Source organism: Ranitomeya imitator, chromosome 5 (genome assembly GCF_032444005.1).
Source record: "Ranitomeya imitator isolate aRanImi1 chromosome 5, aRanImi1.pri, whole genome shotgun sequence".
Taxonomy (NCBI): domain Eukaryota; kingdom Metazoa; phylum Chordata; class Amphibia; order Anura; family Dendrobatidae; genus Ranitomeya; species Ranitomeya imitator.
This window is the reverse complement of record NC_091286.1, coordinates 34,931,117-35,003,205: the sequence shown is the minus strand read 5'-3', so window position 1 is coordinate 35,003,205 and position 72,089 is coordinate 34,931,117. Positions and strand designations below refer to the sequence as shown.

The 72,089-nt window shown below is 43.1% G+C and overlaps 1 protein-coding gene across 1 annotated transcript; it reads right to left on the bottom strand.

The window, feature by feature from the left end:
• Positions 1–30,181: 30,181 nt before the first annotated feature.
• Positions 30,182–63,546, bottom strand: BATF3 (basic leucine zipper ATF-like transcription factor 3). Its single transcript, XM_069767891.1, has 3 exons — positions 63,026–63,546; positions 46,418–46,522; positions 30,182–30,617 (listed from the first exon to the last, which is right to left on the bottom strand). The coding sequence occupies exons 1-3, from the start codon at positions 63,110–63,112 to the stop codon at positions 30,429–30,431; spliced, it is 381 nt and encodes a 126-aa protein (XP_069623992.1). The 5' UTR covers positions 63,113–63,546; the 3' UTR covers positions 30,182–30,428.
• Between the last annotated feature and the right edge of the window lie 8,543 nt (positions 63,547–72,089).

The following is a 72,089-nucleotide window of genomic DNA, read 5'->3' as shown; positions in this document are numbered from 1 at the left end:
GCTGCTGAGGGGTTATGGAAGCCCAGGTTGCTTTAATAGCAGCCTTCAGCTCGTCTGCATTGTTGGGTCTGATGTATATCATCTTCCTCTTGACAATACTCCATAGATTCTCTATGGGGTTAAGGTCAGGCGAGTTTGCTGCCAATCAAGCACAGTGATACTGTTGTTTGTAAACCAGGTATTGGTACTTTTGGCAGTGCGGACAGGTGCCAAGTCCTGCTGGACAATGAAATTTCCATCTCCAAAAAGCTTGTCGGCAGAGGGAGGCATGAAGTGCTCTAAAAGTTCCTGGTAGATGGCTGCGCTGACTTTGGTCTTGATAAAACACAGTGGACCTGCACCAGCAGATTACATGGCTCCCCAAACCATCACTGATTGTGGAGACTTCAGACTAGACCTCCAGCAGCTTGGATTGTGGCCTCTCCACTCTTCCTCCAGATTCTGGGACCTTGATTTCCAAATGAAATGCAAAATGTACTTTCATCTGTAAACAACACCTTGGACGACTGAGCAACAATTCAGTTCTTTTTCTCCTTGGCCCAGGTAAGACGCTTCTGACATTGTCTATTGGTCATGAGTGGCTGACACAAGGGATGTGACACTTGTAGCCCATGTCCTGGACACGTCTGTGTGTTGCAGCTCTTGAAGCAATGACTCCAGCAGCAGTCCACTCCTTGTGAATATCCCCCAAATTTTTGAATGACCTTTTCTTAACAATCCTTTCAAGGCTGCGGTTATCCCGGTTGCTTGTGCACCTTTTTCTACCACACTTTTTCCTTCCACTGAACTTTCCACTAATATACTTGGATACAGCACTCTGTGAACAGCCGGCGTCTTTAGCAATGACCTTTTGTAGCTTACCCTCCTTGTGGAGTGTGTCAATGACTGCCTTCTGGACACCTGTCAATATAGCAGTCTTCCCCATGAAGGGTGCTGGTGTCAGCTCTGTGTGAGAACTGACACTCTGCAGCAACGCCCACGATCGGTGCTAGCACCGATCATGAACGTTTAACCCCTCTTATGCCAATTGCATCGAGATGCGATCGCGTTGTTCTGATGGTCTCCATAGAGACCCCGGCCCCAAGGTGGCCCCTGGGTCCTTCAGGATCCTGCAGAGAGGTGGTTTGAGAGCACCTGCTGAGAGCAGCCATCTGATGCTATACAGTGATGTCCCATCCTGGGACAATGTAAAAAAGTTTTTAAAAAATTATTAAAAAGTGTAAAAATATTTTTTTTAAATCCCCAAATAAATAACAAAAAGAAAAGAAACAAATATTTTTCCAATAAATACATTTATTTATGTAAAAAAACAGAAAAAGTACACATATTTAGTATTGCCTTGTCCGTGACGATCTGCTCTATAAAGTCCCACTAGCTAACCCCTTCAGTAAAAAAAAAGCAAGGTAAGAAACATTTCTTTATCATTACACAGTGCAATAAAACGCGATAAAAAAGATGAATGTAAATAAAAATGATACCACTGAAAACGTCATCTTGTCCTGCAAAAAACAAGCTGCCATACAGCTCCATCAGCAGAAAAATAAAAAAAGTTATAGTTCTCAGAATAAAGCGATGCAAAAACAATTATTTTTTCTATAAAATAGTTTTTATTTTGTAAAAGCGCCAAAAACACAACATACCGTATGTACTTGAGTATAAGCTGAGATTTTCAGCCCATTTTTTAAGGCTGAAAGTGCCCCTCTAGGCTTATACTCGATTCATTGTCCCAGGGGGTCGGCGGGGGAGGGGGGAGTGGCAGCTGTCACATCATACTCACCTGCTCCCGGCGCGTCTCTGCATGTCCCTGCTTCTCTGCTGGTCTCCGGGCACCGGCAGCTCTTCTTGTCTTCAGTGGTCACATGGTACCACTCATTAAAGTAATGAATATGGACACAGCTCCACTCCCATAGGGGTGGAGGGCATATTCATTACTTTAATGAGCGGTATCATGCGACCGCTGAACACAGGAACAAGCTGCCGGCGCCCGGAGACCATCGGAGAAGCAGGGACATTTAGAGACGCGCAGGGAGCAGGTGAGTATAACGGGGAGGATGAGCCATGCGATCTTCACCTGTCCCCATTCCACTGCTGTCCTATGTCTTCTGCGTCCTCTGGTTGTGACGTTCAGGTCAGAGAGCGCAATGACGTGTTTAGTGTGTGCACCGCCCTCTGCCTGAACAGTCACTGCAGAGACCCGGAAGACACAGCGGCGCACGGCGGTGGAATGGGGACAGGTGAATATCACAAAGACCGGGGTCCCTACCTGCTCAGGACAAGAGGTGAGTATGTCATTTTTTTAAATCACAGCAGCAGCATATGGGGCATAATGTTCTATGGAGCATCTTATGGGGCGATAATCAACCTTTATGCAGCATTATATGGGGCACATTTTCTATGGAGCATCTCATGGGGCCATAACCAACCTTTGTGCAGCATTATATGGGGCAAATGTTTCTATGGAGCATCATATGGGGCCATAATCAACCTTTATGCAGCATTATATGGGGCATATTTTTGTATGGAGCATCTTATGGGGCTCATCATAAACTTTATGGAGCATTATATGGGGTGTATTTTGTATGGAGCATCTTATGGGGCTCATCATGAACTGTATGGAGCATTATATGGGGCTCCTGATTCAATATGGATATTCAAAAACACTTAACCTACTGATGTCTCAATTAATTTTACTTTTATTGGTATCTATTTTTATTTTTGACATTTATCGGTAGCTGCTGCATTTTCCACCCTAGGCTTATACTCGAGTCATTAAGTTTTCCCAGTTTTTTGTGGCAAAATTAGGGGTCTCGGCTTATACTCAGGTCTGCTTATACTCTAGTATATACGGTAAATGGGGTACCGGTGTAATTATACTGACCCGAAGAATAAAGCTGCCTTACCAATTTTACCACACACGGAGCAACGTAGAAAAAAAAGCCATTCCTGAATTGCTGTTTTTTGTTCGTTCTGTCTCCCAAAAATCAGAATAGAAAGCGATCAAAAAATGTCATGTGCCAAAAAATGGTTCCAATAAAATCGTCAACTCGTCCTGGATAAAACAAGCCTTCACATCACTCTGTTGGCCAAAATATGGAAAAATTATAGCTCTCAAAATATGGAGATGCAAAAACTAGTTTATGCAATACAATGCTTCTTTTAGTGTGTGACAGCAGCCCAACTTAACAACCCGATCTAAATTTGTTATCGCTGTAATCGCACCGACCTGAAGAATAAAGTCACCATATCACTTGTTCCGCAGATGGATGCACTGTGGACACCATAGGACCTGTGATCCGGCCGTGTCCGTCTTTTTAGGATTGCATAAAAGGCCTGTCGGTCACACTTTTGTGCACTTCTGAAAAGAAGGACACCGCGGAACAGAGACTAGAAGGAGTCCAGAGTTACTCTGCTGCCTCATTATAGTGAATGGATCCATCGGGGGTTTCATCTAAATCACGTCACTGAGAGATTTAGATGGAAACTCCAAAGTAAGTGCTCAGCGTAGAGCGCTGGATAAATGTGATCATAAATGTTGTGTAAAATGTTCCCAATTAAAGCTTCAACTCGATCCACAAAAAATATAGGGGGCCTCCACGTTACTGGTAGCACAAAGGCTCTGGAAAAGTGAAATGGCTCCTCGGCCAAAAGAAATTCAGCAAATTCTCCGCTCCCAAATCCAAATGCCCCCCTCCAATATGAGATCCACAGTGTACCTAAACCACATATGTGGTCCACGTTTGGCATTTCTGAAGCGATGAGAGCCCGCCTAACTTACGGGTGCATGTCTTCAGAAGTATGAGCTGGGCATAACGTACTGGTCACTACAACGTTCTGGTCACTACAACAGTTTGCAATTTTCACTCAGCAACATCCACTATTGCTTGTTTCCCGAAAACACCTATGGAGTCAAAATCATCACAACACCTGTAGATAAATTCCTAATGAGGTGTAATTTCCAAAATGAGGTCACTTGAGGGGGGATTCTGCTTTTCTAGCACATAGTGGCTCTGTATATGGAGTTCGCAAACTATTCTGGGAAAATGCGCTCCAGGAGGAAAATAACACTGCATTCCTCCCGAGTCTCTCCGTATGGCTAAGCAGTACTGTGCAGCCACATATGGGATATTTCTACACAATATGAAAATATAAAATTTGGGGGCTAACATACAATTTTGGTGGTAAAAATGTAAATTATTTTTTCTTCACTGCCCAATGGTATAAAATCCTGTGACACACCTATGGTATCAAGATGATCACCTCACCCCTAGATGAATTAATTAACCCCTTCATGACCTTGTGATTTTTCGTTTTTCCGTGTTCGTTTTTCACTCCCCTCCTTCCCAGAGCCATAACTTTTTTATTTTTCCGTCAATTTGGCCATGTGAGGGCTTATTTTTTGCGGGACGAGTTGTACTTTTGAACGACATCATTGGTTTTAGCATGTCGTGTACTAGAAAACGGGAAAAAAATTCCAAGTGCGGTGAAATTGCAAAAAAAGTGCAATCCCACACTTGTTTTTTGTTTGGCTTTTTTGCTAGGTTCACTAAATGCTAAAACTGACCTGCCATTATGATTCTCCAGGTCAGTACGAGTTCATAGACACCTAACATGACTAGGTTATTTTTTATCTAAGTGGTGAAAAAAAATTCCAAACTTTGCTAAAAAAAAAAAAAAAAATTGCGCCATTTTCCGATACTCGTAGCGTCTCCATTTTTCGTGATCTGGGGTCGGTTGACGGCTTATTTTTTGCGTTCTGAGCTGGCGTTTTTAATGATAGCATTTTGGTGCAGATACGTTCTTTTGATCGCCTGTTATTGCATTTTAATGCAATGTTGCGGCGACCTAAAAAATGTAATTCTGGCGTTTCAAATTTTTTCCTCGCTACGCCGTTTAGCGATCAGGTTAATGCTTTTTTTAATTGATAGATCGGGCGATTCTGAGCGCGGCAATACCAAATATGTGTAGATTTGATTTTTGTTTTATTGATTTATTTTGATTGGGGCGAAAGGGGGGTGATTTAAACTTTTATATTTTTTTATTTTTTTGACATTTTTTTTTACTTTTTTTTTTTACTTTTGCCATGCTTCAATAGCCTCCATGGGAGGCTAGAAGCAGGCACAACTCGATCGCCTCTGCTACATAGCAGCGATCTGCTGATCGCTGCTATGTAGCAGAAATGGAGGTGTGCTGTGAGCGCCGACCACAGGGTGGCGCTCACAGCTACCGGCGATCAGTAACCATAGAGGTGTCTAGGACCTCTATGGTTACCATCCTGACGCATCGCCGACCCCCGATCATGTGACGGGGGTCGGCGATGACGTCATTTCCGGCCGCAAGCGGTAGTTAAATGCCGCTGTCTGTGTTTGACAGCGGCATTTAACTAGTTAATAGGTGCGGGCAGATCGCGATTCTGCCCGCGCTTATTATGGGCACATGTCAGCTGTTCAAAACAGCTGACATGTCCCGGCTTTGATGCGGGCTCACCGCGGAGCCCTGCATCAAAGCAGGGGATCTGACCTCGGACGTACTATCCCGTCCGAGGTCAGAAAGGGGTTAAGAGGTTTAATTTGTAAAATGGGGAGTTCTGTTGACATGGCACCCTCACTGTACTGCACTGTAATATGGCATATCGATGAACTCAGGAGAAATTGCACCACATAATTTGGGGTCCATTTTCTACTGGTTCCCTTGTGAAAATGCAAAGTTTGACGCTAGAAATCATTTTTGTGGGAAGGATGTGTTTTTTTATTTTAGCGGATCAACTTTATAAATGTTTGTGAAGCACCTGGGGTTTCAAGGTGCTCAATAAACATCTAGATAAGTTCCCTGAGGGGTCTAGATTCCAAAAATAGTGTCACTTGTGGGGGGTTTCCACTGATTAGGCACATCAGGGGCTCTGCAAATGCGACATGGCGTCCGACAATTATTCCATCAAATTTTACATTTAAAAAGTCAAATGGCGCTCCTTCCCTTCCGAGCTCTGCCGTGCACCCAAACAGTAGATTTCCCCCCACACATGGGGTATCGGCGTACTCAGGAGAAATTGCACAACAAATTGTATGGTGCAATTTCTCCAGTTAGCCTTATGAAAATTTAAAAAAATGGTTCTAAACGAAAATTTTTGTGAAAGAAATGTATATGTTTATTTTTTCCTTCCACGTTCCATAAATTCCTGTGAAGCACCTGAAGGGTTCATAAACTTCTTGAATGTGGTTTTGAGCACCTAAAGGGGTGGTGTCACTTTTTGGGCATTTTCTGTCATATAGGCTCCTCAGAGTGACTTCAAATATGAGGTGGTCCCTAAAAAAAAATGGTTTGGTACATTTTATTGTAAAATGAGAAATCGCTGGTCGACTCTTAACCCTTATAACTTCCTAACAAAAAAAATTATGTTTAAAAAATTGAGCTGATGCAAAGTAGACATGTGGGAAATGTTATTTATTAACTATTTTGTGCGATAAATTGCAAAAGTGCTTGTATTTACATGCACTATCTGAAAATGCCAATGTGTACAGATAGGAATAACCCTTTAACTCTTTTTGTTTGTATTATGTATCTCTGTAAAGTAGTCATCTTCTACATCTTCTACAGTTTTGGGTGCAAAGCTCCTTCGCAAATTGATGTTTCCATAGTAACAGAATACAAACAAACCCAATATATTCTGATGCTACAATCATATACGTTCAGTATTCGGTCAGTATTTTACGTCAGTATTTGTAAGGTAAAACCAAGAGTGGAACAATAAGAGGAAAAGTATAGTAGAAACACGTCACCACTTCTGCATTTATCACCCACTCCTGGTTTTGGCTACAAATACTGATGTATTTGAACGCGGTATTTCTGCATTTAAATTTCTGACAAGTGACGTCTTAGTGAAATTCGGCTATTTTTATATGGTAATTCTTTGCACGATACCAAAAATGTAGAATTTTTTTAAGTTGGGAATTTTCCACCAAAAGTCAGTAAACTATTAAAAAGAAGCAGCAGATTTTTCTCAGTATGAATCATTTTTTTACCAAAGACCCTGAGATGAAGAAGATACACAAAGTGCATAAAACACACATGTGAAAAACAGGAAATAAGGATGATAACATATGTTTGAAGTTCATGCAACTGCAATAAGATAGTTAGTATGAGTTTATTGTTCTAATCTTCGTTTAACCACTAAGTGACCGAGACAATTTTGACCTTTATGACGAAGACAATATTTACATTTCTGACCACTGTCACTTTATGAGGTTATATCTCTGGAACGCTTCAATAGATCTGATTTCGAGAATGTTTTCTCGTGACATATTGTACTTCATGATAATAGTAAAATTTCTCCAATATGACTTGCGTTTATTTGTGAAAAAAAGGATATTTGGCAAAAATGTTAAAAAATTCACAAATTTAAAACTTTTAATTCTTATGCCCTCAAATCACTGAGATACGTCACACAAATTAGTTAATAAATAACATAAATAACATTTCCCACATGTCTACTTCACATCAATACAATTTTGAAAACCTAATTTTTTTGTCAGAAGGGTTAAAAGTTGACCAGCGATTTCTCATTCTTCTAACAAAATTTACAAAACCATTTTTTAGGGACCACCTCACATTTACGATACAATATACTTTATTGATCCCAGGGGGAAATTACGGTATTACAGCAGCAATGCAAACAGCAGTTTCAGGGGTCTACATGAAAGAAGTTTGAGGGGTCTATATGAAAGAAGATACCCAAAAGTGACACCATTCGAAAAACTGCACCCCTCACAGTCAGAAAATGGACCCAGGAATTTGTTGTGCTATTTCTCCTGAATACGCCGATACCTTATTTGTGGGGGAAATCTACTGTTTGGGTGCATGGCAGGTCTCAGAATGGAAGGAGCAGGGTTTGACTTTAGGAGTTTAAAATTGTCTGGAATAGATAACGGCCACCATGTCACGTTTGCAGAGCCTCTGATCTGCCTAAACAGTGGAAACCCCCAGAAGTGACCCCATTTTGGAAACCACACCCCTCAATGATTTTATCCATGGGGATAGTGGGCACTTTGAATACACAAGTACGACACAGAATTTGATAACATTAGATCACCATATTGAATATGTTGTTGAATGTTGAGCGCACGTGCTCGCTACCCCAGTTTGCACAGCGTGCTTGGGTATGCACCATATATCGCGGGTGCTCGAGTGACATGCTCGAGTCCCTGCCCTGCATGTTTCGCGACTGTTGAACACTCCAAAAAAAAAACATGCCGGGATCTCTGATACTCCGTGCATACCCGAGCATCTGAAGCAAAAGTGAGTAGCGAGCACTTGCACTCAACACTAGCCGTCATATTGTCATTTTGTTTTTTTTAACTTTTGAAAAAAAAAAAAAGATTCTAACTCCAACCCTAGCACTGACGCAACCCCAAAACTAACCAAAACCCTAACCCCTTTTTAGCCGAGACCCCAGAGGATTTCCGACTCTGGGGGGCATTACAGCCTTATTCCCGATATCCATTTTAAAACGGCGATGAGGGGATAAGTACCTTTAGCGGGCGCCATTGTAATGCGTATCGGCGGTCGCTAAGGGGTTAAAATAAAGGATCTGTCACTTTTACTTATGTTTTTGTTTTAGTATTTTTTTGCAATCCCCTTGTAAATCCTTCTGGAAATGTACGGATACATACTAGAGTTCAGTGAATTAGTTCGTAGGATCCTGGAGCTCTTCTGATTTGTTGACATCGTCGTTGTGGTGTGATTCACATATGACATTGCATACGACTGGGTAATAAAAAGGAGTGGAGGATACCGCAGGGCTACGGTGGCCACAAAATACTGGACCCCGGTCCTACTAATCGATTTTCTCATTTCTAATACATACACAACTTGGTGTTACTATTCCTCTCGAGAATGCCCAACTATTACTGTTCGTATCAGGTAATGCAGAATGGTATTTATACTTGTTATTTTATCTGTATATTTAATTTCCAGGACAATCATATGTCCTTTTTTTCTTATCAAAGGCCATTGAATTGGTCGCTGACCTCCACTGATCCGAAGAATGTGGCTCTAAAGGACCCAATTTGAATGCTGCAGAGTTCTAGCACGACCACGTCTGCTCTATTCGCTCTCTACAAGAATGTCGGGGACAGTAGAGAACATTCTTGATCTTTGCTCAGTTCAGACATGGCTCTTCGGGATAGGTGGGGGTTCAAGAAGTCGGATTGCCAGCAATCAATAACTTATCCCCTATCTTATTGATAGACGATAACTTATTTACTTGGTACAACCCCCTTATAGTACAACTCAGAAATTTTACACACTTTCTAATGGACTTAATGTTTCTATTTCTCATTATTTTCAAAATCTCTATTTACTGACAGTGAATGAACGTCCCTGTTTATATTCAGAAGCAGTACGTCTGTGCTTGTCTATTCCTGATGTCAGCATGAGACGTGGACACACATGTTTTCATTCTAGACAATGCTCTGTGAGCTAAAGAGCCGGGACTCCTGACTTACGGTTTCATGGAGACTGAAGGTGTAAAGGGGGTTTCAGCTTCTTTTGAAAATCTAACAGAGGGCAGGGATCTCTATAAAAGGAAAAAAGTAGCAAGACTTACCCCTAAAATCCCCCTCCAGTACAGTGCTGCCGCTCTGACAGTCTCAGTCTGGACCAGAAGTGATAACATCCAGACTACATAAGAGCAACAGCTGAGGCTACTGACTGGCTGCAGCGGTGAGATGATTAGTCATCACTTCTGATCTCAACAGAGACTACTGGAGAAGTGGCAGCGCCAAGTGCTACTTCACCTTTTTTTTCTTTTATAAAGATCCTTACCCTTTGTTAACTTTTCAAAATGGTGCATCTCAGGAGAAAAAAGCCCATAGCTCACACAGAGCGGAGTATAGATGCACTGGAACGCATAAGTGCACACAGAGAGGAGTACGAATGCACAGAAAGTGCACACAGAGAGGAGTACGGATACAATATAAAGTATAAGTGCACACAGAGAGGAGTACAGATACAATATAAAGTATAAGTGCACACAGAGAGGAGTACAGATACAATATAAAGTATAAGTGCACACAGAGAGGAGTACAGATACAATATAAAGTATAAGTGCACACAGGGAGGAGTACGGAGACAATATAAAGTATAAGTGCACACAGAGGAGAGTACAGATACAATATAAAGTATAAGTGCACACAGAGGGGAGTACAGATACAATATAAAGTATAAGTGCACACAGAGGGGAGTACAGATACAATATAAAGTATAAGTGCACACAGAGAGGAGTACAGAGACAATATAAAGTATAAGTGCACACAGAGAGGAGTACAGATACAATATAAAGTATAAGTGCACACAGGGAGGAGTACGGAGACAATATAAAGTATAAGTGCACACAGAGAGGAGTACAGATACAATATAAAGTATAAGTGCACACAGAGAGGAGTACAGATACAATATAAAGTATAAGTGCACACAGAGGGGAGTACAGATACAATATAAAGTATAAGTGCACACAGAGGAGTACAGATACAATATAAAGTATAAGTGCACACAGAGAGGAGTACAGATACAATATAAAGTATAAGTGCACACAGAGAGGAGTACAGATACAATATAAAGTATAAGTGCACACAGAGAGGAGTACAGATACAATATAAAGTATAAGTGCACACAGAGAGGAGTACAGATACAATATAAAGTATAAGTGCACACAGAGAGGAGTACAGATACAATATAAAGTATAAGTGCACACAGGGAGGAGTACGGAGACAATATAAAGTATAAGTGCACATAGAGGGGAGTACAGATACAATATAAAGTATAAGTGCACACAGGGAGGAGTACGGAGACAATATAAAGTATAAGTGCACACAGAGAGGAGTACAGATACAATATAAAGTATAAGTGCACACAGGGAGGAGTACGGAGACAATATAAAGTATAAGTGCACATAGAGGGGAGTACAGATACAATATAAAGTATAAGTGCACACAGAGAGGAGTACAGATACAATATAAAGTATAAGTGCACACAGAGGGGAGTACAGATACAATATAAAGTATAAGTGCACACAGAGGGGAGTACAGATACAATATAAAGTATAAGTGCACACAGAGAGGAGTACAGATACAATATAAAGTATAAGTGCACACAGAGAGGAGTACAGATACAATATAAAGTATAAGTGCACACAGAGAGGAGTACGGATACAATATAAAGTATAAGTGCACACAGAGGGGAGTACAGATACAATATAAAGTATAAGTGCACACAGAGAGGAGTACAGATACAATATAAAGTATAAGTTCACACAGAGGGGAGTACAGATACAATATAATGTATAAGTGCACACATAAGGGAGTACAGATACAATACAAAGTATAGGTGCACACAGAGCGGAGTGCGAATGCAACAGAAAGTGCACACAGAGAGGAGTATGGATACAATATAAAGTATAAGTTTACACAGGGAGGAGTACGGAGACAATAAAAAAGTATAAGTGCACACAGAGAGGAGTAAGGATACAACATAAAGAATAAGTGCACACAGAGGGAAGTACAGATGCAATATAAAGTGCACACAGAGCGGAGAATGCATGTGCGGTGCCCCCAGGGTCCTGGTCGTCGCAGTGGTATTGCTTTCCTCTCTGGGAGAGTGATGCTACGTTTGGAGACAAAGAAGGTTAACTGCATCAAGGTATCACAAACATGCAACACATTTCACACTCCAGGCCACCAGGGGGAGCTTCTGCTTCTTATTAGGTCACTCCCCATATATATATATATATATATATATATATATATATATATATATATATATATATATAACTGGTAGTCTGTAGGGAAAGTTAGTCAGCTCCAGACAGGAGTCAGTTCCTGACAGAGCTCCAGACAGGAGTTCTGTTAGGGAGTTCCAGACCAGAGTCTGAGGAGGATAGAAGGTCAACGGAGCTGTGCATGCCCTCAGAGCTGCAGCTCCCAGAAAGAGACATTGAAAGGCAGAATTGTATTCCAGCGAGCGTGAAGGAAATCAAAGCAAAGGAGAGGATACCACAAGGGGACCAGTGTTATGACCTGGTGGTTAGGAGCACCTGGAATGACCTGATAGTTAAACCTCATACAGGATGAGCTCTGGATGTGGGAACTCTGCTGACCGCAAGCCCTAATCCTATCACACACACTAAAAATAGCCGTGGAGCGCTCCTGACCAGACCTAGGCGCCTCGTCACAGCCTAAGAACTATCTAGCCCTAGAGATAGAAAATTAAGCCTACCCTGCCTCAGAGAAACTCCCCAAAGGTAAAGAAGCCCCCCACATATATTGACTGTGAGAAAAGATGAAAGTCACAAATGCAGAAATGAAAACAAGTTTCAGCAAAGGGAGGCCAGACTTACTAAAAAGACAGAGGATAGGAAAGGTAACTTTGCGATCAGCACAAAAACCTACAAAAGACCATGCAGAGTGTGCAAAAAAGACCTCCGCACCGACTCACGGTGCGGAGGGACCACTCTGCTTCCCAGAGCTTCCAGCTAGCAAGACAAAATCATGATAACCAACTAGACAAGAAAACAGTGAACAAATAATGACTATCAGGAACTTAGCTTCTGCAGGAGAAGGCAGGTCACCAGAGAGATCCAGGAGCGAACTGAACAAATGCAAAAACATTGACAGCTGGCATGGAGTAACGATCTGAGAGGAGTTAAATAGAGCAGCCAACCAAAGGATAAACCACGTCACCTGTGTAAGGAACCTCAGAAGTCGCAGCTTCACTCATAGCCACCAGAGGGAGCCCATAGACAGAACTCGCCGAAGTACCATTCACGACCACAGGAGGGAGCTCGACAACAGAATTCACAACAGTTCCCCCCCCTTGAGGAGGGGTCACCGAACCCTCACCAGAGCCCCCAGGCCGATCAGGATGAGCCAAATGAAAGGCACAAACTAAATCGGCAGCATGAACATCAGAGGCGAAAGCCCAGGAATTATCTTCCTGACCATAACCCTTCCACTTGACCAGGTACTGAAGTTTCCGTCTCGAAACACGAGAATCCAAAATCTTTTCCACCACATACTCCAACTCCCCCCCAACCAACACTGGGGCAGGGGAATCAACGGAGGGAACCACAGGAGCCACGTATCTGCGAAACAACGACCTATGGAACACATTATGGATGGCAAAAGAAGCCGGAAGGTCCAAACAAAATGACACAGGATTAAGAACTTCAGAAATCTTATAAGGCCCAATGAAATGAGGCTTAAACTTAGGAGAGGAAACCTTCATAGGAACGTGACGAGATGACAACCAAACCAAATCCCCAACACGAAGTCGGGGACCAACACAACGCCGGCGGTTAGTGAAACGTTGAGCCTTCTCCTGGGACAATGTCAAATTGTCCATCACATAAGTCCAAATCCGCTGCAACCTGTCCACCACCGCATCCACACCAGGACAGTCCGAAGGCTCAACCTGCCCTGAAGAGAAACGAGGATGGAAACCAGAATGACAGAAAAAAGGAGAAACTAAAGTAGCCGAGCTGGCCCGATTATTGAGGGCGAACTCAGCCAAAGGCAAGAAGGACACCCAATCATCCTGATCAGCAGAAACAAAGCATCTCAGATATGTCTCCAAAGTCTGATTAGTTCGTTCGGTTTGGCCATTAGTCTGAGGATGGAAAGCCGAAGAAAAAGACAAATCAATGCCCCTCTGAGCGCAAAAGGACCGCCAAAACCTCGAAACAAACTGGGAACCTCTGTCCGAGACGATGTTCTCTGGAATGCCATGCAAACGAACCACATGCTGGAAAAACAATGGCACCAAATCAGAGGAGGAAGGCAATTTAGATAAGGGTACCAAATGGACCATCTTAGAGAAGCGATCACAAACCACCCAAATGACCGACATCCTTTGAGAAACAGGGAGATCTGAAATAAAATCCATGGAAATATGCGTCCAGGGCCTCTTCGGAATCGGCAAGGGCAAAAGCAACCCACTGGCACGAGAACAGCAGGGCTTAGCCCGAGCACAAGTCCCACAGGACTGCACAAAAGAACGCACATCCCGTGACAAAGAAGGCCACCAAAAGGATCTAGCCACCAAATCTCTGGTACCAAAGATTCCAGGATGACCAGCCAACACTGAACAATGAATCTCAGAGATAACTCTACTAGTCCATCTATCAGGGACAAACAGTTTCTCCGTAGGACAACGGTCAGGTCTATCAGCCTGAAACTTTTGCAGCACACGCCGCAAATCAGGGGAAATGGTAGACAAAATTACCCCTTCTTTAAGAATACCCGCCGGCTCGGGAACACCCGGAGAGTCAGGCACAAAACTCCTTGACAGGGCGTCAGCCTTCACATTCTTAGATCCCGGAAGGTATGAAACCACAAAATCAAAACGGGAGAAAAAGAGCGACCATCGAGCCTGTCTAGGATTCAACCGTTTGGCAGACTCGAGATAAGTTAAATTCTTGTGATCCGTCAAGACCACCACGCGATGTTTAGCTCCTTCAAGCCAATGTCGCCACTCCTCGAATGCTCACTTCATGGCCAACAACTCCCGATTGCCCACATCATAATTGCGCTCAGCAGGCGAGAATTTTCTAGAAAAGAAGGCACAGGGTTTCATCACCGAGCCATCAGAACTTCTTTGCGACAAAACAGCCCCTGCTCCAATTTCAGAAGCATCAACCTCAGCCTGAAAAGGGAGCGAAACATCTGGCTGGCACAACACAGGGGCAGAAGCAAAACGTCGCTTCAACTCCTGAAAAGCCTCTACTGCCGCAGAGGACCAACTGACCACATCAGCACCTTTCTTGGTCAAATCAGTCAACGGTTTAGCAACACTGGAAAAATTAGCGATGAAGCGACGATAAAAATTAGCAAAGCCCAGGAACTTCTGCAAGCTCTTCACAGATGTCGGCTGAGTCCAATCGTAAATGGCCTGAACTTTAACAGGGTCCATCTCGATAGTAGAAGGGGAAAAAATGAAACCCAAAAATGAAACCTTCTGAACTCCAAAGAGACACTTTGACCCCTTCACAAACAAGGAATTTGCACGAAGGACCTGGAACACCATTCTGACCTGCTTCACATGAGACTCCCAATCATCCGAAAAGACCAAAATATCATCCAAATATACAATCATGAATCTATCCAGGTACTCTCGGAAGATGTCATGCATAAAGGACTGAAACACAGATGGAGCATTAGAAAGCCCGAATGGCATAACCAGGTACTCAAAATGGCCCTCGGGCATATTAAATGCCGTTTTCCATTCATCACCCTGTTTAATTCGCACAAGATTATACGCACCACGCAGATTTATCTTGGTGAACCAACTAGCCCCCTTAATCCGAGCAAATAAATCAGACAGCAGCGGCAAAGGATACTGAAATTTGACTGTGATCTTATTAAGGAGGCGGTAATCAATACAAGGTCTCAAAGAACCATCCTTCTTGGCCACAAAAAAGAACCCTGCTCCCAACGGTGATGATGACGGGCGAATATGACCCTTCTCCAAGGATTCCTTTATATAACTCCGCATAGCGGCGTGCTCTGGCACAGATAAATTAAACAGACGGCCCTTAGGGAACTTACTACCAGGAATCAAATTAATAGCACAGTCGCAATCCCTATGAGGAGGTAGGGCACCGGATTTAGGCTCCTCAAATACATCCCGGTAATCTGATAAAAACTCAGGGACTTCAGAAGGAGTGGAAGGCGAAATTGACAGCAATGGAACATCACCATGTACCCCCTGACAACCCCAGCCGGACACAGACATAGATTTCCAATCCAACACTGGATTATGGACCTGTAGCCATGGCAACCCCAAAACGACCACATCATGCAGATTATGCAACACCAAAAAGCGAATATCCTCCTGATGTGCAGGAGCCATGCACATGGTCAATTGAGTCCAGTACTGAGGCTTATTCTTGGCCAAAGGCGTAGCATCAATTCCTCTCAATGGAATAGGATACTGCAAGGGCTCCAAGAAAAAACCACAGCGCCTGGCAAACTCCAAGTCCATCAAATTCAGGGCAGCGCCAGAATCCACAAATGCCATAACAGAATAGGACGACAGAGAGCAAATCAGAGTAACGAACAAAAGAAATTTAGACTGTACCGTACCAATGGTGGCAGACCTAGCGAACCACTTAGTGCGCTTAGGACAATCGGAGATAGCATGAGTGGATTCACCACAGTAAAAACACAGCCCATTCCGACGTCTGTGTTCTTGCCTTTCAGCTCTGGTCAAAGTCCTATCACACTGCATAGGCTCAGGCCTATGCTCAGAGAATACCACCAGATGGTGCACAGCTTTGCGCTCACGCATGCGCCGATCGATCTGAATGGCCAAAGATATAGACTCATTCAGACCAGCAGGCGTGGGAAATCCCACCATGACATCCTTAAGGGCTTCAGAAAGACCCTTTCTGAAAATTGCTGCCAGGGCACATTCATTCCACTGAGTAAGCACAGACCACTTTCTAAACTTCTGACAGTACACCTCCGTTTCATCCTGACCCTGACACAAAGCCAGCAAAATTTTCTCTGACTGATCCACTGAATTTGGTTCATCATAAAGCAATCCAAGCGCCAGAAAAAACGCATCAACATCACGCAATGCAGGATCTCCTGGCGCAAGGGAAAATGCCCAGTCTTGAGGGTCACCACGCAACAAAGAAATAATGATTTTTACCTGTTGAGCGGGGTCACCAGCGGAGCGGGGTTTCAAAGCTAGAAACAGTTTACAATTATTTTTGAAATTCAAGAACCTAGATCTATCCCCAGAAAATAAGTCAGGGATAGGAATTCTAGGCTCTAACATAGGATTCTGAACCACAAAATCTTGAATGTTTTGTACCCTTGCAGTGAGATGATCCACACAAGAGGTCAGACCTTGAATGTCCATAGCTACACCTGTGTCCTGAACCACCCAAAGGTCTAGGGGAAAAGAAAAACAAAACACAGTGCAAAGGAAAAAAAAATGGTCTCAGAAGTTCTCTTATGCCTCTATTGAGATGCATTAATACTTTTGGCCAGCTGTACTGCTATGACCTGGTGGTTAGGAGCACCTGGAATGACCTGATAGTTAAACCTCATACAGGACGAGCTCTGGATGTGGGAACTCTGCTGACCGCAAGCCCTAATCCTATCACACACACTAGAAATAGCCGTGGAGCGCTCCTGACCAGACCTAGGCGCCTCGTCACAGCCTAAGAACTATCTAGCCCTAGAGATAGAAAATTAAGCCTACCCTGCCTCAGAGAAACTCCCCAAAGGTAAGGAAGCCCCCCACATATATTGACTGTGAGAAAAGATGAAAGTCACAAACGCAGAAATGAAAACAAGTTTCAGCAAATGGAGGCCAGACTTACTAAAAAGACAGAGGATAGGAAAGGTAACTTTGCGATCAGCACAAAAACCTACAAAAGACCACGCAGAGTGTGCAAAAAAGACCTCCGCACCGACTCACGGTGCGGAGGGACCACTCTGCATCCCAGAGCTTCCAGCTAGCAAGACAAAATCATGATAACCAACTGGACAAGAAAACAGTGAACAAATAATGACTATCAGGAACTTAGCTTCTGCAGGAGAAGGCAGGTCACCAGAGAGATCCAGGAGCGAACTGAACAAATGCAAAAACATTGACAGCTGGCATGGAGTAACGATCTGAGAGGAGTTAAATAGAGCAGCCAACCAAAGGATAAACCACGTCACCTGTGTAAGGAACCTCAGAAGTCGCAGCTTCACTCATAGCCACCAGAGGGAGCCCATAGACAGAACTCGCCGAAGTACCATTCATGACCACAGGAGGGAGCTCGACAACAGAATTCACAACAGACCAGCCCCGCTCAGGCTGCCTCCTTCTGAGGCGTAAAATCCCGGTATCCGGAACACCGAGGGAGTAAGGACCTCTACGCCTTATTTCAGAGACCGGCAGGACAGCTAATTGCAGTTTACCTGTCCGCACCTACACCCAGGAGGCAGGTGACACCTACAGATCCGGGTTATCTAAGATATCCTATAAACAGGCTCAAGTCACCAGTCATACGAGTTTTGTCCTATCCTAAATGGGGGACAGAGAGAGCGAAACATCGCATCTGTGAGACCCGTATGTGAAGCCATAGGCAGTAAGGCACTACACCACTACAGTACAAGGGAAGGCTACTGATTTCCCCTGGACAAGGGAACTCTGGACTTGCCTCCAAACCGGCCGGACTCTGCCTGCCCTGTGATCTGGTGCCCTGGGCTGTGGATGCTGAAGTCTTCAGTAAAGGTAAAGAGACTGCAACCTTGTGTCCTCGTTCTTCTCTGCGCCTCTCACCATTCCACCATCTACACAATGGGAAGCCCTGGGGAAGGTATGCCATCTAGCTGCCATAACATCACCCCAGTGGACCCCTTAAAGCAGCGTCGGTCACCCTGACCGAATACCACAGGTGGCGTCACGAACAAAAACTTTATCCCTTTAAAGACCTTTCCCTTTTATACGGACATCCCAGGGCCATGCAGCCACCGTGACATCCCCCTGTGAACATTGGACCCGGTACCGAGTACCCCACGGCCCTTGAGGGGCGATCCACATGCAACAGAAAGTGTAAGTGCACACAGAGGGGAGTACGGATACAATATAAAGTATAAGTGCACACAGAGAGGAGTACAGATATACTTTATATTGTATCTGTACTCCTCTCTGTGTGCACTTATACTTTATATTGTAAGTGAACACAGAGGGGAGTACGGATGTAATATAAAGTATAAATGCACACAGAGAGGAGTACGGATACAATATAAAGTATAAGTGCACACAGAGAGGAGTACAGATACAAACTAAAGTGCACACAGGGAGGAGTACGGATACAATATAAAGTACAAGTGCACACAGAGCTGAGAACGAATGCAATAGAAAGTGCACACAGAGAGGAGCACAGATACAATATAAAGTATAAGTGCACACAGAGAGTAGTATATATACACTGGAAAGCATAAGTGCACATGGAATGACGAACGAATGCAACAGAAAGTGTAAGTGCACACAGGGAGGAGTACGGATACAAAAGAAAGTATGAGTGCACACAGAGGGGAGTACAGATACAATATGAAGTATAAGTGCACACAGAGGGGGGTACAGATACAATATAAAGTAAGTGCACACAGAGAGGAGTACAGATACAATATAAAGTATAAGTGCACACAGAGGGGAGTACAGATACAATATAATGTATAAGTGCACACAGGGGAGTATGGATACAATATAAAGTATAAGTGCACACAGAGGGGAGTACGGATACAATATAAAGTATGAGTGCACACAGAGGGGAGTATGGATACAATATAAAGTGTGAGTGCACACAGAGAGGAGTACGGATACAATATAAAGTATGAGTGCACACAGAGGGGAGTATGGATACAATATAAAGTGTGAGTGCACACAGAGAGGAGTACGGATACAATATAAAGTATAAGTGCACACAGGGGAGTATGGATACAATATAAAGTATAAGTGCACATAGAGGGGAGTACGGATACAATATAAAGTATGAGTGCACACAGAGGGGAGTATGGATACAATATAAAGTGTGAGTGCACACAGAAAGGAGTACGGATACAATATAAAGTATAAGTGCACACAGGGGAGTATGGATACAATATAAAGTATAAGTGCACATAGAGGGGAGTACGGATACAATATAAAGTATGAGTGCACACAGAGGGGAGTATGGATACAATATAAAGTGTGAGTGCACACAGAGAGGAGTACGGATACAATATAAAGTATAAGTGCACACAGAGGGGAGTACAGATACAATATAAATTATAAGTGCACACAGAGAGGAGTACGGATGCAATATAAAGTGTGAGTGCACACAGAGAGGAGTACGGATACAATATAAAGTAAAAGTGCACACAGAGGGGAGTACGGATACAATATAAAGTATGAGTGCACACAGGGGAGTATGGATACAATATAAATTATAAGTGCACACAGAGAGGAGTACGGATGCAATATAAAGTGTGAGTGCACACAGAGAGGAGTACGGATACAATATAAAGTATAAGTGCACACAGAGGGGAGTACGGATACAATATATAGAATGAGTGCACACAGAGGAGTACGGATACAATATAAAGTGTGAGTGCACACAGAGAGTAGTACGGATACAATATAAAGTGTGAGTGCGCACAGAGACGAGTACGGATACATTATAAAGTGTGAGTGTGCACAGAGAGGAGTACGGATACAATATAAAGTGTGAGTGCACACAGAGGGGAGTACAGATACAATATAAAGTATGAGTGCACACAGAGGGGAGTACTGTTGTGAGTTCCGTTCTGGAGCTCCCTCCTGTGGTTGCTAATGGTATTTTTGCGAGTTCTGCCCTTGGGCTCCCTCTGGTGGTTTCGAGTGGAACTGCTGCTCCGTTAGGTGGCTGTAGCAGCTGCTTTCACTAATTGCCTTGCCTGGGTTTGTTATTTAAACCTGCTCTGGGCTTTAGTCCATGCCTGCTGTCAATGTTCTTGGTTGGATTTGATTCTTCCCTTGGATTTCTCATATGGCCAGTCCTTGTCTGCAAAAGATAAGTTTTGCTAGTTTTGTTTGTCCATTTGTTTGGACTCTATTGCTTTGCATTTTGTCTGTTTTGTCCAGCTTGTCACTATGTGTTATTCAGGCTAGCTGGAAGCTCTGGGAAGCAGATTTGCCCCTCCACACCGTGAGTCGGTGTGGAGTTCATTTTTGTAAACTCTGCGTGGATTTTGTAGTTTTTAATACTGACCGCACAGTATCCTTTGCTCTCTGTCTATCTAGTTTAGTTTTGGCCTCCCTTTGCTGAATTCTAATTTAATTTCTGAGTTCGTCATTTCCCTCTCCTTTCACAGTCAATATTTGTGGGGGGCTATCTTTCCTTTTGGGGGTTTCTCTGAGGCAAGATAGCTTTCTATTTTCTTCTTTAGGGGTAGCTATATCTGAGGCTGTGACGAGGTGTCTAGGGAGTGTCAGGAACATCCCACGGCTATTTCTAGTTGTGTTGTTAGGATTAGGGACTGCGGTCAGTAGAGATACCACCTTCTCAGAGCTCGTTCCATGTTGCGTTTTAGCCACCAGGTCATATCAGTGTGGCCTCTTAACCACCAGGTCATAACAGAGTACGGATACAATATAAAGTGTGAGTGCGCACAGAGAGGAGTACGGATACAATATAAAGTGTGAGTGCACACAGAGGGGAGTACGGATACAATATCAAGTATAAGCTTCTACTTTACATTATATCCATACTCCACTCTGTGTCCTGGCCTATACACTTCTCAGGCAGATTAGGGGGTTCAGCAATTGGTGGGGGTCTCAGGACCCAGATCCCCACCAATTTTCTTGAAATTAAAAGGGAACAAAAATATATTTTTATAAAAAACCCAAATGTTTAGTTACTCTTTAAAGAGAACCTGTCGTGTTCCTTGACATGTCTGATTTGTATCCCCCATGTTGCTGTGTTGCTCCTGTGATTCCTCCTAGACGGTTATCAATAAAATGATAACTGGGTTTTACTGTCCTTCTTGACAAAGCAAATGACAGAGGAATGTCATAACGGAGAGATCGTGGTTAAAGTTGATCTAGAATTCATGCATTATGGTGAATACAAATATTTACTAATAACAGAAAGGGTTTACAAAAAGTTGGACAAAAAGTCACTATGTATGGGAATACCGAACACTGCCGATTGCTGTTCGCCGGCGGTAGCTCTGGTGTATATTTAGATGGCAGACCCTAAAATGTAAATGACAGTCAAACAAAAGGAGACATTTGTAATAAACGTATATTCCAGACAGATCTTCCTGTGAACACTTCTGTATAGGACTGGAGGTAAAGTCCTTGGCAATCTGAACTAATGACTCTAAGTGGAATGTATAAGAACAGAACCAAACATATAATCCAAGATTAAATGTCCTTATAGTGCATCTTTTTAAAAACAAGTGAAATTTAAAGAGGATCTGGCGATGTTTATGTTTTTCTTTTCTTCCTGCTCCTCTCCATTTCTGAGATATGGTGCCCTCTTCCCTGCATAGAAATTCAGTTTTGTTAGTCAAAGGGGTGTTATCCTAAAGAACGCTCCCATAGAGAAAAGTTAATTACCACACCCACTTGGAAAACAAGATTAGATGTTCTTGGGAAGAAGGGACCTTATCTCAGGAATGGAGGGGAGCAGGAAGAAAAGAAAAACAACAACGGATTCAGTAGAACAGCGGCATTTACATCAGGGGAAAAAGTACTAATAATAATACATGTTTATGGCAAGTGACAGGTCCTGTTTAATCAGGAGGTATTGCCAGATATAGAAAACTGATACATTCTGTACATGAATGCTTGGTGACATTTTTGTTTTGATTTTTGGTGTTTTTTCTGGTCACTTAGAATGATCAGACTCATCATTATCAGTAAGCTCTTCCTGTACGTATGCACATAAAGGTCACAGAAGCTCCCGTATACCTCACAGAGGCGTCACCGATCAGGTCGTTCAGTCTCTAGGTTCGAACTATATCTGTCCCAGTTTTGCAGTTCTGAGCAGTGAACACTAATTAGGTCGTATGACGCTGGGAACAGCTTTTTCTAAGCAACATTTCCCATCAGTGGCAGCGAACTCTGAGACTTGTGGAGGGAAATTCTGCAGCTGTGTCTTTAGTCTTCATTTATCTCGTGTTAACACTGGTACAACGCAAGGGGGGAAAAAAACATCGGTAGATCCCCACAAAATATTTGTATATGTCCTTACTGTTCATGACCGTAATCTGTGCTATCATTAAAGGGTGTCTAGTCTACATGTTTGCAACCAAATTTGCATTGCTCCATTAGAACTCACACTGGGCTTTTCTGTAAGTGTCCGGCCCTAGATAAACGGCGGTGATATCAAAAGTGTGTCACAGTCTGGTGCACAACAGTGACGCCACAATTGTGTTTCTGCGTGCTATAGGGACATTAGGAGAGGGGTTCAGTTATATAATCGTCTGTGTGATTCCTTTGTGTAAACTGCGGTGACATCACAACTGTACTTCCTTTAGGTATTCTACTGTGACATCACAACTGTGCTTCCTTTAGGTATTCTACTGTGACATCACAACTGTGCTTCCTTTAGGTATTCTACTGTGACATCACAACTGTGCTTCCTTTAGGTATTCTACTGTGACATCACAACTGTGCTTCCTTTAGGTATTCTACTGTGACATCACAACTGTGCTTCTTTTAGGTAAGCTTCTGTGACATCACAACTGTGCTTCCTTTAGGTATTCTACTGTGACATCACAACTGTGCTTCCTTTAGGTAAGCTTCTGTGACATCACAACTGTGCTTCCTTTAAGTAAGCTTCTGTGACATCACAACTGTGCTTCCTTTAGGTAAGCTTCTGTGACATCACAACTGTGCTTCCTTTAGGTATTCTACTGTGACATCACAACTGTGCTTCCTTTAGGTAAGCTTCTGTGACATCACAACTGTGCTTCCTTTAGGTAAGCTTCTGTGACATCACAACTGTGCTTCCTTTAGGTAAGATTCTGTGACATCACAACTGTGCTTCCTTTAGGTAAGCTTCTGTGACATCACAACTGTGCTTTCTTTAGGTAAGCTTCTGTGACATCACAACTGTGCTTCCTTTAGGTAAGATTCTGTGACATCACAACTGAGCTTCCTTTAGGTATTCTACTGTGACATCACAACTGTGCTTCCTTTAGGTAAGATTCTGTGACATCACAACTGTGCTTCTGTAAAGGTACGGCATTGTATCTTAATTACCCAGATGACTATTTTTAGCAAAACAAGAAGAATATGCTGTGATCTATCCTTTTGCTTGTGTAAGTCTGTAATAGTCACTTGTAAGCCGATTTTTCATATAACATAGTGTGCTCTTATCTTTGATGACTAGTGATGGTTGTTGATATGCTAATTATGCATTGTGTTATGGAGTCAGTTTGTTGACTTCTAAAGCAGAGAGGGAAAAACTATGCAAATAATCAAGTAATGCTACTTGGTCTCATCACCATTTTCCCCTTCTCTGTGAGGCTGGACTGAAGGACACTTGTTAGATAAAAAAATAGGTTACATGCCACTGTATAAAGAGACTCCGAGACAGAGAGACTGAAAGAGAGAGACAGCCAGAGATTCTGCCGAGACATATACATCCAAAGGACCAGAGACAGGATAGCAGCCAATATCATGGCACCATCACGAGGGACACGGATCTATCATTCTACAAGAAACAACCTAGGGGATTTCAGCTCCAGCTGGAAGAATACAGATCTGCTCCATTAACCATCACTGAATCATGGATACATTTTGAGAAAGCCAGGATTGGGACCCGCTGGTCGCCTGGCTCCATGGAGATGTTCGGAGAAGCCAGGTTGTGACTCTCTGGTCAACTGGCCTTGTACTTGAATGTAGTGATATCTCCCTACGCTTGTCGTTACCTCTTCTCTGTGTGTGTTCCACAGGTGGGGTAACAACCCTGGAAGCTCTAAAGCAACATCTGCCATTATCCTGGCGAGTCAGCGGAATGGTGAGATTCTGTAATGTGCACCTTCTTGGGGAATTTTGCTAGGACTGTTCTACGTTTTATCTGCCTGTTTTGTGCTTCAAAAAAACATTGCCACACTGTTCTACCCTCACTCTGTGTTGTCTGAGTAGCCTTATGCCCACGTTACAGGAGAGCGGGCATTCGAGGGACGATCCCTGGTTCATGCGGTTTCGGCTATGGGACTGGGGCGCCCGCCAACCCCTTTAGATAAGATTCTGTGACATCACAACTGTGCTTTCTTTAGATAATCTGTTGTGACATCATAATTCCTTCAGTTAGGTGGGCAATTCAACCATCACGTTAGGTAAGCTGCTGTGACATCACTCATACATTTTCGCTAGGTCACATCACAACAAGAAAACTGCAGTGACATCATAAATAAGTTTTAGTAAGGTGTCTGCTTTGTGACATCTCCATTATTCTATCTTGGTATATGATTAAAACATTAGAAGTCTTTTCTGCCAGGTCACATTTGTGACACCACAATTACATTTCCATTCTAAAAACATAGTGTTAGCTATGCCAATTTATTTCTTATCAACTGTTTTCCTCTGAGTGTAAAGTCTGCAAGTTAGAACTTTTAGAAACACTGGTTACACTACCTGGAAGTGGCAAAAAGAGGAAGCTGTCACCGGCTGCCATCAGACTCTCAGGAGGAAGGTGGTCAAAACCCACGAGTGACTGCAAAAGACCTGCAGCAAGAGCTGGTGCAGCCGGCGCTGAGGGATCATGTTTGCAGAGTAAGGCCACGTTCACGCGTTCAGTATTTGGTCAGTATTTTACATCAGTATTTGTAAGCCAAAACCAGGAGTGGCTGAAAAATGCAAAAATGGTGACATTTTTCTGTTATACTTTTCCTCTGATTGTTCCACTCCTGGTTTTGGCTTACAAATACTGATGTAAAATACTGACCAAATACTGAAAGTGTGAATACTGAAGCCACCACCGGTGACAGGCACTGGGTATCGCGAACCATGTGGTTCCCACGCTGTCACACACAGAACAGCATGTAAGCCAGCAGCTGTGACCGGCGGTGAAGAGGTTACTGTGGGTCAAGCGTCGGCTGATTACTACTCTCATCAGCATAGCTGATAGCAGCGAGAACAGGCGACGCTGATGAGAGTATTCACCACCTGGCGCCTGTGCATAGTAACAAATTTGTCAGTGAAAGATATAATTAGTGCAGTGCGTGTGTAGCTTTTTGTACATGTTTTTAGCAAATAAAGAATTAAAAGAAAAAAATGTTGTAGGGTCCCCTTATTTTTAATACCCAGCTGAGGATAAGCAGACAGCTGGGGACTGGTGTTATTATTCTAGGAAGGGGACAATAAATATGGAGCTTCCCAGGCTATTAATATCAGGTCACAGCTGTCACATTACTGATGTAATTGGGGTGTCTGATAGATGCCGGCCCAATACCTAACTACTGGGCTTGATGTCAGCAGACATTACACAGCTGACATCAACTCCAAAATATTACCCAGCTTACCAATGCACCAGAGAAAGCGGATAGAGCAGGCAAAGCGCCAGAATTGGCGCATCTAATGGTTGCTCCTTTTCGGGGATGTTTGCGGACTGCTATTTTTAGGCTGGGGAGAGCCAGATATCCATGGACCTTCCCAGCCTGATAATGCAAGCCGCCAGCTATCTGCTTTACCTTGGCTGGTTATCAAAAATAGTTCTTTATTCATTATTTTATTTTTATTTTTTTACAGCAGTGATGGAGCCGGAAGTACTCACACCAGAAAAGTTTGTTGATTACCTGCCCTACAGCTTTTCAACAAGCTCTGTTCGGTCTGCCGAACCAAAGCAGTAACACGGACTTCCGTGAGAAATCCTTGTTCGGGTTCGCCTGCCACTATTGCTTATGCATTAAACATAGTCCGAAAATAGTAATTTCCATTTTTTTTCCCTAAATGCATGTATTTGGGACAAAAAAACTGTTTTTGCTATTCAGTTTTATTAAAAATCTTTGTACTTTTTAGGCTCTTTGTTTCTCTGCAAATCCAACTTTGATTTGTATGTGGAGAGGAGCTCAGACATGGGCGGACATACCGCCGGTTCAACCGGTGCAGCTGCACCGGGGCCCGGAGGCTCTGGGGGGCCCCTGCAGGGCGGCCAGGGACGCTGCTACCATTAGGCGATTTGACTATCAGGCGGCAGAAGAGAGGGCGGCAGACTCTATAGTAAGTGAATTTTTTTTTTTTTCTAAAACTCCGGGGTCAAGTGCCCGCCCCCCCTCCTCCCTCCCGCCCCCCCCCGCCCCCCTCCCTGAAGACGTAATACTCACCTTCCTCCAGCGGTGGCTGCAACTGCGTCCCAGCGCCGGCAGCGCGTCCTGTCTTCAGCCGCGGTCACATGGTACCGCTAATTTAAGGTCATGAATATGTGCATATTCATTACCTTAATTAGCGCTATCATGTGACCGCTGAAGACAGGAAGGAAGACGCTGCAGAAGAGATGCCAGGAAGGAAGTTCTGTTCTGTGCTGCGCGGTGAGAGGTAAGTATGACAGGGAAAAAGGATGTGGAGCCATGCACGCAGGGAAAAAGGATGTGGAGCCATGCACGCAGGGAAAAAGGATGTGGAGCCATGCACGCAGGGAAAAAGGATGTGGAGCCATGCACGCAGGGAAAAAGGATGTGGAGCCATGCACGCAGGGAAAAAGGATGTGGAGCCATGCACGCAGGGAAAAAGGATGTGGAGCCATGCACGCAGGGAAAAAGGATGTGGAGCCATGCACGCAGGGAAAAAGGATGTGGAGCCATGCACACAGGGGAGAAGAATGGGGGAGCCATGCACGCAGGGTGGGAGGATAGGGGAGGCATGCACGCAGGGGAGAAGGATGGGGGAGCCGTGAACGCAGGGGAGAAGAATGGGGGAGCCGTGAACGCAGGGGAGAAGAATGGGGGAGCCGTGAACGCAGGGGAGAAGGATGGGGGAGCCGTGAATGCAGGGGAGAAGGATGGGGGAGCCATGCACACAGGGTGGGAGGATGGAGTATAAATATGGAGTATAAATACTAGGCCCTACAGGGGGGACACAGTGTGAGTGGACAGTGTGAAGAGGGGGCCGGTATAGAAAGGAGAGGTCAGTGTGAAGAGCATGTACCATAAGAGGGACAGTGTGGGGGTCATATTTTGTGCAGACAATATAGTGAGGGGCAATTTTTTATTCCGGAGCATTATAATGACACTTGTATCTTTAAGGGCATCTTGTGGAGACTTTCTGCAAAAGAGCGGAAAAGATGGAAGTCTGCAGAGACGGCTGTGGCTGAGAAAACTCATCATGGGATCTGGACAAGATGAAGAAAAGAAGAAAGGCTCCAGAGACGACGTCGTCTATAAGGTACCTGGATGTAAATGTTATTTGTGATACTAACTAATTCTCATGTTTTTATTTATGTTAGGAGCCATTTTTCCGTTCGCCTCAGGCAGCAGAGAGGCTAGGTTCACCCCTGAGGGCGGCTAATATAGAGGGCAATCTGGCTAGTCTATCCGGCCCCGAGGCTCTGGGGGCCACCTGGCCAGATTGCCCTCATGTGCGGCAGGCATGGAGCAATCCCTGCAGCTCCGCTGCCTGCAAGAGAAAATGGCAACGGATCTGCAGGGAATGGATGCTTCCTGCTTCCTTTCTCACACAGACAGCAGTGGCTCAGCTGAATGACATCATCATTCCGCGCTGCGGCTGTGCGAGACAGGAAGCTGCCGCACACTGGCTTCTGCACACTCATGCCTGGAAGGTAGCTGCAGCTGTGCAGGACCTCAATCACCCCCTGAACAGGAGGTAAAGAATGGTCTGAATGTGACGGATTGTTTGCAGAGTAAAGAGGGAGACAGGGGCAGCAGTCAGAGACTAGAAGCAGTGATTTACTGACTGTGACCCCCGGAGCTTTGTGTTCTCTGGTCAGTGCAGGATTTTCATCCACACACAGCAGGGACCAGAGAGTTCAGAGCTCAGGAACACAGTCACTAAATCACTGGGTCTATTCTCTGACGGGACTCCAGTCATCACTGCAGTATCAGATCCAGGCTGGGACCGACCCCTGAGCCCATCCCCCAGTGAAGACTTTTTCACATATACTGTATCTGTTGCATTAAACACACATATAAGGGTATGTTTCCACTGTCAGTAAACTCTGCGGATTGGACGCTGTGTACATCCGCAGCATCCAGTCCGCAGCTCCTGATGTTACAGCATAGTGCATGAGATTTCAAGGAATCCAATGTCCACTATGTATGCAGCGGCACCCGCAGCTTCCCTGCAGAGACGGACATGCGGCACATCTTTCTAGACCGTAGCATGTCTATTTATCTTGCGGAGACGCTCAGTCTCCACAAGATAAATATCACAGTCCAATGTATAGGATGCGGTGATTCCGCATGTGTTCAATGAACACATGTGGAAGCATCACTCGTACAAAAGCCGGCAGCGCTTTGGACCGAGCGGACATGTGCTGCATCCAAAGCGCTGCCGATTCCTGACCGTGGAACCATACCCTTATACATTAATGTATACTATGTCACATATGCAGTAGACACAGGTGTTTATTATACATGGGCATATTCTACAGTATATATATATATATAAATATATATATATATATATATATATATATATATATATATTAGCTTTGTCGCCTTTAAAGAAGGGGGGGCCCAAACACATTTCCTGCACAGGGGCCCCAAGCTGTCTGTGTCCGCCCCTGAGCTCAGACAAATATTGCAGTTATAAATGTTCCTATTGGAAAGTAAGAAAGATCTCACGGATGGATGCTTGTTAAAGGGAACCTGTGACCTGAATTTGGCGGGACCAGTTTTCGGTCATATGGGCGGAGTTTTCAGGTGTTTGATTCATCCTTTCCTTACCCGCTGGCTGCATGCTGGCCCCAATATTGGATTGAAGTTCATTGCCTTGCGCAGGTGTGTACTACGGAGGACATAGAATGAACTTCGTCTTCTGATCTTCAGCCACGGCTCCGGCGCAGGCGTACTTTGCTCTGCCCTATTGAGGGCAGACAAAGTACTGCAGTGCGCAGGCGCCGGGCCTCTGACGTTTCCGGCGCCTGCGCACTGCAGTACTATCCTCTGCCCTCAAGAGGGCAGAGCAAAGTACGCCTGCGCCGGAGCCGTGGCTGAAGATCAGAAGAGGATGTCTTGTAATGAAGATGGGAGGCGCCGCAGCGGACCAGAGACGCCCATCCGACCGGACCAGCAGCGGAACCGCCCCTGGGTGAGTATAATATAACGTCTTTTTCTCCTTTTTCAGGTAACATCGGGGGCTTATCTACAGCATTACAGAATGCTATAGATAAGCCCCTGATGCCGGTGGGCTTACCTCACCCGCGATTTTCGGGTTTTATCAAAATAAAGCCCAATTACAAAAATTATTTTTTGCCAAAAATACGTGCATTTAAGTAAGAAAAAAATGTCCCCAAAGATGGACAAATCCTTTAAGCTCTGAAGTCTGCCCCCCAGTAATGGATGCAGGTAGAGCCATTGTTATCATTTGATGCTTTGTCTATGCAGCTCTGTGTCGCAAAAAAAACAGATCTCATCATAACTCTATAAGGACGTTAGAAGGACCTAAAAATGATGTTCAAAGAAAGAGATTCACTTTCAGGTCAATTTTAGATCAATTATATATTCAGAATATTAACTTATTACAATACTATTAAGTAGAAAGACATAAATTAGACGGTAGTAATCATCCAGAGGACAACTCCCATGTTACACCACAACATGGAGGGATTCACATGACATCCTGAAACCTTCAGAGTGTATTTCTAATCTGGAGCTTAAATCCATAAGAGGAACTTCATCAAAGGAATATTTCCGAGGAAGGAATAGTCTTGGTATATGGATGAGATATCATCGGGGCAAGCAGCTGGTCACAGCATCTGTCACTCTAGGCACAGTCACAAAGTTCACCGGGCAGTGGAGATACGGACATATCTGTTCATGGTCCTTCAGAATCTGACTTAAATGTTTGAGTTCATCGGTGAGTTTCCCAATCTCCTTTTTCAATGAAGAGTTTTCTTGCTCCAGACCTTCATATTCCTGTCACATGCAAGAAATCATATATTTTATATTACATCAGCCAGTGTACAGTTGCAAAAAAAAAAAAATCCCCTCCTCCCGTTTATAAACATTTTGCCATTTGAAAAAAACCAATGAAACTAAAACAATTTACAGACAACAAATATAACAAGCGGTTTCTCAAAATTCTACACAAAATACTAATTTTATTGACTACTGCAGTCTCATAGTCATTCATCCCGTCATGACAAGAGTCTCCAGCACTTATTAGAGCTCATCTAGCTGTTATGACTTGCTGTAAACATGATGCATAACCAGAGACCAGCATCTGGTAGCATCCCTGAGAGATCTTAGTCTGTTTCTTATGAGCAATGGCCTCCAGGTTACTAATATCATACAGCATGTATGTAAGTACTTGGACAAGAATGCAGTAATTAACCAGAGCCAGCATAGGTATGTGGCAAACAAGTCATACAAGACTAATCTAATTTCCTTCTATGATGGAATCACTGACTGGGTGGATCAGGGAAATGTGGTAGGCATAGTATATCTCGACTTCAGTAAAGCATTTGATAAAGTATCTCATACTATCCTTATTGACCAAGTATGGGATTGACAAGACTACGGTTAGGTGGATTCATAACTGGCTCAGTGATCGTACTCAAAGAGCGGTGATAAATGGTTGCATATCCATTAGGAAGAATGTTTCAAGTGGAGTACCACAAGGCTCTGTCCTAGCCCCAGTATTGTTCAACAATTTTATAAATGATCTACATAACAGAACTGAAGGTAAACTAATCAAATTTTCAGACGATGCAAAACTAGGAGGTATAACGAACACTAGGGAAGACAAAGGATTCAGAAAGATCTAGATAAGCTTGGGCAGCGTCTAATAGAATGGTATTTAACAGGGAGAAATGCAAGATTCTACATCTCGGCAAGAAAAACAAAAATTACATCTATAGAATGGGAGGAATAGAACTAAGCAACAGCACGTGTGAAAAAGACTATACTAATAGATCACTGGCTGCACAAGAGTCAACAGTGTGATGCAGCAGCAAAAAAAGACAAACACAGTTCTAGGATGTATAAAGAGAAGCAAAGATTCTAGATCAAGTGAAATCATTATCCCCTCTACTCCTCCTTGGTCAGGCTTTATCTGGAATACTGTATCCAGCTCTGGGCAACACATTTTAAAAAATACATTGAAAAACTGGAGCAAGTTCATAGTAGAGCTACCAGGATAGTGAGCAGACTGCCAACTATGTCCTAAGGAACGGTTAAAGGATCTGGAAATGTTTAGCTTGCAAAAAAGAAGGCTAAGAGGAGACTTAATAGAGGTCTACAAATATCTGAAGGGATGTCACAGTGTAGAAGGATCATCTTTATTCTCATTTCCACATGGAAACACAAGAAGTAATGGAATGAAACTGAAAGGGAGAAGATACAGATTAGATATTAGAAAAAAAACGTTTTGACAGTGTCAGGTGATCAATGAGTGGAACAGGCTGCCACGAGAGGTGGTGAGTTCTCGTTCAATGGAAGCCTTCAAACAGAGGCTGGACAGACATATGCCTGAGATTGTTTAGTGAGTCCCTGATCAGGGAGTTGGACACGATGACCCTGGAGGTCCCTTCCAACTCTAACATTCTGTGACTCTATGATTCCATGAATATTCTTCTTGTCTGGCTGGTGTCTGGTTATGCATTATATTTGTAGCAAGTTATAACAGCCAGAGGTGTTCTACTAAGTATGCTTTTCATGGAGTCATGAATAATTCTGAGACTGCAGTAGTTATAAGTGACTTTTTGTTATATTAGTATTTTTTTAGCTATTGAAATTGTTATTGTTCCATTGTAAACAGCAGAAAGTTTGTATAGATTCCTTTTACAGTTAAGTCCATATATATTTGGACAGAGACAACATTTTTCTAGTTTTGGTTATAGACATTACCGCAATGAATTTTAAGCAAAATTCAGATGCAGTTGAAGTTCAGACTTTCAGCTTTCATTTGAGAGAATCCTCATTAAAATTGGATGAAGGGTTTAGGAGTTTCAGCTCCTTAACCCTGTTTTTAATGGGACCAAAAGTAATTGGACAATTGACTCCAAGGATATTTCATGGACAGGTGTGGGCAATCCCTTCGTTATATCATTCTCAATTAAGCAGATAAAAGGCCAGGAGTTGATTTGAGGTGTGGTGCTTGCATTTGGAAGGTTTTGCTGTGAAGTAAACATGCGGTCAAAGAAGCTCTCCATGCAGGTGAAACAAGCCATCCTTAAGCTGTGAAAACAGAAAAAACCCCTCCAAGAAATTGCTACAATATTAGGAGGGACAAAATCGACAGTTTGGTAAATCCTGAGAAAGAAAGAAAGCACTGGTGAACTCATCAATGCAAAAAGACCTGGGCGTCCACGGAAGACAACAGTGGTGGATGATCGCAGAATAATCTCCATGGTGAAGAGAAACCCCTTCACAACAGCCAACCAAGTGACCAACACTCTCCAGGAGGTCGGTGTATCAATATCCAAATCTACCATAAAGAGAAGACTGCATAAAAGTAAATACAGAGGGTTCACTGCACGGTGCAGCCACTCATAAGCATCAAGAATAAAAAACATCTAAAAAAGCCGCACAGATCTGGAAGAACATTCTTTGGACAGATGAAACCAAGATCAACCTCTACCAGAATGATGGAAAGAAAAAAGTATGGCGAAGGCGTGGTACAGCTCATGATCCAAAGCATACCACATCATCTGTGAAACACGGCGGAGGCAGTGTGATGGCGCGGGCATGCATGGCTGTCAGTGGCACTGGGTCACTAGTGTTTATTGCTGATGTGACGCAGGACAGAAGCAGCCAAATGAATTCTGAGGAATTCAGAGCCGCCATACTGTGCGCTCAGATCCAGCCAAATGCAGCCAAACTGATTGGTCGTCGTTTCATACTACAGATGGACAATGACCCAAAACATAAAGCCAAAGCAACCCAGGAGTTTATTAACCCCTTTACCCCCAAGGGTGGTTTGCACGTTAATGACCGGGCCAATTTTTACAATTCTGACCACTGTCCCTTTATGAGGTTATCACTCTGGAACGCTTCAATGGATCCCAGTGATTCTGACACTGTTTTCTCGTGACATATTGTACTTCATGACAATGGTAAAAATTCTTTGATAGTACCTGCGTTTATTTGTGAAAAAAACGGAAATTTGGCGAAAATTATGAAAATTTCGCAATTTTCCAACTTTGAATTTTTATGCAATTAAATCACAGAGATATGTCACACAAAATACTTAATAAGTAACATTTCCCACATGTCTACTTTACATCAGCACAATTTTGGAACCAAAATTTTTTTTTGTTAGGGAGTTATAAGGGTTAAAAGTTGACCAGCAATTTCTCATTTCTACAACACCATTTTGTATAGGGACCACATCTCATTTGAAGTCATTTTGAGGGGTCTATATGATAGAAAATACCCAAGTGTGACACCATTCTAAAAACTACACCCCTCAAGGTGCTCAAAACCATATTCAAGAAGTTTATTAACCCTTCTGGTGCTTCACAGGAATTTTGTGAATGTTTAAATAAAAATGAACATTTAACTTTTTTTCACAAAAAATTTAATTCAGCTCCAATTTGTTTTATTTTACCAAGGGTAACAGGAGAAAATGGACCCCAAACATTGTTGTACAATTTGTCCTGAGTACGCAAATACCCAACATGTGGGGGTAAACCACTGTTTGGGCGCATGGCAGAGCTCGGAAGCGAAGGAGCGCCATTTGACTTTTCAATGCAAAATTGACTGGAATTGAGATGGGACGCCATGTTTCGTTTGGAGAGCCCCTGATGTGCCTAAACATTGAAATCCCCCACAAGTGACACCATTTTGGAAAGTAGACCCCCTAAGGAACTTATCTAGAGGTGTGGTGAGCACTTTGACCCACCAAGTGCTTCACAGAAGTTTATAATGTAGAACCGTAAAAATAAAAAATCATATTTTTTCATAAAAATTATCTTTTCGCCCCCAATTTTTTATTTTCCCAAGGGTAAGAGAAGAAATTGGACCCCAAAAGTTGTTGTACAATTTGTCCTGAGTACGCTAATACCCCATATGTGGGGGTAAACCACTGGTTGGGCGGATGGGAGAGCTCGGAAGGGAAGGAGCGCCGTTTGACTATTCAATGCAAAATTGACTGGAATTGAGATGGGATGCCATGTTGCGTTTGAAGAGCCACTGATGTGCCTAAACATTGAAACCCCCCACAAGTGACACCATTTTGGAAAGTAGACCCCCTAAGGAACTTATCTAGAGGTGTGGTGAGCACTTTGACCCACCAAGTGCTTCACAGAAGTTTATAATGCAGAGCCGTAAAAATAAAACAAACATTTTTTTCCCACAAAAATTATTTTTTTAGCCCCCAGTTTTGTATTTTCCCGAGGGTAACAGGAGAATTTGGACCCCAAAATTTGTTGCCCAATTTCTCCTGAGTGCGATGATACACCATATGTGGGGGGAACCACTGTTTGGGCACATTAGAGGGCTCGGAAGGGAAGGAGTGCCATTTGAATGCAGACTTAGATGGAATGGTCTGCAGGTGTCACATTGCGTTTGCAGAGCCCCTAATGTACCTAAACAGTAGAAACCCCCCACAAGTGACACCATTTTGGAAAGTAGACCCCCTTAGGAACTCATCTAGATGTGTGCTGAGCGCTTTGACCCACCAAGGGCTTCACAGAAGTTTATAATGGAGAGCCGTAAAAATAAAACAAAAATCGTTTCCCACAAAAATTATTTTTTAGCCCCCAGTTTTGTATTTTCCCGAGGGTAACATGAGAAATTGGACCCCACAATTTGTTTTCCAATTTGTCCTGAGTGCGCTGATACCCCATATGTGGGGGGGAAACCACTGTTTGGGCGCATGGGAGGGCTCGGAAGGGAAGGAGCTCCATTTGGAATGAGGACTTAGATGGAATGGTCTGCAGGTGTCACATTGCATTTGCAGAGCCCCTAATGTACCTATACAGTAGAAACCTCCCACAAGTGACACCATTTTGGAAACTAGACCCCCTAAGGAACTCATCTAGATGTGCTGTGATAGCTTTGAACCCCCAAGTGTTTCACTACAGTTTGTAACGCAGAGCCGTGAAAATTAAAAAAAAAAATCTTTCCCCCCAAAATTATTTTTTAGCCCCCAGTTTTGTATTTTTCCGAGGGTAAGAGGAGAAATTCGACCCCAAAAGTTGTTGTCCAATTTGTGCTGAGTGCGCTGATACCCCATATGTTGGGGGTAACCACAGTTTGAGCGCATGGCAGAGCTCGGAAGGGAAGGAGCGCCATTTGGAATGCAGACTTAGATGGAATGGTCTGCAGGCGTCACATTGCGTTTGCAGAACCCCTAATGTACCTAAACAGTAGAGACCCCCCACAAGTGTCCCCATATTGGAAACTAGACCCCCTAAGGAACTCATCTAGATGTGTTGTGAGAACTTTGAACCCCCAAGTGTTTCACTACAGTTTATAACGCAGAGCCGTGAAAATAAAAAATCTTTTTTTTCCCCACAAAAATTATATTTTAGCCCCCAGTTTTGTATTTTCCCAAGGGTAACAGGAGAAATTGGACCCCAAAAGTTGTTGTCCTATTTGTCCTGAGTACGCTGATACCCCATATGTTGGGGTAAACCCCTGTTTGGGCACACGGAGAGCTCGGAAGGGAAGAAGCACTGTTTTACTTTTTCAACGCAGAATTGGCTGGAATTGAGATCGGAAGCCATGTCGCGTTTGGAGAGCCCCTGATGTGTCTAAACAGTGGAAACCCCCCAATTATAACTGAAACCCTAATCCAAACACACCCCTAACCCTAATCCCAACGGTAACCATAACCACACCTCTAACCCTGACACACCCCTAACCCTAATCCCAACCCTATTCCCAACTGTAAATGTAATCTAAACCCTAACTGTAACTTTAGCCCCAACCCGAACCCTAAATTTAGCCCCAACCCAAACTGTAGCCCTAACCCTAGCCCTAACCCTAGCCCTAACCCTAGCCCTAACCCTAACCCTAGCCCTAACCCTAATGGGAAAATGGAAATAAATACATTTTTTTTAATTTTTCCCTAACTAAGGGGGTGATGAAGGGGGGTTTGATTTACTTTTATAGTGGGTTTTTTAGCGGATTTTTATGATTGGCAGCCGTCACACACTGAAAGACGCTTTTTATTGCAAAAAATATATTTTGCATTATCACATTTTGAGAGCTATAATTTTTCCATATTTTGGTCCACAGAGTCATGTGAGGTCTTGTTTTTTGCGGGACGAGTTGACGTTTTTATTGGTAACATTTTCAGTCACGTGACATTTTTTGATCGCTTTTTATTCCGATTTTTGTGAGGCAGAATGACCAAAAACCAGCTATTCATGAATTTCTTTTGGGGGAGGCGTTTATACCGTTTTGCGTTTGGTAAAATTGATAAAGCAGTTTTATTCTTCGGGTCAGTACGATTACAGCGACACCTCATTTATATCTTTTTTTATGTTTTGGCACTTTTATACGATAAAAACTATTTTATAGAAAAAATAATTATTTTTGCATCGCTTTATTCTCAGGACTATAACTTTTTTATTTTTTTGCTGATGATGCTGTATCGCGGCTCGTTTTTTGCGGGACAAGATGTCGTTTTCAGCGGTACCATGGTTATTTATATCTGTCTTTTTGATCGCGTGTTATTCCACTTTTTGTTCGGCAGTATGATAATAAAGCGTTTTTTTTTGCCTCGGTTTTTTTTTTCTTACGGTGTTTACTGAAGGGGTTAACTAGTGGGCCAGTTTTATAGGTCGAGCCGTTACGGACGCGGCGATACTAAATATGTGTACTTTTATTGTTTTGTTTTTTTTATTTAGATAAAGAAATGTATTTATGGGAATAATTTTTTTTTTTTTCATTATTTTGGAATATTTTTTTTTATTTTTTTTTTACACATTTGAAAAATTTTTTTTTTACTTTGTCCCAGGGGGGGACATCACAGATCGGTGATCTGACAGTTTGCACAGCACTCTGTCAGATCACCGATCTGAGAGCAGTGCAGGCTGCTTCACAGTGCCTGCTCTGAGCAGGCTCTGTGAAGCCACCTCCCTCCCTGCAGGACCCAGATCCGTGGCCATCTTGGATCCGGGTCTTGAACAGGCAGGGAGGGAGGTAAGACCCTCGCAGCAACGCGATCACATCGCGTTGCTGCGGGGGGCTCAGGGAAGCCCGCAGGGAGCCCCCTCCCTGCGCGATGCTTCCCTGCACCGCCGCCACACCGCGATCATCTTTGATCGCGGTGTGCCAGGGGTTAATGTGCCGGGGGCGGTCCGTGACCGCTCCTGGCACATAGTGCCGGATGTCAGCTGCGATAGGCAGCTGACACCCGGCCGCGATCGGCGGCGCTCCCCCCATGAGCGCCGCCGATCGCGCTGGACGTACTATCCCGTCCATGGTCATGGGGGCCCACCCCACCTCGACGGGATAGTACGTCCGATGTCAGAAAGGGGTTAAAGCAAAGAAGTGGAATATTCTGGAATGGCCAAGTCAGTCACCTGATCTCAACCCAACTGAGCAGCATTTCACTTGTTAAAGACTAAACTTCAGACAGAAAGGCCCACAAACAGCAACTGAAAACCACCGCAGTGAAGGCCTGGCCGAGCATCAAAAAGGAAGGAAACACAGCGTCTGGTGATGTCCATGAGTTCAAGACTTCAGGCAGTCATTGTCAACAAAGAGTTTTCAACCAAGTACTAGAAATGAATATTTTATTTAAAATTATTGAATCTGTCCAATTACTTTTGGTCCCTTTAAAAACAGGGTGGCACATGTTAAGGAGCTGGAACTCCTAAACCCTTCATCCAATTTTACTGTGGATTACCTCAAATGAAAGCTGAAAGTCTGAACTTCAACTGCATCTGAATTGTTTTGTTTAAAATTAATTGTGGTAGTGTTTATAACCAGAATTAGAAAAATGTTGTCTCTGTCCAAATATATATGGACTTAACTGTATATCCTCACACCCCAGACCTTAATCTGTGGTGAGAGACATGCCTATTTCTGGCTATAAAAAGGTGGGAACAATAGAGGGCTGGATCAAAGAGGCTAAAAGTGTTCCTCTGCCTAATCTTTGGGCCATGAGTCTTCGGCCAACCTTTATCCAATGGTGATAATTAGAGAGGTTGTCCGATACTTTAATATTGATGTCCCAACTCTATTGTGGCCGCGACCAGATACTGCACATCCACTATTCAAATCAATAGGGGACGGATGTTCGGTGACCAGCTGTTTCCACTATTCCATTGACGCAGCTGCGCACTTCAGTTCTGTAACTGAGCAGTTCCGGCTGCTTCCGATACCAGGAACAGCTGATCGGGTGAGTCGCCCTATGCCCCACCCCCACTGATCAGACATTGATGACCTATCTTAAGGGTAGGCCATAAGTGTTAAAGTACCGGATAACCTGTTTAACCCCTTCGCGACATGCGTCGTACTAGTACTGCGCTGCCGGCACTGCATTAGTGCCAGCAGCAGTACTAGTACGGCGCACCGATCACCGCGGTCTCGCGCTGAGCGCCGTGGTGATCGGGTGCGGGGGTCAGCTGTATATGACAGCTGACACCCCGCAGCAATGCCCACGATCGGCGCTATCGCCGGGTCATGAAGTGACCTGGCTAGCCGGCGCCTGCTGAGAGCAGGCGCTGGAAAGCCAGCTAAACTGCATGTCAGATCGTTGATCTGACAGTGTGCTATGCACAGTGTCAGATCAACGATCTGATCTAATACAGAGATGTCCCACCCTGGGACAATGTTAGAAAGTAAAAAAAAAAAAAATAGAATGTGTAAAAAAAAATAAAAAAAAATCCCCCCCCCCAAAAAAAAAAAACATTTCCCAATAAATCCATTTATTTATGTAAAAAAAACAAAAAAAACAATAAATGTACACATATTTGGTATCGCCGCGTCCGTAACGACCCGCTCTATAAAACTGTCCCACTAGTTAACCCCTTCAGTGAACACCGCAAAAAAAAACAAAAAAAAAAAAACAACGCTTTATTATCATACAGGCGAACAAAAAGTGGAATAACACGCGATCAAAACGACGGATATAAATAACCATGGTACCGCTGAAAATGTCATCTTGACCCGCAAAAAAAAAGCCACCATACAGCATCATCAGTAGAAAAATAAAAAAGTTATAGCTCTCAGAATAATGCGATGCAAAAACAATTATTTTTTTATATAAAATAGTTTTTATTGTGTAAAAGCGCCAAAACATAAAAGAAATTACATAAATGAGGTATCGCTGTAATCGTACTGACCCGAAGAATAAAACTGCTTTATCCATTTTACCACACGTGGAACGGTATAAACGCCCCCCCTAAAAGAAATTCAGGAATTGCTGGTTTTTGTGCATTCCGCCTCCCAAAAATCGGAATAAAAAGCGATCAAAAAATGTCATCTGCCCGAAAATGTTACCAATAAAAACGTCAACTCGTCCCGCAAAAAACAAGACCTCATATGACTCTGTGGGCCAAAATATGGATAAATTATAGCTCTCAAAATGTGGTGATGCAAAAACTATTTTTTGCAATAAAAAGCGTCTTTTAGTGTGTGACAGCTGCCAATCATAAAAATCCGCCAAAAATACGCTATAAAAGTAAATCAAACCCCCCTTCATCACCCCCTTAGTTAGGGAAAAATAATAAAATGTAAAAAAATGTATTTATTTCCATTTTCCCATTAGTGCTAGGGTTAGGGCTAGGGTTAGGGCTAGGGCTAGGGTTAGGGCTAGGGTTAGGGCTAGGGTTAGGGCTAGGGTTAGGGCTAGGGCTAGGGTTAGGGTTAGGGCTAGGGTTAGGGTTGGGGTTAGGGTTTCAGTTATAATTGGGGGTTTCCACTGTTTAGGCACATCAGGGGCTCTCCAAACGCGACATGGCGTCCGATCTCAATTCCAGCCAATTCTGCTTTGAAAAAGTAAAACAGGGCTCCTTCCCTTCCGAGTTCTCCTGTGTGCCCAAACAGTGGTTCCCCCCAACATATGGGGTATCAGCGTTCTCAGGACAAGTTGGACAACAACTTTTGGGGTCCAATTTGTCCTGTTACCCTTGGGAAAATAAAAACATAGGGGATAAAATATCATTTTCGTGGAAAAAAAAATATTTTTTATTTTCACGGCTCTGCGTTATAAACTGTAGTGAAACACTTGTTGGTTCAAAGCTCTCACAACACATCTAGATAAGTTCCTTGGGGGGTCTAGTTTCCAATATGGGGTCACTTGTGGGGGGTTTCTACTGTTTAGGTACATCAGGGGCTCTGCAAATGCAACATGACGCCTACAGACCAATCCATCTAAGTCTGCATTTCAAATGGCGCTCCTTCCCTTCCGAGCTCTGCCGTGCACCCAAACAGTGGTTCCCCCCAACATATGGGGTATCAGCGTTCTCAGGACAAGTTGGACAAAAACTTTTGGGGTCCAATTTGTCCTGTTACCCTTGGGAAAATAAAAACATAGGGGATAAAATATCATTTTCGTGGAAAAAAATTTTTTTTTTATTTTCACGGCTCTGCGTTATAAACTGTAGTGAAACACTTGTTGGTTCAAAGCTCTCACAACACATCTAGATAAGTTCCTTGGGGGGTCTAGTTTCCAATATGGGGTCACTTGTGGGGGGTTTCTACTGTTTAGGTACATCAGGGGCTCTGCAAATGCAACATGACGCCTGCAGACCAATCCATCTAAGTCTGCATTTCAAATGGCGCTCCTTCCCTTCCGAGCTCTGCCGTGCACCCAAACAGTGGTTCCCCCCAACATATGGGGTATCAGCGATCTCAGGACAAGTTGGACAACAACTTTTGGGGTCCAATTTGTCCTGTTACCCTTGGGAAAACAAAAACATAGGGGATAAAATATCATTTTCGTGGAAAAAAAAATATTTTTTATTTTCACGGCTCTGCGTTATAAACTGTAGTGAAACACTTGTTGGTTCAAAGCTCTCACAACACATCTAGATAAGTTCCTTGGGGGGTCTAGTTTCCAATATGGGGTCACTTGTGGTGGGTTTCTACTGTTTAGGTACATCAGGGGCTCTGCAAATGCAACATGACACCTGCAGTCCATTCCGTCTAAGTCTGCATTTCAAACGGTGGTTCCCCCCCACATGTGGGGTATCAGCGTACTCAGGACAAATTGGACAATAACATTTGTGGTCCAATTTCTCCTGTTACCCTTGGTAAAATAAAACAAATTGGAGCTGAATTAAATTTTTTGTGAAAAAAAGTTAAATGTTAAAATTGCGGGCTAAAACATCATTTTGTGGAAAGAAATAATGATTTTTTAATTTTCACAATGCTACATTCTAAACTTTAGTGAAACAATTGGGGGTTAAAAGTGCTCACCACACATCTAGATAAGTTCCTTAGGGGGTCTTCTTTCCAAAATGGGGTCACTTGTGGGGGGTTTCCACTGTTAAGGCACGTCAGGGGCTCTCCAAATGCGACATGGCATCCGATCTCAATTCCAGCCAATTTTGCATTGAAAAGTCAAATGGCACTCCTTCCCTTCCGAGCTCTGCCATGCGCTCAAACAGTGGTTTATCCCCATATATGAAGTATCGACGTACTCAGGACAAATTGCACAACAACTTTTGGGGTCCAATTTATCCTTTTACCCTTGGGAAAATAAAACATTTGGGGCAAAAAGATCATTTTTTGTGAAAATTAATAAAAATTTTTTTTTTACGGCTCTACATTATAAACTTCTGTGAAGTACTTGCAGGTTCAAAGTGCTCACCACACATCTAGATTAGTTCCTTAGGGGGTCTACTTTCCAAAATGGTGTCACTTGTGGGGGTTTCCACTGTTTAGGCACATCAGGGGCTCTCCAATCGTGACATGGGCTCCGATCTCAATTCCAGCAAATCTTGCATTGAAAAGTCAAATGGCGCTCCTTCCCTTCTGAGCTCTGCCATGTGCCCAAACAGTGGTTTACCCCCACATATGGGGTATCGGCGTACTCAGGACAAATTGTACAACGAATTTTGTGGTCCAATTTCTCCTGTTACCCTTGGTAAAATGAAACAAATTGGACCTGAAGTAAAAATTTTGTGAAAAAAAAGTTAAATGTTCAATTTTTTTAAACATTCAAAAAATTCCTGTGAAGCACCTGAAGGGTTAATAAACTTTTTGAATGTGGTTTTGAGTACCTTGAGGGGTGCAGTTTTTAGAATGGTGTCACTTTTGGGCATTTTCTGTCATATAGACCCCTCAAAGTCACTTCAAGTGTGAGGTGGTCCGTAAAAAAATGGTTTTGCAAATTTTGTTGCAAAAATGAGAAATCGCTGGTCAACTTTTAACCCTTATAACGTCCTAACAAAAAAAAGTTATGTTTCCAAAATTGTGCTGATGTAAAGCAGACATGTGGGAAATGTTGTTTATTAACTATATTATGTGATATAACTCTCTAATTTAAGGGCATAAAAACTAAGAGTTTGAAAATTGCTAAATTTTCATAATTTCCGACAAATTTTTGTTTTTTTCACAAATAAATGCAAGTCATATCGAAGAAGTTTTACCACTATCATGAAGTACAATATGTCACGAGAAAACAGTGTCAGAATCACCAGGATCCGTTGAAGCGTTTCAGAGTTATGACCTCATAAAGTGACAGTGGTCAGAATTGTAAAAATTGGCCCTGTCACTTAGGTGAAAACAGGCTTTGGGGTGAAGGGGTTAATATGTCTTCAGATCACTTTCGTAGGCAGTTCCTTCTCCTGTCTCAACCAAGGCCTGTTTTAGGGGATGACAAACTGGGCAATTGCCCAGGGCAGCTTATTAAACTGGGAGCAAACTAAACAACCGAGCATGATTTATAATATTTGGGAATTGCAGTATTATGTGGCAACTATACAGCACTATAATACGGTCGCTTAAAAGGTGTTTTATTTAAATACTACACATTATTCAGACACTTCATGTCAGTTAAAATTAAAAGGATAAAAAAGTATTATTTTTTATTTTGGGCAATGTTTTTATTCATATCACAATCTGCATTAAAAATGTAAATTAAAATTCCTGTAATGTTCACACTGGTCACTGTGGCTTTTTTTAGATTCCAATTTCCTATTGTTTCAGGAAACAACACATGCACATTATCTGCCCTGACCCTATTTTTGCATTAATGTGTCTAATGAGCATGTGCAAAGGTTATTGTGAAGGGAGGAGAAGCATAGTCAGCTATGTGATTAGTGGATAATGTGTTATCAGCTGTGTATAGAGGTGTTATCAGTCATTGTGCCTCTGATGATAAGGAGTCTGTTGAAAACTCTTACAGAAATGATCGGAAATATGTGCCTAAAAAGCCTTGGGGGCCATTGTGAAAAAAGTAAAATTACTACTTCTTAATAATAAAGATTGTGATATGGAAAAAAAATGTATTTTTTTAGTGCATAACATGCAAAAACCTGATTTAAACAATGGGTCATTTTCGGATGATAGAATCCCCCTTTAAGAAAAAATTGAGTACAATGTTTAGTGAAGGGTTCTATTACTACTGCAACTAAAAAATCCTTCTCAAGTTGTTATTGCAATCCCCATCAATACTTCCCAAAAGTGGGCAGCACCAGCTATATATAGAGAGGAACGCGGGAATAAATATCATTCCGACATGGCCCGGATATCACTTTTTATAGATTCTTCTTTTGCTTTCACATTCACTTCCTACCATATATTTACACATAATCTTTTGGAGAAGTAAATGTAATGTGTGGGTGTAACGGGCAGATTTACCAACATACTCTATTCCCACAGTGCCCAGCAATACAAGCAGATGTATTACAGTTAATGAGCAGAAGTAAGATTCTATGGCGGCAACCCGAGTGCAAACAGTAAGACCGCCACCATGCAAGGTGCAGACCCCAACCATTAAAAGCAACCCAAGCAAAAGTGTGACTGATCATATACGATGGCTCACGTATTTTTTTATTATTCCACTGCAAAGTTATGTAACTTTGCAAATATTAAAAATCAATTACCCCTTTGTGTCTACAGCCCCTGTGCAGCCCTATTTGTGCCTATGGTGACATACTGAAGAAAAAAAGTGTAATCCTGCAGTTATTTTGACATCTATGTGTCCAATACTTCTTGCTATCTTGCTAAAAGTGGAAAAAAATAGTGGACAGATGGATTCCTTTTGGATGAAAGAAAGTATGTTATCAGGATCAGACTACACTGAGTTTGTAGTCTGTTGGCATGGAAACGCATAGATCTGCGTAAGAGCTGTAGACGAAAAAAAAAACATTTTTAATTAAGTCAGTCAGTGAAGTCGCTTCTTTTATATTTTCTAACACTTTAGCAGGATTTGTGTCACGTACTATTTCTTAGTGTCACTAGTTAAGGGAGGAAAAGTACATAAACCTATGTTAAAAAAACAAAAAAAAACAAACACGGACCTCATTGATTTCTAGAATTGGGCTCTGAAATGCTTTGTCAGAATCTCCTACCCCATAGAGAACGCTTCCGCAACTATTCCACTGCGGCATTTCAAATCCCGGTTTTTGGGAACTGTGAGTTACCCCTTATCTCTTGGGTAAGGGATCATTTATAATGATGGGGGAAAAAAAATACTTTGACCCAAATTCATAAAACAGATTTTTCCAGAATTCTGAAGTGAAATAGTTCGAAATGTCATCGTATTTTTGCACGACTTGAATTTCTATGTAAACTTTTTGAAATGCAGAAAGAACTGTGAAAGAAAGAGGCATCAATGAGCGCAGCAGAGAAATTCATCATAATTTACGAAGGTTTTGAAAATGGCGACAGACGAGTATTCCAGTCCCTGGCTGGAGCTGGGCGGCTGAAAAACGCACTGGATTCATTAAAAGAAGAAAACCTCTTAATAAATCTGGCATTACTCCAGAGCATATCATCAAGAGAGGGGTGCTAAATGAATACTTTTCTGTAAACCAGGTTTTTGGTCATAGATTACAAATCAAAACAACATGACATTGTTAGAAACTAAGAGAAAAAGAAAATCGGAATGCACAGATACTGTCGATACCTACATTTTTTATTTAATTTCATATTTATTTTCATATTTAACATTTTATTTACTTGTATATTTACTTTAACTTTTTGTTTACCATTTTATTTACTGTTTATTTACTTCTATTTACTTTTATATTTACTATTTAATTTTATATTATTTTTTTTATTTGTTCCTACATTTTTTATTTATTTTTACACTTTTTAATTATCATTTTATTTGCATTTATATTTCCTTTCTATTTACTTTTATTTACCATTTTAGTTACTTTTATGTTTACTATTATTTAATTTTATATATTTTTTTGTTTTTATATTTAATTTTTACTTTTATATTTACTGTTTAATTACCATTTCATTTGCTTTTATATTTACTTTTTGTTTATCATTTATTGCCCTTTATATTCACTTTTTATTTACCATTTTAGTTATTTAGATTTACTATTTATTTAATTTTATATTTATTTTGTTTTTGTTTTTGTATTTACTTTTTATTTACTTTTATATTTACTTTTTAATTTACCATTTATTTTCTTGGATATTTACTTTTTTTTACTTTTATATTTACATTTTATTTACTTTTATATTTACTTTTTTCTTTTCTTTTTTTTATCACACAATGTAAGGCAAAGAAAAAAAATCATACACACTTTTCAAATCGCGCATCTTGTATACAAATAAATTCGCCACGTAGCCCTGGCCTGCTTGCCTTGATATTGACAACCTGTCCAATATCTAAAAATCTCCTTTACCTCGTGTAGCTTGTCCGCTTTCTGTGTCTGCTTTTTGCGGCTTCTCTGGGCGGCCACTCTGTTTTTTTCCCTTCTTCGTACTTTTCTGTCACATACATCTGACCCCTGGAAAGAAATACAGATTGTATTACATGCATCAACGTGTGTTTTACCCTTTTTCGTGTATTTTCCGCCTGAAATAACCATTTTTTTAGTAATGATGTATGAAGACTAGGGTTGTGTTAGGAGGATCGTGTCCAGGTGGATTGGTGGGAATAATGATCCTTCTATAACACAGCCCCTCTTTCCTGCTGCTCCAGATAAGCTGCTCTACATGGTCCATTATGTCTTTACATTTATTTGACAGCTTTCATTCATTCCTATGGGATTAGACTGCTCCAATATAGAACAGTTTACATCCCTCTTTTTGAGGATTTGTCTTTTCATAGAATCATATTTCTGCAACACTAATATTTTATTCTTTTTTTTAATAGTGTATCTGTTGTTTCAGGTGGATATTATATCACTTGTATCCTGCATTTTCTATTAGTTTTCCCCTCTGCAGATTCTATCTAGGATTTTCAGTTGTCTCTGAGCTGGTAGGAGGAAACTAGGGTACTATGAGGTTTCAGACATGAGGGATTCCTGCTCTTCTGTCCCTGTGCAGCACATGTTCAGAAATAGCAGCAGTATGGAGGGCATAACACAGAAGTACTGAGCAGTGTATGTGTGAATCCAGCACCGAGGTGAGATAAAAACACTTACTAGAAATCAGCAGCATATTGTAAAAGTGTCTCTCTGTCTATTTGATTATGTTCTTCCCTTCTCCTCTCCCTGCATTCTCCATATACTTGCATAGGCCGCTGTAATCTTATTTTCCAGTTTTTCATAATGAATGATGAAAATCAGGAGGAGGGAAAGTGGGAAAAAGGCTTATAAGTGGAGTAAGAAGCCTATTTCTCCGACATGGAAACCAGTTTTATTTTTTTTTTCAGTCGGGGAAATTGCCTCTTACTTGATTATTGTGAAAATATAGAAATGTTTCTTAAAGGAACAGAAACACCTTCACATGTCTCGTGATGAGCATGAAGAAATGATGTTAATGCCTTTAATTCATATTCTATTTTTAATAAATAGAGTCTCTGCTGAACGTGAACAACATACATGCACTTAGGCCATGTTCTCGTGTGAAGACTGTATTTTATCTGATGCTTTTTTGCATTTTGCAGGGGGTTTTTTGTGCATTTTTGGTGCAGATTTGACACAGTGCATTTTTATGTATTTTTTTTAGTACAGAAATGCTCCTCTCTGATGTGGTCACCAAAATCTGGTGATAGATTCCCTTTAAAAGAAGTGACATTCAATGTCTTTATTTTCCCACCTTTTCAATTTTCAAAGCCTGAACGCCCCCATTTTTCCACCCCCATCTGTTCCCAAAAAAAGTCTTCCGTGTTCGCATATCCTAAACGTTTGCGTTACGTGCCCCAGTTTCATTCTTTGTATATAGGACACGGTCCCTCCCGGTGACTGCGCTGGTGACATATTATGAAGTCTCCGAGTCGTGTAGCATGCAAAGATCCAAAATAAGGGTAACATTTGTTTCCCTAGAATAAGTCAGCAAATGACTAATCACCATATCAGTCATTGTATAGGGTTATTCCCATCTTCATAGATGGATCTCGTTGGATAGAGATTTTAAAAACAAGGACTTTTCTATACCATAGATTGTGGCCTTATGAGTACGCAGCGATGGGACTAGTCACAATGTCTATTCAACGTCTAGTTTTATTTACACCGTTATGATTAGCAGTGAAACAACATATCTTAATATGTAGGTTTCAGCTTAACCAGCGTTACTCTCACTACCTGGCCCGTCATAGGCGTATTCCCCTTAAGTGTCCTCGCTTTAGTCACACTGGCTCTAACGGGGATCACTGATACTTCCCGCTAGACCGCAAGTCCTGGAGACAAGAGATGTGAGTCACATGATGCACACTTTGCTCACCATCCAGGCCGTCTCGGTTCCTGAGCACAGCCCAATCTCACACCCTATACCGTACGTCTGCATTGGAAGTAACGGCCTGGACTTCTTGCAAGGACAAAAGCTGCTCCTCTTCTCTCTGAGTGGAATCAGGCATCTGTTGCTTGACCGGCGAAGTGTGGACTTCTGGGTTTGACTGGCAAAGTGTGGACTTCTGGATTTGACCGGCAAAGTGTGGACTTCTGGGTTTGACCGGCAAAGTGTGGACTTCTGGGTTTGACCGGCAAAGTGTGAACTTCTGTGTTTGACCGGCAAAGTGTGAACTTCTGGGTTTGACCGGCAAAGTGTGAACTTCTGGGTTTGACCGGCAAAGTGTGAACTTCTGGGTTTGACCGGCAAAGTGTGAACTTCTGGGTTGACCGGCAAAGTGTGAACTTCTGGGTTTGACCGGCAAAGTGTGAACTTCTGCGTTTGACCGGCAAAGTGTGGACTTCTGAGTTTGACCGGCAAAGTGTGGACTTCTGAGTTTGACCGGCAAAGTGTGGACTTCTGGGTTTGACCGGCAAAGTGTGGACTTCTGGGTTTGACCGGCAAAGTGTGGACTTCTGGGTTTGACTGGCAAAGTGTGGACTTCTGGCAAGGTTTAGGCTTTGGGGCTCGAACTGTAAAGTTTGGCCTCTTCTGGGTTCAGGTCACTCTCAGTGATCTCTAATGTCTTTGTGGCCACAACTCCATCCCGTTGCACACGCGTCCTCTTCTTCTCACATATAGGCAATAACTGAGTTCCCACTTCACCATCCCAGCCTTTTATAGTTAACAACTACGCCATTGCTTTTACCTGACCGGGAATCCCCTTCAAGCTCTTCCCTCTGGAAACATTCCCCCATACTTCATTCCTGTCTGTCTGGTTCAATCAGCAGATGGTGACATTTAGTTGTGAGTGCTGTGGACAGTTGACTAACTACATCTTTCGCTTTCCACCCCCTTACACATATAGGGTAATAATGTATTAAAAATGATATCGGGGAGTGAGAAGGATGTCACAACTCTAATAAATGCCTGTAGATTATTCAGCAGTTGCAGTCACGTCTGCAGAAAAAAAAGAGGATGTTTTTCCCCATGTAAATTGTAGGTAGACTTCTGTGAAAAAGGAATAGTTCCACATGTGGTAATACTCTAAGAAGCTTTTATTAACGTGTTTCAGGTTCGTACCGAACCATTTCTCAAAAGGTTCAGCTCAGTTTGGGAAAGGGATCGGTGCAAACCTGAAACACGTTATTAAAAGCTTCTTGGAGTATTACCATATGGGGAACTAATCCTTTTTCACAGCAGTGCGGTCTACCAGAATGTCTATCTCCTACTTCTCCTAAAGGGTTGTCCAACAAATATAATGCCCTATGTAAATATCTATCTGTAAGCCCTAACCACTTTTATAATTTGCTTTATTTTCAAAATTCCATTTGTTTGTATTTTTTTCCTCCTGTGATGTTACATTTGAACTTCTGTGACTGCTGCCCCTGATGACATCCTGTTTTGGGGGGTGATGTACAAAGTCACTGCAACTTCAGTGGCCTGAGCAGAAGGAATCAACTGTTTTTCCAGGATCACCTTGTATGCGGCTTGATTCATACGTCCTTCGCAAAAGAACAACCTGCCCAATTCCAGCCTTGCTGGATCTCCAGATCAACACCTTGTCATATGATGGTTAGAAGGAGACCTGGAGAGGCGTACAAGCCTCCGTGTCGTGCACCCACTGTGAAATTTGGTGGAGGATTGGTGATGATCTGGGGATGCTTCAGGAAGGCTGGAATTGGGCAGGTTAATCTTTGCAAAGGACGTATGAATCAAGCCGCTTACAAGGTTATTCTGGAAAAACAGTTGATGCCTTCTGCTCAGACAATGTTCCCCAACTCTGAGGACTGTTTTTTTTTTCCAGCATGACAATGCGCCATGCCACACAGCTAGGTCAATCAATGCGTGGATGAAGGACCACCACATCAAATCCCTGTCATGCGCAGTCCAATCTCCAGACCTGAACCTCATTGAAAACCTCTGGAATGTAATCAAGATGATGATGGATAGTCACAAGCCATCAAACAAAGAAGAACTGCTTACATTATTGTGCCAGGAGTGCATAAGGTCACCCAAAAGCAGTGTGAAAGACTGATGGAAAGCATGCCAAGAGGCATGAAAGCTGTGATTAAAAATTATGGTTATTCCACAAAATATTGATTTCTGAACTCTTCCTGAGTTAAAACATTAGTATTGTTGTTTCTAAATGATTATGAACTTATTTTTTTTGCATTATTTGAGATCTGCAAGCACGCATTTTTTTTGTTATTTAGACCATTTCTCCTTTTCAGAACATAAACACAAAATGTATCGCTTGGAAATTCGGAGACATGCCAGTAGTTTATAGAGTAAAAGAACAATTTACATTTTACTCAAAAATATACCTATAAAGAGAAAAATCAGACAAACTGAACATTTTGCAGTGGTCTCTTAATTTTTTTGCCAGAGCAGTGCATATATGTTATATATATATACGCACATACACTGCCATACACTTATACACTGCTCTAAAAAATAAAGGGAACACTAAAATACCACATCCTAGATATCACTGAATGAAATATTTCAGTTGCAAATCTTTATTCATTACATAGTGGAATGTGTTCAGAACAATAAAACATAAAAATGCTCAATGTAAATCAAAATGAATATCCCATGGAGGTCTGCATTTGGAATGATACTCAAAATCAAAGTGGAAAACGAAGTTACAGGCTGATCCAACTTCAGTAGAAATGCCTCAAGACAAGGAAATGATGCTCAGTATTGTGTGTGGCCTCCACATGCCTGTATGACCTCCCTACTGTACAACGCCTGGGCATGCTCCTGATGAGGCGGCGGATGGTCTCCTGAGGGATCTCCTCCCAGACCTAGACTAAAGCATCCGCCAACTTCTGGACAGTCTGTGGTGCAACGTGATGTTGGAGGATGGTGCAAGACATGATGTCCCAGATGTGCTCAATCGGATTCAGGTCTGGGGAATGGGTGGGCCAGTCCATAGCTTCAATGCCTTCATCTTGCAGGAACTGCTGATACACTCCAGCCACATGAGGTCTGGCATTGTCCTGCATTAGGAGGAACCCAGGGCCAACCGCACCAGCATATGGTCTCACAAGGGGTCTGAGGATCTCATCTCAGTACCTAATGGCAGTCAGGCTACCTTTGGCAAGCACATGGAGGGCTGTGCGGCCCTCCAAAGAAATGCCACCCCATACCATTACTGACCCACTGCCAACCTGGTTATGGTGAAGGATGTTGCAGGCAGCAGATCGCTCTCCACAGTGTCTCCAGACTCTGTCTGCCACAAGTGCTCAGTGTGAACTTGCTTTCATCTGTGACGAGCACAGGGCGCCAGTGGCGAATTTGCCAATCCTGGTGTTCTGTGGCAAATGCCAAGCATCCTGCACTCACATCTGTGGACGTCGGGCACTCAGACCATCCTCATGGAGTCGGTTTCTAACAGACACATGCACATTTGTGGCCTGCTGGAGGTAATTTTGCAGGGCTCTGGCAGTGCTCCTCCTGTTCCTCCTTGCACAAAGGTTGAGGTAGCAGCCCTGCTGCTGGGTTGTTGCCCTCCTACGGCTCCTTCCACGTCTCCTGGTGTACTGGCCTGTCTCCTGGTAGTGCCTCCAGCCTCTGGACACTACGCTGACAGACACAGCAAACCTTCTTGCCACAGCTCACATTGATGTGCCATCCTGGATGAGCTGCACTACCTGAGCCACTTGTGTGGGTTGTAGAGTCCGTCTCATGCTACCACAAGTGTGAAAGCACAACCAACATTCAAAAGTGACCAAAACATCAGCCAGAAAGCATTGGTACTGAGATGTGATCTGTGGTCCCCACCTGCAGAACCACTCCTTTATTGAGTGTGTCTTGATAATTGCCAATAATTTCCATCTGTTGTCTATTCCATTTGCACAACAGCATGTGAAATTGATTGTCAGTGTTGCTTCCTAAGTGGACAGTTTGATTTCACAAAAGTTTGATTTACTTGTAGTTATATTCTGTTGTTTAAGTGTTCCCTTTATTTTTTTGAGAAATGATTATTTATATATATATATATATATATATATATATATATATATATATATATATATATATATATATACATACATACACAGTACAGACCAAAAGTTTGGACACACCTTCTCATTTAGAGATTTCTCTGTATTTTCATGACTATGAAAATTGTAAATTCACACTGAAGGCATCAAAACTATGAATTAACACATGAGGAATTATATACTTACCAAAAAAGTGTGAAACAACTAAAATTATGTCTTATATTTTAGGTTCTTCAAAGTAGCCACCTTTTGCTTTGATGACTGCTTTGCACACTCTTGGCATTCTCTTGATGAGCTTCAAGAGGTAGTCACCGGGAATGGTCTTCCAACAATATTGAAGGAGTTCCCAGAGATGCTTAGCACTTGTTGGCCCTTTTGCCTTCACTCTGCGGTCCAGCTCACCCCAAACCATCTCGATTGGGTTCAAGTCTGGTGACTGTGGAGGCCAGGTCATCTGGCGTAGCACCCCATCACTCTCCTTCTTGGTCAAATAGCCCTTACACAGCCTGGAGGTGTGTTTGGGGTCATTGTCCTGTTGAAAAATAATTGATTGTCCAACTGAATGCAAACCGGATGGAATAGCATGCCGCTGCAAGATGCTGTGGTAGCCATGCTGGTTCAGTATGCCTTCAATTTTGAATAAATCCCCAACAGTGTCACCAACAAAGCACCCCCACACCATCACACCTCCTCCTCCATGCTTCACGGTGGGAACCAGGCATGTAGAGTCCATCCAGTCACCTTTTCTGCGTCGCACAAAGACACGGTGGTTGGAACCAAAGATCTCAAATTTTGACTCATCAGAACAAAATACAGATTTCCCCTGGTCTAATGTCCATTCCTTGTGTTCTTTAGCCCAAACAAGTCTCTTCTGCTTGTTGCCTGTCCTTAGCAGTGGTTTCCTAACAGCTTTTTTACCTTGAAGGCCTGCTGCACAAAGTCTCCTCTTAACAGTTGTTGTAGAGATGTGTCTGCTGCTAGAACTCTGTGTGGCATTGACTTGGTCTCTAATATTAGCTGCTGTTGACCTGCGATTTCTGAGGCTGGTGACTCGGATAAACTTATCCTCAGAAGCAGAGGTGACTCTTGGTCTTCCTTTCCTGGGGCGGTCCTCATGTGAGCCAGTTTCTTTGTAGCACTTGATGGTTTTTGCCACTGCACTTGGGGACACTTTCAAAGTTTTCCCAATTTTTCGGACTGACTGACCTCCATTTCTTAAAGTAATGATGGCCACTCGTTTTTCTTCACTTAGAATTTGTATTATGGCAAGATAAAAGCAGCTAACAGTCTATTCAGTAGGACTATCAGCGGTGGATCCACCAGACTTCTGCACAACACAACTGATGGTCCCAACTCAATTTATAAGGCAAGAAATCCCACTTATTAAACCTGACAGGGCACACCTGTGATTGAAAACCGTTCCCGGTGACTACCTCTTGAAGCTCATCAAGAGAATGCCAAGAGTGTGCAAAGCAGTCATCAAAGCAAAAGGTAGCTGCTTTGAAGAACCTAGAATATAAGACATAATTTCAGTTGTTTCACACTTTTTTGTTAAGTATATAATTCCACATGTGTTAAATCATAGTTTTGATGCCTTCAGTGTGAATGTACAATTTTCATAGTCATGAAAATACAGAAAAATCTTTAAATGAGAAGGTGTGTCCAAACTTTTGGTCTGTACTGTATATATATATATATATATATATACATACATACATACATACACACAGACACGCACACAACTAACCTCCCTTTTAAATCTGTCACTCCTCACTTTCCGTGTCCTACTTCACTCCTGTCTGATCCCAGGACAGTCATGGAAAGGGTCAGACATCATGAAGAGAAGGTGGACAGGGCACAGACAGGACTTGAGGTCACTATTCTGTCCTGTTTGCACACTGCCATGCTGTGAGCTCGCTCCTTCTCCACTCTTAGCATCTGACCTAACGCTGGAGCTCACAGTGACATTCTGGGAAAATGGAGGATGCACAGCATAAAATGTTAGTGATGCTTTGTATTATCTGTTCACTCCATCGACAGCCGGCAGAAGTAGGGCGCCCTCTTTGTGGATGGTGGCCCTGGGAAGATGCCCAGTTTGCATTCCCCTAATGCCGCACCTGGATACCACATTCATTGCTGTGGCCAGGAGATGAATTAAGAAATGATTAAGAAAAAAATAATATTGAGGTTTTGACATTCCGTTTAGGTTTTATAATTATTTTTATTGCTTTCCACTTTAAAAAAAAAAAAATTATCTTGAAAACTCAGTGTCTGATTACACAGAAATATTTTGTTTAATTCTCGCAGGAAACAAATATGAAAGCAGCAGAGCAGGAGGCATTACACCGACCAGAGGAGGCCGAGCTGAATGAAAGCAGTTTGTGGTGCGGATGTGGGACCGTCCCCGGCACCTGTCAGACAGATGTAATCTTTGATAATGAGATCATTCATAGAAGCAAATGCGCACATGGAAAATGGTGGATTCAAGGAAGAGATAAGGCCGTTAGTTGCGAGAAGCGGAGGTGACAGCTTCTGAAGAATTTTGTGCATGATTCTTATCTAGACTTTCCAGAATTATTATTTAACATTTTACTCACAAAAAGGTCCTTTGCTGTTGTATCTCAATCTAACTAATTAATTACCAACAAAGTCCACGTACAAGTAAATCATAAATACATGGCGCTTCAGGAAAATATAAAACAACCCATTTCCCAAGATATATCTTACCCAGGAAAAGAAGAGAACCATGAATAAAGTATAAAACCCAATCATTTATTGATCAAATGTAAAACTTTGCGTAGCTCTTTGCCCTCCACCCTGCCAAAACCCGGGTCCCTTCCCTCAAACAAGGAGCAGATGGACACTTCTGTCATCTTGGGGAGACATTGTCCTGTTTGTAGGAAAAGTGTGTGTGGTGGCGTGGAGAACCGTCAAGAGCAAGATGTATATGGTGCAGTCCATTTCTATGGTGTATCACCTAGCCGGTCATATGCCCATCTGAGGCTTTGGTGTCTTTCTCGTGGCCTTTTCTTTGTTCCATGTTTTTTGCGCTGCGCAGTATTTTTTTCAGATCTTTTTCTGCATCACTCAGCGAGTTGTAGATGAGGTCATCCCCTTCGTTTTGGAAAATCCTCAGTGTCGCTGGGTATTCCGGTGCAAAGCTTTTCTTTGCTTGATAGAGTGCTGCACATATTTTACTGAAGGCTCTCCTGCGTGTTGCCACCTCCCCGGAATAGTCTTCAAAGAGCAGGACTTTCATCCCTCTCAAAGTCACCGGCCGGGAACATCAGCTATATGATCTCATTATGTCAAAACTTATCATAGTCCAGGAATTTCATGATTACTTGATGTGGTCTCAATGTCCGGTCACTCGATCCTTGGTTGTGGGATCATAGATCTGGCCCAACTCTGTGAGCCCTTTCAACCTTACGACCATGATTAATTCCCAGGGCCATTGGTAGGTCTCTTTCGCAGAGTCTTGTTCAGCTGCAGGGATCGACTCCGAGAGCCCCACTAGCCTTACGTTGCTGCTCCTTTACCTGTTTTCCAGGTCCTCAACCTTCTCAGACTGGCGTTTTGTTTCTGTAGTTGTCTCTTTCAATTGGCAGGAGAGCTGCCTTTTATCACCCTCCAGTTGTGAGACCCTCTGCTCCAGCTCCTCTATCTGTCCTTTATGTTTGCTCAATTTCTCTTCAATGTGGTGGAGGGCCTTCTTGATAGCATGTTCCAGGGTCTTTTGGATGCCTGGCATAATGCTACTTGCCACGTCAGCCGCCAGTTTGTTATAGTCTATTGTTATCATTCTTGAAGGGTCTTCCCTGCTACACTCAGTTAGGTCTTCAATGCCCTCCCTACCAAGGGATTTCTGTTGCGGGTGTGTTGCTGTAGCATCCTCTCCTTATGGGGCTTGGGTCCATGATGTCTTCCCCTTACTGTGGTTCCCACTGCTTGTTTGCCTAGGGCTCTCCGGCTTTTGTGAGATACGCAACACGTAGCAATCCATTTGCTGAATTGGTGATGTAAATGGAGTCAGCGTCTGAGCCCTCTGTTGTTGCAGTTTATCCTTTCTCCAGAGAATTATCAATTCTTATGTTTCTTGGTAGCTATAGAAATACAGCATATCTCCCTATAGCACAAAGCAGGTGCTTGTAGTTCTTTTTTGTCCACTAGGTGGCAGCAGTAAGTATACCTCTCTGTGTTCTTTGGGGGGAGGTTCTATGTGTAGCTAGTCCAATTGTGCCTTTAAGGTACCTTCACACTGAACGATATCGCTAGCGATCCGTGACGTTGCAGCGTCCTGGCTAGCAATATCGTTCAGTTTGACATGCAGCAGCGATCAGGATCCTGCTGCGATGTCGTTGGTCGCTGCAGAAAGTCCAGCACTTTATTTCGTCGCTGGACTCCCTGCAGACATCGCTGAATCGGCGTGTGTGACACCGATTCAGCGATGTCATCACTGGTAACCAGGGTAAACATCGGGTTACTAAGCGCAGGTTAGTAACTCTCCAGCGACCAACGATGCCGCAGGGCCGCACTTAGTAACCCGATGTTTACCCTGGTTACCATCATAAAAGTAAAAAAAACAAACACTACATACTTACCTTCCGCTGTCTGTCCCTGGCGCTATGCTTCCCTGCTCTGGCTGTCAGTGCCGGCTGGCCGTAAAGCACAGTGGTGACGTCACCGCTCTGCTTTCCGGCCGCTGTGCTCACAGTCAGTGCAGGAAAGCACAGCGCCGAGGGACAGACAGCGGAAGGTAAGTATGTAGTGTTTGTTTTTTCTACTTTTACGATGGTAACCAGGGTAAACATCGGGTTACTAAGTGCGGCCCTGCGGCATCGTTGGTCGCTGGAGAGCTGTCTGTGTGACAGCTCTCCAGCGACCAAACAGCGACGCTGCAGTGATCGACATCGTTGTCGGTATCGCTGCAGCGTCGCTGAGTGTGAAGGTACCTTTAGTCACAGTGGGTTTTGCTGGGGGAGAGCGGCTCCTCCCCTCCAGGCCTGGCTGAGCATGTGGTCAACAGGCCAGGACCCTCCAGGTCTCAGGAGTGGTCCAAGTTTGTAGTGACTGACCTTTATAGGTGATGTGGAGTGAGGGCCAGTGGTAATCTGTCTTTCTCTTGTGTAGGAGCTGCAGATGTTGGCAGATTTGTTAGTAGGATTTCTGTCTGGTGTGGGAGCTGCTCCTTCAGAGTGCTACATCCTCAGCCCAGGAACCGGAAGTGCAAATATAAAACTTGATAGGTTAAAAAGACAGGAGATGCCTCACAGAAAGGGACACAAAGTACACCTGACATTTAATATGAAGTGATCCATTGGGTGCATGGCATAGTATAGATAGAGTGGAAATTATTACCGACCCTATACCTATCAGTAGAATAACTACACTCCACCTTAACACTTGCCAGAGTCACTACACAACCTGTGTAACAAGTATAAGCTTACGTATAAATATACATTGGTACAATTGCCTAATACTGAAACGATGACGGAACACAGGGAGTCCCAGGCATTGTGTCACTTCACCCCGACGCGCGTGTCGGCTCGCTTGTTCTAACATCTGCCTATAACTGCCCCCGCCCACACAACACAACTGATGGTCCCAACCCCAATTATAAGGCAAGAAATCCCACTTATTAAACCTGGCACACCTGTGAAGTGAAAACCCTTCCCGGTGACTACCTCTTGAAGCTCATCAATAGAATGCCAAGAGTGTGCAAAGCAGTCATCAAAGCAAAAGGTGGCTACTTTGAAGAACCTAGAATATAAGACATAATTTCAGTTGTTTCACACTTTTTTGTTAAGTATATAATTCCACATGTGTTAATTCATAGTTTTGATGCCTTCAGTGTGAATGTACAATTTTCATAGTCATAAAAATACAGAAAAATCTTTAAATGAGAACGTGTGTCCAAACTTTTGGTCTGTACTGTATGTATATATACACTATATTATATAAAAAATGTATATATATATATATATATATATATATATATATATATACATACACAAACACTGCTCAAAAAAATTAAGGGAACACTGAAACATCAGAATATAACACTTTTGAATGTTGGTTGTGCTTTCACACTCGTAGTAGCATGAGACGGACTCTACAACCCACACAAGTGGCTCAGGTAGTGCAGCTCATCCAGGATGGCACATCAGTGCGAGCTGTGGCAAGAAGGTTTGCTGTGTCTGTCAGCATAATGTCCAGAGGCTGGAGGCACTACCAGGAGACAGGCCAGTACACCAGGAGACGTGGAGGGGGCCGTAGGAGGGCAACAACGCAGCAGCAGGGCTGCTACCTCAGCCTTTGTGCAAGGAGGAACAAGAGGAGCGCTGTCAGAGCCCTGACCTCCAGCAGGCCACAAATGTGCATGTGTCTGCACAAACAGTTACGAATCGACTCCATGAGGATGGTCTGAGTGCCCGACATCCACAGATGGGGGTTGTGCACACAGCCCAACACCGTGCAGGACGCTTGGCATTTGCCACAGAGCACCAGGATTGCCAAATTCGCCACTGGTGCCCTGCGCTCTTCACAGATAAAAGCAGGTTCACACTGAGCACATGTGACAGACGTGACAGAGTTTGGAGACGCCGTGGAAAGCGATCTGCTGCCTGCAACATCCTTCAGCATGACCGGTTTGGCAGTGGGTCAGTAATGGTGTGGGGTGGCATTTCTTTGGAGGGTCGCATAGCCCTCCATGTGCTCACCAGAGGTTGCCAGACTTCCATTAGGTGCCAAGATGAGATCCTCAGACCCCTTGTGAGACCATATGCTGGTGCGGTTGGCCCTGGGTACCTCCTAATGCAGGACAATGCCAGACCTCATGTGGCTGGAGTGTGTCAGCAGTTCCTGTAAGATGAAGGCATTGAAGCTATGGACTGGCCCGCCCATTCCCCAGACCTGAATCCGATTGAACACATCTGAGACATCATGTCTCGCTCCATCTACCAATGTCACATTGCACCACAGACTGTCCAGGAGTTGGCGGATGCTTTAGTCCAGGTCTGGGAGGAGATCCCTCAGGAGACCATCCGCCGCCTCATCAGGAGCATGCCCAGGCGTTGTAGGGAGATCATAGAGGCACGTGGAGGCCACACACAATGCTGAGCATCATTTCCTTGAGGCAATGTCTTGAGGCATTTCCACTGAAGTTGGATTAGCCTGTAACTTCATTTTCCACTTTGATTTTGAGCATCATTCCAACTCCAGACCTCTACGGGATATTAGTTGTGATTTATGTTGATCATTTTTAGGTTTTATTGTTCTCAACACATTCCACTATGTAATGAATAAAGATTTACAACTGGAATATTTCATTCAGTGATATCTAGGATGTGGGATTTTAGTGTTCCCTTTATTTTTTTGAGCAGTGTATATACGGTATGCACACACTAAGCATTGGGGCATTTTCTACACAAGTTTTCTAAAGTGGACAATCCCTTTAAGAGTAGAGCAATGTTTGGCATATATGAATCCTTCCTAGTGTAACCAAAGACAACACAAATAGCAGAATGGCTCCCCATCCCCTGGTGGTCACATGTGGGACTGCAAATCGCTCCTCCTATTTTTTTTATACTGTGTTTTGTACGATTTTTGGAAATGGTAGCTAACAATATCTATATCACATGATGCACATACATTTCATACCGTCACATGATGTAATGGAATATAATGTAGCATAACATTCTGAGGCAATAAACCACTAGAATTCACATGCTGCATAGTCTTACCCCTCAGATAGCCGGCGTTCTCCTGTATGGAGCTGTTGAGCTGAGAGTGGTCTTTTGGCCTCTTAAAGGGCCAGTAGCACTAACTGCTGCTCTCATCAACCAATGTCCAGTTACCCTGGATCTTATAAGAAACCCTCCCCGATCACTCTGGGCCTGGGGATTTGGTTTCTATTTCATGCAACTTTGACCATTCCCAATATTCTTGTTACCGTCCCGCTTTAATATTTGACCTTGTCTACCTGTTGGCTGCCTAACCTGACTACCATTTTTTTTTATTGATCTCTGCATGACCACCTTTTATTACTCTGACTAGGATTCTTTCCAGTATCCACTTCCATTCTATGCACTGTAGCAAAGCCAGGTAGGACAGGGTTAAATCCTGGCACTACATGTCTTGATTAGATGCACATGCCTAGTTTTGACTAAGAACCAGGGCCTGTTTTCTCTAGGCGTCAGTCTTCTGGATGTTGGGCAGAATCGATTGTGCTGCTGGTGAGTGACCAATGAAAATGTGAGCTGTAGCTGGGAGAAAGACTAGCCAGAGTCTCTGAATGGAGACTGCATGGGTCAGCCAGGAAAGCTGAGCAGTCTGTGTGTTGGAGCTGCAGCCTGTTCAGTGTGAACTGTGCATGGAGTTGAACATGTCTGGTTGGCGCTGGGAGCTGCTGGAGCTCAGGCTGAAGGTGATACAGAGACTGGTTTGACCGTACCTGTTCTGTGTCTAAAGTTTGCTCCGTGATAAAAGACTAATCTGTTTGGGTGAGCTCACACTGAAATATAAGCTGCTGAATTAACTATTTACCGTGATACCTTTGCGCCTAAAGAGGCTGTTTTTGGTTTATAATCCCCTGGAGTTTTATGAAAGCAATAAAACCACACATGTTTAGACCAAACAACATTCCCTGTGTGAACGCTTCCTAATGCCTACCTGAGAGTGAATCCCTACAGCATCAAGTGATGAGAGACAATTCTGGGGATAGCGACCCGAGCATTGCCACTGGCAGGAGTCCAGGGTAAATGGCTCACTATGCCTTAGACTCTCCTCCTTGGTTTAGCTCCAAGCCAAATTAGCGGGTCCACATGACATGTAGAATATACATACAGTATATCAAAAAATGTACCAGTAATAGAACATACCAGTAATGTAATATATCAAAAGTACAATAAACAAACAACCAGTAATATTACAATAATCCTTCAGTAATATAATATACCAATAATAGACAAGAAATATACTATAATATTAATGTACAAGAATAATAATATACCTATAGTATAAGATACCAATAACATACCAGTAATATACAATATAATATACCTATAGGATATCAACAACATACCAATAACATACCAGTAATATACCAATAATATACAATATAATATACCTATAGGATATCAACAACATACAAATAACATACTATAAATATAATATACCAATAATATACCAATAATATACAATATAATATACCTATAGGATATCAACAGCATACCAATAACATACTAGCAATATAATATACCAATAATATACAATATAATATACCTATAGGATATCAACAGCATACCAATAACATACTAGCAATATAATATACCAATAATATACCAATAATATACAATATAATATACCTATAGGATATCAACAACATACAAATAACATACTAGCAATATAATATACCAATAACATACCAGTAATATACCAATAATATACCTATAAGATATCAACAACATACCAATAATATACCAGTAATAAACCTATAAGATATCAACAACATACCAATAATATACCAGTAAGATTCCAATAGTCTAATATTTTATTGGTAAATCAGTCATATCTTTGAGTAATATAATAACCCAATAGAATAATATGCCAGTCATATAAGAATTATGTACAAGTAATAGAATATACCTAGAGTATATTCCTACTATAATCTATCAGTAATATAACAATAACATAATATACCAGAAATATAAGATATTAATAATGTGCAAGACAAGTAGCACAATATATCAATAGTATAATATGCCAGTAATACAATGTATCATAAAACATCCTAGTAATATAAAATGGCAATAAAATACACCAATCACAGGCCAGTACAGACAGGATACACTGGTATAATAAACTAGTAACGTAATATACCAGTAAAATAATATATTAATAATATGCAAGTAGGACAATATATTAATAGAATAATATACCAGTAATATATTGTACCAAAAAACATCATAGTAATATAAAATTCCAATAATAAAATACACCAATCACAGGCCAGTACAGACAGGATACACTGGTATAATAAACTTGTAACATCACTGGCGGACACAGACAGAAAAAAGCCCTTGTGCAAGGACAATATATGGGCCCTATGCAGCCCACGAGCTCCGAAAAATGCAAAATTGCACCAGTTTTGGAGTAGAAATGGCCCTCCTTACACCAATGATATGTCTATGCATGTGTAACATAATATACCAGCAGTATAATTATACAATGTAATATATTATAGAAATAGCATTAATATTTAATATTCCTGAAATATCCCAATGAGGTTTTTAATGTGAATTTTACTGGCAGAGAAAAATATAACGTATAAACCATAATAATAAAAAAAAAACACACATGCAGAAGACAATGCTCCATATACATTATAGGAACGCTTCGCACTGAAATCAATTGAAACCTTTTATTAATGGGATGTTGATTGTTTTCCCGTAGGAGATGGAATCAGAACCTGCATCGAAATTCACATTACAAAAGTGATTGTGAACGTACCTGAGATAGGGCGTCCGCCTCGGATCCAGACGTGTTGTGCGCGCTCCTCGGGTAAGAACTGCTGGTGGAAGGCGACAGCTGTGACATCCTGTCTAGATGAAGACGCTCAGAAGTCAACGAGACCACATGAGATGACTTGAGGACCAGTAGACCATGGATGGGAGGAGACAGAGGTGGCACTCACAAACACTTGATGACCGCATGCAACTTCCAAGAAAACTGAAGACCAGCACCGAGAAGAAACCAGGGTCCTCAATCAGAGACAGATGGTACAAAGGCCATTCCTATAATCCAACCTGAACCCTGCCAGGTATGGAATTGACCGAACTGACCTCAATCGGTAGCAAAGAAATGGCAAAAATGTCTGCTATAGGTTCCAATAGATAGTAAGTGCTGGCACCGCAATGGGGGCGGTAACGGCGCCCTAACACCCCAACTCTTGGGGCTACAGGCGGCACACCGGCTGAAGCAGATGGTGTGCCTGTCATGAGAGGTCCGTGCTTTATTGATGTGGCCGCTTCTTCTTCTTGGAATGGAGACTATAGATCATTTCAAGTAAGTCACGTGGAAACCCTTTGAAACGTAGAGGAAACCACAGTTGTGACAGGGAACTGAGAGAACGGTGCTCGGCCCTCAGCCCTAACCTGAGAATTACTCACTTTCTTTGTGTTATGTGGATTGTAAAAAAAACACAGAATTAGACAGAAATTCCCAGAACGTGGTGAAACTGAGCGCGCGTCTCGCACCGATACCTGGTTACTAGATGCCTTCTTGTTCCTCTTTATTATTTTGGTGAAAAGTCAATAAATAATAATAAAAATGTATCTTCCAAAAGAAATGCTATATGTTCCCGCTAGCGATGGCATGGAAAAAGGCGACCGTATGTAAGGTCAGCCTCGTGGGGTCATGTTAGCATACATATTGGGGAGGTGGATTCGCTAAGTCATAGGTTTGGATGAGCAGCACGGACCGGAGGCATTGGTGCAGCGAGCTACTGTGGAGTCGAGCAACATGGATGACACGTGGATCAGCAGAGCTGGATATGCAGGTCGACATGTGGATCAGTGTGGAACAGGTGAGCTGGGTATGCTGGATGGCAAATGGATCAATTAGGAACAGTGGAGCCGAGTCTGTAGACAACTCCCTGGAACAGCAGAGCTGAGTGTGCAGGCAAACACCTTGGCACAACAGAGCCCAGTGTGCAGACAAACACATTAGAGCAGCAGAGCCAAGTCTGCACATAAGCAACTTGAAAAAAAGAGAGCCAAATATGCAAAATCACACTATAGAACAGCAGAGCCAAGTGTACGGACAAGCACCTTGAAACAGCAGAGCTAAATATGCAGACTGGCACGTTGCAACAGCAGAGGTGAATATGTAGGCAGACACATTGGAACATACAGCAGAGCCAAGTGTGCATACAAACACCTTGAAACTGCAGAGCTGATTTGCAGATTGTCACCTTAGAACAGCAGAGCTAAGTATGCAAATAAAAACCTTGGAATAACAGAGCCAATATTTTGTTATAGCAGTGAGGAGTTTGTCAGGAGAGATACTTTGGTGGATCTGTAGTAGAGCCCAGCAAGTAGAGCTGGTTTTGTCTTGTGACATACAGGGTAATGGAACAAGATATCAGCATGGATGGTGAATGACCTGAATACTCAGGCAGCGGGCTACTGCAGTGTCTAGAAAGGCCAGGGGAGTGGCGTCAGAGGTTCATGACTTTGTACTGCAGCATATATCAATACACACCTCAGCCAGTAATTATCAATACACTCCTCAGCTGCTGCAGAACCTCACAATACACCACAGCTGCTGCAGAACTTAATAATATACAACTCAGCTGCTGCAGAACCTCATAATACACATCAACTGCTACAGATCACAATAAAAAAATACTTTAGCTGCTACAAAAGATGAGCATATTTCAGATTAATCTATTCACTCATCCCCTCATTCTTCCAAAGAGGATTTGCAGCAGCTGAGGCATAATATACAAATACTATAAATTGTAAATAATAGGTTACAGTTAAAAACTTATACATTGAGGTTTATTGTTAGTGACGAGATCTTATATCCTCTGCTAGGGAATTGTAAGCGGATAGAGCGGGGTCTCTGCACAGGATCCTCATATCACCATCACAGGGACCAGTAGCTGAATATGGGGTCCGTCTGTCACTCTCGAGGTCCCGACCTGTCCTGCATTACACATTCAACCTATTGTGAATGAACACTGTGTAATTGTCACGATTCACACCGTGCTGCCAAGACTATGTCACACATCCCAGCAATGTCAGGGGTCACGGGAGGATATCTTTATCGTCCTCGCTCCTCACACCAATTTGTCTTGAACCGGGGTTGCTCGGTTGCCCCCTGGTTCCTTCTGAAGGGGATTTATCTATATCCCACTTCCCAGTTCCGGTTTGGAACCTGAAGCTCTCTGGCGCCCCCTTGCCCTCAGGTCAGATTAAGTACTGCACCTAGGCTAATTAGTCGCCAGAAAGGCTGTCTGCTATGTACTGGCTATTGGGCTCACTGCAGCGAGGGCAATTTAACTACTCCCACTCAGGCAGGAACAATAATTAACAACGCCACAGTCGCTACAAAGCTTCCCAAATGCACAGAACAAAGTATGCTGCCACCAGCTTCGATTTTCACCAAAGGAATAACGGGTCTAGTGCCAACCCAAATCAGTAGCGTAATTCACCTCAGAGGATGCACAGTTCGTTATAGAGGAGAGAGACAAGCTAGCAAATTATATATTTTACTCAAAAAAAAGGTAGGAAGTGTTTACAAAGTAAAAGGCTCCTCTATCACTGGCAAAGGGATCAGGGGAGCCTTAAGAGCAGGCCCCACCTTCCCCACTCTTTGACAGGTGATACAGGAGCGGCAGTAGTTTGTCACATCTGTCCCGATCTTGGGCCAATAGAAGTGTTGAGACAGCCGGGCCTTAGTTTTGCTGATCCCCAAGTGTCCAGTGAGCGGGATCTCATGGGCAATCCACAGCAACAAACCCCTGGATTGGTACGGGACGACCAGCTGTCTTTTCCTCAACCACTCCTTTTGCGATTTTCTGGGTACTGTCTCCCGGTACAACCTCCCTCGTTCCCAGAACACCCTCTCCTTATCAGTTACGGAGATGGGCGTCTCGGAAAGGTGTCTCAAATTCTCCAGGCTCGCATCTGAGTGCAGAGCGGTCTGGAACTTCTGGCTAGGGGCAGTTACCTTCCTCTGTGGCACTGATCAGTTGCACGGCCTCACCTTCCTCACGGTTCCTATGCATCATCCCATTTCCCTGAGCACCATCGCTTGCTCCTGTTAGAGGTTCCTCAGCCATCCCACCCCACAGAGTGACGTGGCTGAGCTCTCCTGCACCTATGAACACATCATTCCTAGGAAACAAATGGTTATCAGGTAAAACATGCATATTTTCATCATTCGCATCATCAGTATTACCATCAGCATTTCAGAAAAATCATTACCAAGTACATTATTAATCGGTAAAGCATTGTCAGGTAACACATGCAATTTCCCATTGCTATCATCCGCGTTCGATCGGGGAGGGGAGTCAGGGACAGAGTATGCAACCATTCTCCCCAGATCAGTCCCCAATAAAACATCAGTGGGCAAGTTATCGGACAGCCCCACTTCCTTCACCCCGCTCCTGGCACTCCAGTCTATATACGCCCGGACCATTGGCAGGGGACAGGTGATGCCCCCAATCCCGGTGACAGTTAGGGTTTTCCCCGGAATGATCTCTTCAGGGGCCGCCAGTTCGGGTCGGATGAGGGTCCTAGAGTCCTGTAGCGACATGGCCTCCGACGATGACGTGCTGCACGTTGTCACACACCCTTCCAACCGCCCCACCCACCAAAAGAACTGCTGCATTAGCCCCTGGGGCCTTGGCTGGGGGGTTCTTCTACTTCTCCGGATAGTTGGCGCTGATATGACCAGTCCGCTTACAAGAAAAACAATGGCGAAGGTCGGAGGTAGGTCTGGTGCTGTTGTCAACGAGGACAGGGCCTCTCTTGTGTTGGCTGGCAGGCAGGGGTACTGGTGTTGGTTGCAGGCTTACCCCCTCTCCAGCTGGTGGTGATGGGCTTCCACGCTTCCGATCTACGGTTGGCCTCATAGGCATCGGCAATCTGCACTGCTTTCGTCACGTCTTTGGGTTCTCTGTCCATCACAAACTGTCGCACCTCAGCTGGGCAAAGATGAAAGAACTGGTCTTTGATCATCAGATCCCGCAGCTGTGCAAAGGTGGTCACTGACAGTCCTTGGGTCCACTGGTCAAAGTGGGTCCCGAGTCCATGCGCCACATCACTGTAACTGTCGTGTGAGCCACGTTGGAGGTTCCGGCACTTTCTACGGTAAACCTCAGGTGTCTGCTGGTACTTGGTTATCAGGGCCTGCTTGATGGCCTCATAATCTTTGTCCTGGTCTGGCGGGAGAGAAGCAAAAGCCTCCACAGCTTTGCGTTTTAGGCCTGGGGTCAGGTATCAGGCCCATTGGTTCCCAGGCAGCCGGTACTGTCTGCAGGCTTTCTCAAATGCCCGCAGAAAAGTGTCCAAGTCCCCGTCCTTTTCCATCACAGGAAAGTGCTCTGGCCGGGGTTTAGGGTTCTGAGCGGTTGAGCTCGCCGCTGGACTGGGACAACCTCAGCCCATGGAGTCGGGCCAACGTCAGCTGGTGCTCCCGGTCCACTTGACGCTCGGCTCTCTCCACCTCTTGGAATTGCAGAACCAGCTGCAGACGTCTCTGTGTCGTCTGCGGAGCATTGTTGCAGAGCCAGCTGCAGGCGGAGGTACACGCTCTCATGTTTGCAAGTAGGGTCGGCATTCAGTGGTTGGACCTCTGCGGCAGCACCATTTTCGCTGGCGCCAGCTTCTGCGGCCACAGGGCTCTGGGAGCAGTCTGGAGCTGCTTCCCATTGCACCAGATCCGCGACCAGTTGGTCTTTGTTGCTGCCAGCAAAGTCAATCTGCTGCGACATGCACAAGGAAATAAGAGTGTCCTTGGTCTGCTTCTTATAAAAGGTTTCTCCCAGCACAATCATGGTTGCCAATAAAAGATAGAAAAACGAAGAGAAGGGTAGAGGGTAATCGCAAGTACACACAATTGTCTCAGGACTAGTAAACACTGAGCTCGCTCTCCAAACTTATTTGCGCAGAGTCCTCGCAAGAACTGTGAAAGTTTTTAGTGAGAGGAATGATTGCTCAAATCAGATCACTAATGCTCTATTATCTCACCGCTCTGCCACCAATATGTCACGATTCACGCCGTGCTGCCAACACTATGTCACGGATCCTAGCAATGTCAGGGATCCCGGGGAGGATATCTTTATCGTCCCAACTCCTCACACCAATTTGTCTCAAACCGGAGTTGCTTGGTTGCCCCCCTGGTTCCTTCTGAGGGGGATTTATCTATATTCCAGTTTGGAACCCGCAGCTCCCCGCGCCCCCCTTACCCTCGGGTCAGATTAGGTACTGCACCTAGGGTAATTAGTCGCCAGAAAGGCTGTCTGCTATGTACTGGCTATTGGGCTCACTGCAGCGAGGGCGATTTAAATACTCCCACTCAGGCGGGAACAATAATTAACAACGCCGCCGTCCCTACAAAGCTTCCCAAACGCACAGAACAAAGTATGCTGCCACCAGCTCCGATTTTCACCAAAGGAATAACGGGTCCGGAGCCAACCCAAATCAGTAGCGTAATTCACCTCAGAGGATGCACTGTTCGTTATAGAGCAGAGAGAGACAAGCTAGCAAATTATATATTTTACTCCAAAAAAAAAGGTAGGCAGTGTTTACAAAGTATTAAAAAGATATTATAAAGGAGACAATTCGTACGTACATTGCAACGAAACTGCAGTGTGTCTGTCCTCTGCTCCTGGATGTAGCAGAGCTCATTGTGCACGATAATGCACAATCAAATACCTCCTGTTCCTGACAGTAATACTTTGTCCTCTGGGAAAATTATCGCATTTAAGTTTTACAAAAACGATCATTTATTTGCCACAACTGGAAAATCCTAATATGATGGTTTTCCCACTGGAGATCCCTATCAATCCTGGGTAGTCAACTTATTTCTACAAACCTAGTTATTACTGGTATTAGTTCCTCACATTCTCCATTATGCTGTTCCTTTCAGAAGTTAAGCTCACATACTTTGCACTCCGACATCTGACTTTACATACCGCATTATACTGCAGAGCTGCACTCACTATTCTGCTGGTGCAGTCACTATGTACATACATTACTGATCCTGAGTTACATCCTGTATTATACTCCAGAGCTGCACTCACTATTCTGCTGGTGCAGTCACTGTGTACATACATTATATTACTGATCCTGAGTTACATCCTGTATTATACTCCAGAGCTGCACTCACTATTCTGCTGGTGCAGTCACTATGTACATATATAACATTACTGATCCTGAGTTACATCCTGTATTATACCCCAGAGCTGCACTCACTATTCGGCTGGTGCAGTCACTGTGTACATACATTACTGATCCTGAGTTACATCCTGTATTATACTCCAGAGCTGCACTCACTATTCTGCTGGTGCAGTCACTGTGTACATACATTACATTACTGATCCTGAGTTACATCCTGTATTGTACCCCAGAGCTGCACTCACTATTCTGCTGGTGCAGTCACTGTGTACATACATTACTGATCCTGAGTTACATCCTGTATAATACTCCAGAGCTGCACTCACTATTCTGCTGATGCAGTCACTGTGTACATACATTACATTGCTGATCCTGAGTTACATCCTGTATTATACCCCAGAGCTGCACTCACTATTCTGCTGGTGCAGTCACTGTGTACATACATTACATTACTGATCCTGAGTTACATCCTGTATTGTACCCCAGAGCTGCACTCACTATTCTGCTGGTGCAGTCACTGTGTACATACATTACTGATCCTGAGTTACATCCTGTATAATACTCCAGAGCTGCACTCACTATTCTGCTGATGCAGTCACTGTGTACATACATTACATTACTAATCCTGAGTTACATCCTGTATTATACTCCAGAGCTGCACTCACTATTCTGCTGATGCAGTCACTGTGTACATACATTACATTGCTGATCCTGAGTTACATCCTGTATTATACCCCAGAGCTGCACTCACTATTCTGCTGGTGCAGTCACTGTGTACATACATTACATTACTGATCCTGAGTTACATCCTGTATTGTACCCCAGAGCTGCACTCACTATTCTGCTGGTGCAGTCACTGTGTACATACATTACTGATCCTGAGTTACATCCTGTATAATACTCCAGAGCTGCACTCACTATTCTGCTGATGCAGTCACTGTGTACATACATTACATTGCTGATCCTGAGTTACATCCTGTATTATACCCCAGAGCTGCACTCACTATTCTGCTGGTGCAGTCACTGTGTACATACATTACATTACTGATCCTGAGTTACATCCTGTATTGTACCCCAGAGCTGCACTCACTATTCTGCTGGTGCAGTCACTGTGTACATACATTACTGATCCTGAGTTACATCCTGTATAATACTCCAGAGCTGCACTCACTATTCTGCTGATGCAGTCACTGTGTACATACATTACATTACTAATCCTGAGTTACATCCTGTATTATACTCCAGAGCTGCACTCACTATTCTGCTGATGCAGTCACTGTGTACATACATTACATTGCTGATCCTGAGTTACATCCTGTATTATACCCCAGAGCTGCACTCACTATTCTGCTGGTGCAGTCACTGTGTACATACATTACATTACTGATCCTGAGTTACATCCTGTATTGTACCCCAGAGCTGCACTCACTATTCTGCTGGTGCAGTCACTGTGTACATACATTACTGATCCTGAGTTACATCCTGTATAATACTCCAGAGCTGCACTCACTATTCTGCTGATGCAGTCACTGTGTACATACATTACATTACTAATCCTGAGTTACATCCTGTATTATACTCCAGAGCTGCACTCACTATTCTGCTGGTGAAGTCACTGTGTCTATACATTACTTATCATGCAATGTATTATACTCTGGAGCTACAGTCCCAATTCTACACACTTCAGAGCTGAACTCTCTCAGCAGCTGCAGCTATGTCAGGAATATTCCCATGTCTGTGTGAGCATGGCTACATGTAGTTTCTATACTCTGTCATTATCGTGACCTGAGGGAGGGAGCAGTTGCTATAAAGTATTTTTAACACGAGGCGACGTGAGGTTCTCTGCACCACTTCTCCTCATAACACAGAATATAAATTTGGTCAGATCTGTGGTCAGACTGTCTCACTGTGCAGCGTGCCTGAGCGCACAGTAACTCAGCTGATACTCCTCATTTTCTAGATATCAGAAGGACATTTTCTTAAAGGGATTGTCCAGAATTATAATAACATTGTCGCTTCGTCCCAAAAAAACAGCGCCACCTCTGTCCACAGGTTGTGTGTAGTATTGCAGATCAGTCCTATTCACATCAATGCAGCTGAGATGTTATACCAGACAGAACTCAAGCAGGTGTGGCGCTGTTTCTGGAAGAGAGAAGCTAAAACTGTACTGCTGTAACCCCTGAAGACTCCATGAAGCACTATTGGTGCGGGTGTATGGAGCGGATATAGGAGCTGAGCCCACTTCACTCAAGGCAGAGGCCGGCTGTGTTACACAGCCAGCATCCCCATGTAGGGGGTCGATGCTCAGCGGCACCTAACCCCTTAAATGCTGCTGTCAGTCACTAACAGTGGCATTTAAGCTGTACAATCCCACCAGGTCATCCATTGTGGGCTCCCAGCTACCCCCAGCAATGCAATCACATGGTACCACTGCCATGTTGGTACTCCTGTGAAGGTCATCATCAGGATTATGTACAGAAGTATCGATCACAGGTTCAAGTCCCATAAGGGCACTACAGTAAGAAAAAAATAAATAAAAAAATTATATATATATATATATATATATATATATATATATATATATATATATATATATATATATATATATATATATATATATATATATACACAGTGGGGCAAAAAAGTATTTAGTCAGTCAGCAATAG

Excerpts from the sequence above, each read along its gene's own strand:
- BATF3 (XM_069767891.1), bottom strand. The coding sequence starts at position 63,112 with ATGTCACAGCTGTCGCCTTCCACCAGCAGTTCTTACCCGAGGAGCGCG. Across the intron at positions 46,523-63,025 it reads AGGCGGACGCCCTATCTCAG|GGGTCAGATGTATGTGACAG; the intron begins GTACGTTCACAA and ends ATTTCTTTCCAG. Across the intron at positions 30,618-46,417 it reads AAGCGGACAAGCTACACGAG|GAATATGAAGGTCTGGAGCA; the intron begins GTAAAGGAGATT and ends TGCATGTGACAG.